Here is a 72089-nt window from a genome sequence, read left to right on the forward strand (position 1 = left end):
ACCTTACAAGACACCTGTAACAACTGGAAAGACGGCAGAAGTATCTCACCAAGTGGATCATTGGCCTCAAGCAGATGCCTTATGCAGCTCGACTGAAGAAACTCCAGCTGTACTTGGTTACTTGGTTGCATACTGCCTACTCAGCGGTGATCTCTGCCTGACATACAAGGCCATGTCCAACCCAGAATTGATGGACATGCTCCACCTAAAGAAAACCATATCCCCTCAAGCCACACACTCCAGGGATCTAAACCTCACCACAACAATAAATAGGACATGCTGGAGGGATAAATTCATGTCCCAGAGACTTCCCATGCTTTGGAAAAAGATTCCAATCTACATTAGGCAGAGCTACTCACTAACCCTCTTCAAGAGAAACCTTGACGAGTGGATGGGAAACAGAAAGTTTACCCCAGGGATCACTTCAATGGCTCTGCTGGACAGAGGCACAGGGAACTAATCTAAGGTGGTGGCAAAAGCCAACACGTTCTGGCTAGGCCTATAAATGCCTTCAGGCAGATAGCCCAGTACCTACCTATGAACCTATGAACTAGTAAACAACAGATCTATAGACATTGTTCACAACTATCATAAATATCTGAAAAATGTGTTTACCTACAGTTGATAACCTACCTAATAGAGAAAAGGTTACTTTCCAAAAAAAAAAAAAAAAAACAAACAAATGTATTTAGTGCAGAACACAGCACAGAAAGAGCAGCACTAACTTTCTTAAACTATATATATAAAAGGTAAAGTCAAGGTGAAACAGCTGCTTCTCTATTCCTTGGTTTTATCCAAAGCATTTCCTACAGCTTCAGATCCACACTGTTACTTACAGGCCTCAAATACAGTATAATTGCCTGGTTTAAATGTTACAAACATGATGTGTACAATGGGCAGGTGACCAGTCATCAACTCAGCAAACAATATTGTGTGCCACAAGCTTTGATATTACAAACATATTTGTAAATAAAAAGCACAAACCTCTTCCCAATAAATCTAACCCAGTATACAGACAGCTCGACACTATGTGCAGCCTTTTCAAACAGCTACAGCAGTCCTTTAAAAATTAAAACTGGCTGTTAACAATCTGGTATACTGCTAAATCCAAAGCAAGCTAAACTAATGGTATGTTCTCCTCCAGTCCAACAATCAAACTACTGCAAATTACAAATATTATAAAATCAATAATACTAAAACGGACCTAGTGCAAAATACTATACAATACCTATAAACTCAGACACAATGAGTAGGCAGTTGTTAGTGATAATTCAACACCTTACATAAAATCTCAGCTTGATGAATAAGTGGGTGTTACTATTGTTTTAACACATATAAACTTGGCCATGATGTGTAGTAGGTTGGTGTTGCTAGTGTTATAACACCTATAAATTCAGTCATGATATGTACGTGAGTGTTACTAGTGTTACAGCACCTGTAAACTCAACCATGATGTGTAGGTGGATGTTACTAGTGTTACAGCACCTATAAACTCAGCCAGGATGGGTAAGTGGGTGTTACTAGTGTGTTACAACACCTATAAACTCAGCCATGATGTGTGGGTTGGTGTTGCTAGTGTTACAACACCTATAAATTCAGCCATGATGTGTATATGCATAATTATCTACATAACATATATGCATATCATACACACATGCAGATACATTTATACATACATCCCTGTTATATACATAAATATGTGTGTGGATGTCTGTATTGTTCTACATACCATAATTATCATCTAGTATTCATCAATTTCAGTTCTGCCTTCAACACTGTCATCCCTCAGAATCTGATTTCAAAGTTACTTCAGCTGGGCATAGACTCTCTTTTATGCAATTGGAGTCTGAGCTTCCTTACTGAAAGGCCTCAAAAGGATTTTGAGGGAGACAACATCTCCAGAATTATCATCCTTAACACAGGAGTACCACAGGGGTGTGTCTTAAACCCTCGCCTTTTCACTCTGCTAACACATGACTGCATGGCCAAACATGAGATGAATAGGATCATCAAATTCACAGATGACACCACTGTTATAGGCCTGGTCAAAGACGGAGAGGAGGAGGCCTACAGGAATGAGATTGATCAACTACTGGTCTGGTGTAACAACAACAATCTAGCACTGAATGTCAGCAAGACAAAATAATTGATTGTTGATTTCAGAAGATCTCAAGTACCACACAAACCTCTAGTGATGAAAGGGATCACAGTGGAAAGGGTCAAGAGTACGAAGTTCTTGGGAGTTCATATCACGGAGAACTTATCCTGGCCAGTCCACATATCCAGCACAGTCAAAAAAGCTCAGCAATGCTTGTACTTTCTAAGGAAACTTAGGAAGGCAAAATTACCAAGCTCCATGCTTTAGACCTTTTATAGAGGCACCACTGAAAGTGTCCTGACAAACAATATTACAGTCTGTATGAAAGCTGTAAGGATCAGGATGGGAAGACTCTCAAGAGAGTTTTAAGGTCAGCAGAAAGAATCACTGGCATCTCCCTTACACCTCTGGAAGATCTACACAAATGCTGGTGCATAGACAGGGCCAAAAAGATTTCCAGCGATCCAACGCATCCTGCAAGTGGTCTGTACACTCACCTCTCCTCAGGCAGGAGATACAGAAGCTTGCATTGTAAGACCACCAGAATGAATAACAGTTTCTTTCTGTTCTCCATTAGACTGATGAACTCTTGGGAAAAATGAACCATGAGTCTGTCAAAACACTCAACCACTTCTGCTACATAACTAGCATATTGAGTGGCTTATTTTATGGATGTGCAATAACCAAGTGCAATACTAAGGTAGCTCAACTACCACACTGAAGAACTGTAAAGTGCAATATACAAGCTGCAATAATTCAGTCTAATTAAAGATATGCTGCTATTGTTTCAATTTTACTTCGACAATATTACCTTCATATTGTTCCTTGTCTTCCTTGTCTCCTGTCCTGGGATGGGTGTGGCTCACTGCTGTCCTACTTTACTTACTAATGGCTACTTATTAAATTTATACTGTGATATTTTATTAATTTTTCTCTGTTTATTTGTGCAACTGTTGCCTGCATTGTAAACAAAGCATTGTAATTTCATTCAGCTACACTGCTGTGTACATCTGAATGACAATAAAGTTTTCTTTGACTTTGACTAATAATGGAGAGTAAATCTGCACTATCACATATCCATACTGTTGCTCAAAGGATCCAAACTAAGGGTGCAACAGTACATAATCCACTTACCTACAGTCAACTGTGCCTGCTGGATGTCATCACGTAGACAGACAGAGGTGAGCAGGTGGTGTAATGTAGAATGTTGGCAACACAGTGATGAACAGGGCACATTGTTCCTGCCCACAGGATTGCCTATATAAGTGCAAACAGAACATATGGCCATACTGGTAACTACACACACAGCTAGGATAACAACAGTTATCTCACTGCTAGGATACTAGATGCAGATAACAGTTGGAAGCAATATCACTCTGCAGGCCACAAATGCTGTTCAATACAAGCCTAGTTTGTGTAATGCTCAAGTACTGTGCCTGCAACACAATACAACAGACTTAACCTGTGGTGTATGCAATAAGTACTGTGTGTAAGACTAGATAGGTAGGGGATCTAATCTCTCTCCAGGCTACTTGGCACACGCGCATGTGTGTAAATCCCCCTGCAAAACAATTGACATGCCAACATGAGCTATTCACCTGCAATGGTTATGAACATTTTGGCCCTGTAACTTGCTGCGGGCTTCCAAACTGCCCTCTTCTACAAGGCCTGATGATGTCATCTACCTTAAGACTATCAGTTGACAGTGTCACTGCAGACTTAAGCTGTGGCACGTGCGATAAGTGATGTGAGCTACATTGTGTAAAACTAGATAGGTAGGGGTTCTAATCTCACTCCAGGCTACTTGGTGCATGTGTATGTCCATATGGTATAAATATGATCACCTTGGTAACTTAGAACTAGGTAAGGTTTTGAAGTATTTTATTTGTAGCAAGTGATGTGATGCCCCCCAAAGGACTGACCACAACAAGGCCTGCTGATGTCATCAAGTATAATATGTCCTAAACTGACAGTATTAGCAGACATGACATGTGCTGCATGCATCGCATACTGTGATCTGTAGTATGTACCAGTACATAGGTAAGTGTTCTCATCTACATACAGCCAACTTGCACCTTGTGTGTGCCTTGGAAGTGGTGCTAAAGTCAATGTTGCCATGGTTGTGCATTAGCCTATTAGAGCATTTTACGTTATTGAACCATAGGACATTTGAACTTCACTAGCATAATGGCCATACATCCCTCACAATCATAGGCATCTTTATACCCGTAATTTCAGGCAGATGCCCTGTGTTGAGATGACACTCACCCAGCCAATCATACACATGGCATGTGCTGACATACACTGAGGTTCTCTGTGTGTCATTAGGCAAGGTTCTGTTTCAAGGCTGTGTTTTAATATGCTAGACAAATCTCTCCCACAAGCATGTAGTACTAATGTCACATATGTGGTTAATATCCTTACAGTGAATGATCAATCTACTATGCCTTGTACAGATAGGCAACATATGCAATCAAGCAGGGTCACACATTGCCCCATATGCAAGGCACAGATCAGCTCTGAGTAGTCTATATGCCACAGGCAACAATGACACTCATTGCAGACAATCCCCATTGAACACATAACGAAGGCATGAAGTGTCCTTGTGAGGGACCATACTGTTGTGGGCAATTGCCAGTACTGCTTGGCAAGGTACATCCACAAATGTCCATTGCACTCAGATATTGGCATGCTAAGGGAAGAGTACTTGGAGGTTATGAGTATGTCACTTACAGGTGACTGTGGCCTCAGCTATGCCATATGTTTCCTGCAATACCACTGCAGAGACATGGTGATCTGAGGCACATTAGGTGTAAACCTGTGTAGCCAGTTCTGTATGCCCAGTTCTTTCACCCTTGAGTATGTACATCACATATTGTGACTGATGTGCTACTTACCAGGTACATAGGTCTAACTGATGGAAATGATACTACATATATACATTTGCATGGAGTTTATGGCCATTAGTATGTCAACAGCCATGTGTTCGCAATACCCTCTTGCAGGATAGTGATATACCACAGAGACTGTATGAGTGATCACCACTTGTATGCATCAGCCAATATTTTTAGCCACAGTCAGTCAGTAGTCACATGTATTATGGCTAAATGGATTCCAAGCAGTAGAGCACCCTGGACTGTGCCCTGTTGAGCACTGCTACTTACAGATTAGCTATTGCAGGTGGATGTCCTTATGTGCATATTTGTGCCATCAATGGGCCACTTAGTGACCTCTACAATGACAGTATCGTGGATGCCTCAGTGTGTGGTTTGTAAATGTAGCCTGAGCAGGGGATATAATCAGATGGCTTGGCTCAGTCTAGGAGGTTGTACACCCTGGGTCTATATTGTAAGTTCAAACTTTGAAAACTTTGAATTTCATATGATCGACATCAAATGAGCAAAGTTTTCAAACATCGAACATGACAATGGAGATCACCGTAGGGAATATTTCCCTTCACATCAATGTAGTTGATATATTTAAGTAACAAGGGGTGTGGGGGGTGCAGGGGGCTTGCCCCCCTGCATAGACCATTCAAGTAGTTTTTTTTATTTTTAGTTTGTTTATATTTTATGTTTGATGTTTGAAACTTTCCCTCATATGGAGTCGATCATATGAGATTCAAAGTTTTCAGACTTCAAACATATAATATAGACCTGTACGCCCTGATGTACCCTCATCCATGTCCTTGGTGACTGCCTCAGAAATGTCCATCACATGCAACAGTCATGCTCTCCCTATCACACATCTAAACTACGTACAGTCAACTGTGTGTAGATCACATATATGTGTGCTGATCAGCTCCATGTTGCTTGCCCCTATGAGTATACAGATATGGATACTTAGACAAAGATGTGGTTAACATCAAATGTTTTTTGAAAAATCGTAGGTTATATGTGCATAAGTGACAGGTACTCGTAACATATTTAAAGTGTTTTAGCATGTTTACAGATTTAAATTTTATTTTGTTAATTTATGTGGTGATTTTATTGAATAGTGAATTGTATTTAAACTGATAGTTATGGAAAGTTAGTATTCTGAAGAAGTCTTAGGACAAAAGTGTTAATAAAAGTTATCTGTGCACTATTTATGACCATTGATTCTGCCTGGTTCCAGTATTTTAGTTGTTTTTCATTTGAATACTTTACTGGTCATGTGGTGTGGTTGTTCTCTGTCATTTTTTACCTTTCCTCCATGGCCAAACACAACGGAGAAAGTTTGCTCTATATGATTATTCATTCTATTCCTGGGAATGTTGACAATGGTGTGATGCCACTGTAACTGAACACCATGGCTGTTATTCAAAAAACTCTGCAATTATTAGTTCATGAATGAGTTAACCTTTCTTGTGGATGTTTGAGTCCCAAAGAAGATGTAGAAACAGTGATTGAGTATAATGGTAATGAAATATTGGGCAATAAGTTGACAATTAACTGTGTGCCTAACAAAACATATGCTAATGTAGCTCCAGTGTTGAATAATGTCTCTGACCCTTTTTCAAGATCTGAGAAACCAGTGAACTCTTTTGAACTGGCTACTTATAAAGAAAAATGTGAGGTAGTATGTAAATTATTGAAAAAATGCAAAAATGTAGATCTTGAAAACAAGTATTTTCAGTGATGTATAGAACTGAACATTGTAGAGAAAGGACTAATTTTTTTTAAATGTCCTAATGGAGTTGAACCAAGTGACAGTTTTTTGTTATCTTAAAATAGTTCTTTAAAAAAACTGGAACTGAGTTTTTCAAGTTAATTATAGAGAACAATGACAAGGTTTTGGTGACTGTTAAAGAAGAAGTAATGAAATTAGACCAACAAATTCAAACAGACTACCACAATAAGTTTGGTGAATGAGTGGAATATCAATTAGCTCTTGAGGAAGTGGAATGGCACGAGAATGTGGTGATTAATCGGAAAAACAGCAAGCTAAGTAGAGATGTAACAGTGTATGAGAATGACACTGTTTACATGAACTTTAGTACAACTAACAAATACAAAGAAATATAACTACAATAAATATTCAGATAAGCAGGGGTCATTCCACTTTAAGAAGGTGGGTAAACCACAACTAAGGGAAGTTAGAAATACATCAGACACGACGCAGTGGAATGACGTAAACAGTGTGGCTGTTGAACACATCTTACAGTCGGAAGGGCCAAAAGTTCATGGATTAGCTAAAAAGATTATACGAATGACTAGTGCAGCTGAACAGAGAGCAAGACCAAAGGATTTTTTAATCCCAGTAAAGGAAAAGGAAAGCAAAACATAGAGGACAAAGACAATGAGAAGAAAAGACAGAATGGTGTCAGATTTGTCAACAGACAACTAAATGACTGTTTGATTGGTAAAAATAATATTTTAAACTTGTCTAGTTGGAATTGAAAAAATATACTAGACAGTTGAATTTGATCTATGTGTTAAAATATGTTAAAATGCCTGAAACTAAGTTTGTAAAGCCATCATGTTACAATCAATTGTTGGTTCACACCCTTAAAGAATTAGAAAAGACTTAAGAAAATCAAGTTAGACAGCTATTAAGCAATGGTAATAAGAAATATTACAATAATATGTCAAAGGATGAAAGAACAGCTTTAAAAGAACTAATTGATAAAAATATATGAATTATGAAAAGTGACAAAGGGGGTACATTGGTTATTATGGATCAGGATAGTTTTATAACTAAAATGGAATGCATGCTAAGTAATACTGACATGAATGAAATATCTAAATGTTATAAGACTGTGTATTCATTTTTATTTGAAGGGTTAATGAGTGGAGATCTGGATCAAACAACATATGGTTTTTGTACCACAGATAAACCTAAAATAGGGATACTTTTTGGAATACCCATAGCACATAAATGTGCTAGCAACCTTCCATTTAGACCTATTGTTTCCATACCACATTACATTACAGAAGGAATGTCACTAGTTGTAGACTCTGTTTTAAATCTTTTGGTTAAAGAAATGGACTCTTATTTAAGAGAGTCCTGGGATTTTTTAAACAATATAAGAGAGTTGAATAATAAATTTCATTTTGAACCACACAAACATATTATGTTTATAGTTGATGTAGTATCGTTATTTACATGTATTCCTCAAGATACAGGGGTTGAATATTTGAGAGAATTTTTAGTAGAGTATTCTAAGTTATCTAATAGTGAATGTAACTTCTGTTGTGAGATAGTGGATGTGATATCCAAACACATAATTTTATATTTAACATAAAGTTTTATAAACAGATACGAGGAGCTCCGATGGGTACTCCAGTAGCACCCTCTTTTGCCAATATAGTAATGGGGTGGTGGGAACATTTTAAGTTGAACTTATTAAATAATTAATATCATGTTATTTACTATAAAAGATTTATGGATGACCTGTTTTTTATTATGGAAGTTGACCATAAAAGAGTAGAGGAGTTCTTGATAAGTTTAAATCAAGGAACAAATTTTTTAAAATTCATTATAGGTGACATAGGTACAAAAATTATTTTTTTTTGGATGTCAGTTTGGAATGGAATGTAAACTATAACAAATTTGTGAGTAAAATTCATTGTAAACTATTGTTCACTAATAGTTATTTGCACAACAGTAGTCAACACCTAAGATTTATGAAAAATAACATACCCAAAGGGCAGTTAATTAAAGCTAGTCATATGACTAGTGAATTAACTGATTTAGTAGAAGAATTTGAGTTTATATTTCAGTTATTTAAAAAATGTGGACATGATGAAGTACATTTAAGAGAACAAATGAAATTAGTATTAAGCTAGAGAAATACTAACTATCCCCCTGTTTGGATGTACCCTTTAGTAACAAGTTAAAGAATAAGAAAAATTACTATGAAGTTAACAAGGCATTTTGCAGCTTAGAAATGTTATTAGACAGTAATTTGATACAAGAAGTGATACAAGAAAATTGGAAAAATATTACAAGGAAATAATGATTTATATAAAACAGTAGGTAGTTATCCTAAATTTATATATAAAAATCAGTACAATTTAAAGTCCTTATTACATAGAGACAATACTAAAATTAACATGAATGAAAGAATATTAATGACTAGAAAAGCACAGGGAATGCACAAATGTGGGAGTTGTAACGTTTGTAGATTTATATTAGAAGGACCACATGTTAATTTAATGCATTTGTCTCGTACCAGCAGAAAACCTGGGTTCTTTAATTGTAAAAGCTTAGGAGTGGTTTATGTTGGATTATGCACAGGATGTATGTCATATTATATCGGGATGACCACAAGAATGTTATGTTTAAGAATTAGAGAACATTTATTTTATGTAAAGAAAAATAATACCAAAAGTGCATTTATAGACATACTTTAAACTGCCACAAATATAAAAAAAATATTTTTGCTGTTCTTGGACAAGCCCCTGTTGATTTGAGAGGAGAAGATTAAAAATTATTTAGTTCAAAAAGAAGCTTTGTGGCAAATAAAATTACATTCCTATAAAGAACCAGGTTTAAATAATGTGGTTAACAATAAAATGTTTTTTGAAAAATCATAGGTTATATGTGCATAAATGACATGTACTAGTAATGTATTTAAAGTGTTTTAGTATGTTTTATAGCTTTAAATTTTATTAATTGTTAATTGATGTGGAGATTTTATTGGATAGAGAATTATATTTAAGCTGATTGTTGTGGAAAGTTAGCATTCTGAAGAAGTCTTAGGATGAAATCATTAATAAAAGTTTTCTGTGTGCTATTTTTGACCATTGATTTTGCCTGGTTCCAGTATTTTAGTTGTTTTATAAGTGTATAGTTATGTTGGTCAGTGGATGCACCACCTCTGTGCAAGGGTATCACAGTTGCCATTGTCCACTCAGCTGGTGTGCAACCAGTGGTGTCAGTATGATTGCAAGGGTTTCCCAAATCTGTTAGTAATCATTGTCAGATCAAATGTGGGATGCAGCCTGGAATGTTAGCATGTGCAATAGATGCTGTGTATCTTCCGATGAGAGGCCAGTTACAAACTTCTCTGTAAACATGGAAGTTATGAGACAGGTTGTAGGAATGTAATGTGTCACATGTGGTGATGACAAAGGAGTATAGTTGATGCAGACAGCATATGAGTATAGGTTAGGGATGAGTACAGACCCATCATATGTGGCATTGTGATGTATGAGGTCACCGACAATCTGAGCCTGTCCTTTGAGTTCACACATGTAACTGCACTGTGCATTGTGGTTCTGCTTTGTGTGCGTGGCTACTTTTATCACTTACTGTGTCTACACAACATCACAACACTATGTGCTTCTTTTAGCTGAGAAGGTAGTGCCTCCATGTTAGGTGGGCACCTTTACCCCAACTGTCACACAGCACTGTTGACCTGTTATTGTACAGCTTGCTAATGGCAGTTGTCCACCAGTCATGTTTGCTGAGCCAAGACGAGCCTGTGTTCCTCCTGTCATGTACCCCTGAGTTCATGCAGCTGTAATGCTGTTGACATATGTTGCATACTTGCCTGTCCCATCTGAAGGAGGAGGTGCAATCACGCTATGTCAACCATCCCACAGGAGTTAATAAATGGCTTTCTTGACATTTATGTCTGTATTGTCTGCAAGGGGGGATATGTGCCGGTAGTTCTAAGGAGACTGATCTGTGGCCATATCCTACCAGGGAGGACCTCATATTGGGGGTGATGTACTGGTCACCCATATTGGTAAACACATGATGCAATATGGTGGTTACTCATGTGGGGATGTCACGGCACTGCTGCAGGGCATTATAGGTAAGGACCTGAAAAGCAGCACGACCAAGCAACACAGTGTATACAAGTAACACTTCCCTAACATGTTTGTGCTCTGTACAGACACCTTGCATGACTCTCTTCTTGCAACATGCTGGAAGTGACTGCAATACTTACTTGCACAGAAGACAGCTAGCATGTAGTGCCAAGCGTTGTCTCCAGATCTCTGAGTCATGTCACCTGAACTTCCATGATAGGAGTTAGCATGGATACAAGCACTAACACTGTCGTACACCTGACACTGGACCAAACACTGTTGCTTTTGCTCTACACCAGATCATGCCTACCGACTATAAATGGTGGAGCCCATTGACTGTTACAGTATGCAATGGATGTTGGACATATGCCTCACTTAACTAACCATGGCCAGACAAGGTGTATGACAATATTAGGCCAGAAGACCTTGCTGGTCTTGGTGGATAAGGAAGTATCTGACAGTTATACTCTGGGAAGATAGCATTGAGAGACCTACAATGCAATAACACTAGTCACCAGTGGAGTTCGTCATCCTCCATTATTGGTGTACCCCATCTACCTATTCCCTCTCTGCAGTCACGGCCATTGCTAGTGGCCTCTGACTGAGTACATTAGCGGGTGATTGTATATTAGGAGTTGTCATAGAATCCCACACAGAACCAAGTTATCCAGGATGGCCTAAGACACAGTCAGTTGTACTCTGAGCCACTGACAAAGACTAAATGCCAATGACTGCACAATACTATCTTGTGGGAAATCATCCACCCCTGCAAAATATTGTAGTGTCTGCACACCGGACACAGTTGAGCCATTACACATGGAAGTTATGGGCACAGAGAGCATTGTAGCCTTTGATTTTCACTGGTCAGTAAGATGTGGGGATGCATTCACTGTTGTACAACCTATACCAACAGGTTTGGGATGTAAATCCCAGATTGTCACTGCTATACTTATTGTGGCAATCATCACACCTATCATCATGTGTAATGGCACCCTTGCTATGTCACTACGCATATCGTACAATTGTAGCAGCCATACAGGTTTCCTGGTACACCAATACACAGTGTAGATAACATGTCCTATGGAGTCCGTGTCATCACAATACATGTGTAGTCTCTCTCCTACATGCTTTGGAGGGATGTGTATGGCACCATACAGGAAGGTGTTGAATCCCTCTGTGTACCTCCTGCATATCCATGACAGGACTAACACGTCTCACTTGTTCTACATGCCTACATCACTGTGGTATACATAGTACATGTTGGAGAGAGATATGTAACACAGACAGTATACCCTACATGAAACAAGCCCCCCATGCATGTGAAGTCTACATCTGCTGTGACACACATCATGTGCAGGTTACACAATGGGATGCAGAACACAAAAATCATAACTGGTGTTGGGAAACTGTCTGTACTAGACACAGGATATTTGTAGATGGTTCATCTCCATCACCACAGCTTGTAGATGTGTGAGTTTCCAAAACCCTGGTGACACTTATCAAGGGTAGCAGACCTGTTCACAGATTAGGGATGTATGATTACACTGAATGTTGCCATTATCCTTGTTAGCCTGTTATACACATATGTGCTGCACCTTGCTGAAGACATATTCTGCTGTGCTAACATGCCATCCTGTGCTGCTTTATTGCCACTGTGTATCCATAGATTATCCCAACAAACCCCTGAAACAGAAACATAAACAGATCCATGACACGCCTGTCATCATGTAACTATACAGTCATTACAACATCATACACCATAAGGTACACAAAAGTATGTGGTGTACTCATGACAAATGCCAGCATACAGTATCTGGCATTAACCACTACAATTGGCATGGCAAAACAACACTGCATTACATAAGTACATGTTAGCTAATATAGTCACCCTGTGCATCAGACATATAGTTTCATTTCTCTGCATCAATGGCGAGGATGACAGGGAATTGGCACAGGTATCATCACCTGCACAGGGTGTTGTGTGGGGGTGCAGAAGTCCTAGGCTGGCCTAAGCGGTAGACAGCATGTGTGTGAGTTAGGATGGTAAGCAGGCATGGAAAGGTGCTGTGTGTGTCTGGAGGTGACCCGCATTTGACAGTGGTATGTGAGTGTGTGCATGTTTACAGTGAAGCTCAGTGCTAGCCCTGCATACATATATGTTGGACATCTTTGGACCGTACATGGTAGAGCTGACAGTTCACTGTCTCTGGTCCCAAACACGGGAACTGGCTCTGCCAGGAGTTGCACTGGCATCTCCATGCCCAAGGTCAGAAGTGGTGCCCCCACCGGGCATGCCCAGGGCCAAGATCCCATGGCCTGCCACATCATGGTGTGTATAGCACACTCCACTCTGTAGCTCCGGATGTACTGCTACTATGGGAGCATGATTGTGCACGACCATGTGGACTCTTGGCAGATGGGAGTTGCTGACCTACATCCACTAGTCTGATGCTCAACTTCAACCACACATTCCAGCACAGACAATGTGTAGTCCAGGACAGACACTGTCTCAGCCCACCTTCTGTCCACTGCATCAGGCAACCAATCCAGGGTATCCCCAATGCAATGGAGGCAGTCATGCATGTCAGACTAAGCTGCATCCATAACCCTAAGCATACATCTGGTGTTCATTCAGAATGTGCCTGTGCCTGCATGATGGCCCAAAACATGTGCCAAGTGACCCATGATGTGACACCTTCAATAGGTGATGGATGGACAGCAGGCCTCCTACAAGCACACCTGTCAATGCACCTGTGTGGGACCTTGCCAGTTCTCTGGCTATGGCTACTGTCTACACTCACTGGAGCCACAGTTGTCACATTTTCCTGTTCAATGTCCCCACTCTCTGACTGTCCAATATTTGTGGCCTCCGGAGACTGGGTATGTGTCAGTATGCTGACTGTGTGTAGTGACAATGAGGGCAGAAGAGGGATTTCAACCTCTGGGACAGATTCAGCTCCAGAAACCTTCAACTATGCCACACTGTGGTCACCATCATCATCAGAGTCTGAGGGGACACTGCCATCAGGTTGTGTAGGGGACAGAGAGCACCCCCTAGTAACCTGTGATAAGAAAGGAAAAAGCAGTACATTACTACCTGCACTATTATGCTCTGCAGTACTATATTGTGATATATGTAAGGCTCTATGCACTGTTGTCACTATGACAGACCTGTTGAAAACCCAACCTCATATAGTAGGAATTCAGGAAAGTACTCTTCCCAAAAACAGCTGCAGTTACTTGTAAATAAACTCTCATCACACTGCAATCTCATCAGCAACAGTGAGATACACTGTTGACATTAATGCAGACTCTGCACAATTGACACATATGACATTCTGTAATGTCCTTGACAATACTGTCATATCAGTGTCACACCTGCAAGGCATAGATATGAGTCTAACATGTACAGTCAGAAAATATCTTTGCAGTTCGCAATCATGCCAGCAGTACAGTAATGCAGGCAGCAGGCCTGGGATGACAGTCTATGGATTGCAATGCCATAAACATACATCAGTAACAAAACAGTGTCATGCTTACCCAGAGCAGGACCATGGGCTTGTGCAATACCTGAAAGACCTGTCAGTACCACCACATGTTCCATCATCACATGATAATACATCCATATATCTCACATTTACATTAGTTACTGTGTTAATTGTTATAGTGGTCAAAATCTGAGCATGGCAGTCAAACTGCAGTTAAATCCTCCTTTCCTCAGAATAGACAGACCTGACACCCACATAAGACTATGTACGCCCTCACACACTGAATGTTACAGTACTGCTGTGCTGATCAACCTGAGCTTGCCTGCACATTCCTCTGCTGTGGAAACTGTGGCAACAACATCCACGATGTAGGGTGTGATGGATGCCTGGGAGCTGTCATGGGTGCCTGCATTAGCCAGGAATTCCTCTGTGGCTGACAGTGGTTATTCCACTGCAGGCCCTTCACCATTGGTGCCATGATCCCTTGCTAAATCTGCCACTCTTCTGCATGCAGCATTGATCACGTCCACTGCACTGTGTCACACCTGCTCATTTGTCCTGTTCTGATGACCTGTGGCACTGACATCATGGACAAGGTCAGCCCACAATGCCTTCCACTGTTCCCTATTGTTCTTCCCTCTGGACAGTACAACTTCAGTATCAACGTCTTCTCTGCATCTGTGAAAGCTACACAGGGTCATGCATACATGTTTCCTGAAAGACAACAATATGGGAACACATGTCAGGTTCATATATGTGGAACTACACTATGTAGAGATACAACAAGGACAGAATTGCTGGCAATATCCACAGCTTGATCACACATGTCATATTCCACAATGTGCAAACATACTAAGTGTGTGGATCGATACTCCGGTATTCCCATGTGTGCCATGACAGATACTGATGTGCGATCATATGGCCCACACTGCTGTCTATTGCAGTGTATCCCCAAGGGCCAACCCACCTGATAATATGTGAAAACAACTGTGCCAAACAAATAGCAGTGTGTGATTGCACCCACTACAAAGGGGGAGTCCAAAGAGTCCAGTGTGCCACACTGACATTCCACCTTTGAGGAATTGCACATCCTCTGTATGTGTAACAAATCTGGAGATCATTGACATGTTATTATCACAGTTCTAAGAATGGTTTATTGCTGTGATCCCTATTCCCCTTAAGTATATTCACACATCTGTATCCTGATGTAAAAAAATGGTCACATACCCGATGGAGTGCTGATAGTTAATATTTTGCATACGCATGTTCTGTGTGAGGAAAGTCTCATACAGACTGGTTTCCTACTGCCAGCTGCTTGCATTTTTAACATGCTTCTCATCAGCAGGTGACTGACTAGCTCTTTACTAATCAGTGGTTCTGAAATGCAGCCAACACAGCTGATTTGCACTATCATCATCCAATCACATGCAACCTCAGTGCAATATTTAAAGTCTTCATGTAGATTAGGGGCCCTTTCTGATATGTTGTGCTGGACATTACTGGGGTGAGGAGACTACTTAATCACTGAGGATAGGTCTGTAGCAGCAGCTTTTAAATAGAGATGGGTGTGCTACAGGCTGCAGATGCTGTTGCAGGTAATAGGCATAGGCAGAGAGTGTAAACACTTTGAAGGACAACAAGCTGTAGGAGAAACTGTGGTAGCTGTGCCAGCTGTGTTGTAGATGCAGAGGCTACCCTTTTCAATCCAATTGAGGCATGTGTTTAAGGTAAGTATGTTAGGGAACAGTTTCACTAACAGAGTACTTGGCTACATGTTTGTTGTGTCCTTGAGCAACATGGGGGATAAATATAAGAATACAATAATTCCACTTCTACACACCACTGGATTTAAACCCAGGACTGTGTGTGGCAAAATGTACTGTTTGCAAAGCATTAAACAGACTGAGCTACAGAGTCACTGCTACAACAGGTGTATTTTCAAGATATATGAGCACACATCCAAGCTGTGACAAACATGTTCTACATCCATCAGTATGTGCATGGCTTTATATGGATGTATTTCTGCACCAGGGTGGCAGTTGAGCATGTACTTTGTCATTAATGCCTTAGCAGATGTCTTTCTACATATTGCTGATAAAAGGGCACATTTACCTGCTATCACAGGCCTCACTTACATCCATTATTATGTCTTTGGTTTTCTACTGGTGTACTATAGCACCAGATCCCAAGGCACACTCCCATATCTTCCATTACTTTTTAGTCAAGTTTGCATGGAGTGGTGTGCAGCTCTGCTGAAACACACATAATGGCTATAACAGGCAATTACTATGTTTTGTTTAAACCACCTGTTTTAATTAAGAGTTGTGTGGCATTACAGGTTAATGCAGTGGTCTTGGGTTCAAAATATGAGACAAGTATTTATTTTGTAACTGTGTATTACAATTTTACAATCATATATAGTCAATATATTTCTATTTAGCTCTGCTTAGTGAAGCTGCACTGCTCAGTGCTGTGTGCAGCATTGCACTACAAAATATAAAGAAAAGAAAAATGGGGAGATAGGAAAGTGGTGAAATGGTGTGCAAGCAGAGAGAAAAAAGTGAAAGGCGAGTAGGGATGTACAGAAAGGATGTAGGAAAGAACCATAACTATCCATTTCCTGTACAGCAAAAACTGGGCACTTTGACAGAATTTGTATATGACTTTGAACTCTCAACCCCAAATTGAGGGGGTGATAACAACATAACTTTGTTGTCAAGCCAATTGGACCAAATTAAGTGTGACCAGTGAACATGTGTGCATAATGGAGAGCTATGTATGGGATGATTTTTTGAGGGGACAGGTGCCCATTTTTTTTTTAATGGTGAGAGTGGAATGTTGGAGTAGGGACATAGGTACATGTAGGGCAAGTAAGTTGGGTAGGTGAAGATGTATTTGCAGACAGGCAAGACAAAAAAGACAGCAGACAGGGGCAGTGTATGACACATGAGGAGGGTGGATACCTTGGATATGGAGGGTGTTGTGGAATCTAAGTCCCATGTGCCTCCACAAGGCAGCAGCATGACTCATGTTCCCACCCATGGGACTGTTGCTATGGCTCCGTCACTGCCCTGGGTGTGGCAGTGGTGGTGGCTGGGCACTGAGGTGAGGCTGCTCCACCAGGCTGGCCAGCATACCCTCAATCCAGTGCAGGCAGTAGTCAAAACCATGCTTGACTATCCTGTGCACCAAAACCAGCAGCTCAGCCTGGGTGACAACACCCCCTCCACCACTGGTCTCAGAGGGGGGGCGCAGCACTGTCCTGTAGGGTGGTACTACCAAACACTGCAGGTAATGCAGGGGCAACAGAGAGGGCACCACTGGTCTGGGTCTCAAATGTGCTGGTACCCGTTGCCACGGCCAGATGAGGCATGGTAGGCAGATCAGCCAGAACCGACCTACCTTGATGTGCTGTGGTAACTGAGGTATAGCAATAAGTTAAGGTTAGTAATAACCAAACAATTGTTAGTATTAACAGAATGGAACATCATATTTATCAATCCAAATACATATTAATGTATATTATATGTAACACAACATTAAGTAACATAACAGTCAGTATGTTAACAGCATGTCAGTGTGAAGTGAACCATAAGGCCAACAGAATAGTTAGTTTAACAAAATATGTTAATATTGAATCATAATAACACATAAAAATAATAAATCACATTTTACCAAAATATAGTTGGTTTAACAAAATGTGTTAATATTGAATCATAATAATACATAATAATAATAAATCACATTTTACCAAAATATAGTTGGTCTAACAAAATGTGTTAATATTAAATTATAATAACAAATAACAATAACAAATAAATGAAGATAAGTGGTGGGGAGAGAGAAAGAATCATTCCATTACTGACAATGCAGATTATAGCCCTGAAACAATGATAATAAATACTCTGCAGGTGTGTAGTATCATTTTTGAATACAGCGACTATAATTCTCCTATCACTGTATGCATGTACATACCTCTCAAGCTGTTAGCATGGGTCAGTATGGGCCAAGCAATGACAGATGCAGGTACAAAACTACACAGAACACTTTCACATAATGTGGACTTCTATAACTACCAAGGTGTTCTGTATGCAGATTTGATAATACATTGCATTCCAGATAATCATTTTTCTGGTAATCCTGTGACAGACAGATTAGGCAGTTTTAATTACATTATGAGAAGTTGTGGTATTGTATGAGGAAGTCGGGAGTGTCAGAGAAGTATGTAAGAGTGGTACAGGATATGTACGAAGGTAGTGTGACAGCGGTGAGGTCTGCGGTGGGAGTGACGGTTGCATTTAAAGTGGAGGTGGGACTACATCAAGGATCAGCTCTGAGCCCTTTCTTATATGCAATGGTGATGGACAGGTTGACAGACGAGATCAGACAGGAGTCCCCGTGGACTATGATGTTTGCAGATGACATTGTTATCTGTAGTGAGAGTAGGGAACAGGTGGAGGAGACCCTGGAGAGATGGAGATATGCTCTAGAGAGAAGAGTAATGAAGGTCAGCAGGACTAAGATAGAATATATGTGTGTGAATGAGAGGAAGGATAGAGGAATGGTGAGGATGCAAGGAGTAGAGGTGGTGAAGGTGGATGAGTTTAAATACTTGGGATCAATAGTTCAGAGTAATGATGAGTGTGGAAGAGAGGTGAAGAAGAGAGTACAGGCAGGATGGAGTGGGTGGAGAAGAGTGTCAGGAGTGATTTGTGACAGATGAGTACCAGTAAGGTCTACAAGAGAGTAGTGAGACCAGCTATGTTATATGGGTTGGAGACAGTGGCATTGACAAAAAGGCAGGAGTTAGAACTGGGTGTGGCAGAGTTAAAGATGTTAAGATTTGCACTGGGTGTGACGAGGGTGGACAGGATCAGGAATAAGTATATTAGAGGGTCAGCCCAGGTTGGAAGGTTTGGAGACAAAGCCAGAGAGGCAAAATTACATTGGTTTGGACATGTGCTGAGGAGGGACGCTGAGTTTATTTGGAAAAAGATGCTAAGGATGAAGCTTCCAGGTAACAGGAAAGGAGGAAGGCCTCAGGTAAGGTTTATGGATGTGGTGAGAGAGGACATGCAGGTGGTTGGTGTGACAGCGCAAGAGGCAGAGGACAGGAAGAAATGGAAACAGATGATCTGCTCTGGCGACCCCTAATGGAAACAGCCAAAAGAAGATGATGATGCTGATGAGAAATTGTGATACTTGAGAGGCATGTTTGTGTACAGTCCATAAACTAGACATCTGTTATGCCTTACTTGGCAAGCATGGGAATAGAACCCAATAGCTATGACTGCAGGGGGCATCTGCAAAAAATGCAACAATTGACTGCAGCAACTTAGTACAGAGATGCAAGGAATACAGCTGTACTGGAAATATGTAGACAGATTTCTTTAGGGCATGAAAAAAAATGCTTAACACTTTATTAGTATTGCTGATAAGTGTCTGTGAAATGTAAACACAATCATATCTGCTCATAACATGAGCTATCTCAACCATATACCTTTTGGTCCTGGAGTGGGAGCATTATGTGACTGAATTTGTTTTGCATTCTAGAACTATTACAGTGCTATACTTGACTGCAGTGAAAGTAGAACACACATGCATGAATACAGCCATTTTTAATTTATTTTGTTATTTACTAAAACAGATTTTTTTAGATGTTTTATGAGAGATGTTACCCTATAAAGATAGTGGAAGAAAGTTTAAATGATGTAGAAATACAGTGGGGTAAAATGTATAAGCCATTACTTGGTGTTGAATTATATGATAAAGAAACCCCCAAAGATGAAAATAACTTTGAAAGAGTTATGGTTATACCATATGGTGGAAAGGCAAATCTAGTGAAAAAATTGTAGAAAGCAATTGGAACATCGTAAAATGTAATTCTACCTTATATTCATTCTGAGCTTTAAAACCATCATTTGTGTATAGCAGTAGAACTAATATCAAGAAATATTTGGAGTCAAAACCAGGTGGTCATTATAATGATAAACTGAAAATGAGGGGTACAAGTAAATGTGGCAGATGTTCACAATGCAAACACATAACTGATTTAAAGAAATATTTTTTGGAAAATACATTAAGGTCTAAGGTGAGCTTTGTAAATGGGAATTGTCAAACAACAGGAGTTGTTTATTTAGCTAAGTGTAAAACCTCAAAAAGAACCAAACGGTAATAGAGACTGCACACCGGGTTTAATTGCGAACAAGATAAAGATCTACACAAATAAAACTTTAAGCGCTTTTCGTCTGCTCACAGGCAAACTTCTTCAGAAGTAACAGATAAAATCAATTAAGCATACTTAAATAATATCAGCATTAAAAAGTGCGGGAAACTGTCATATGATTAATTAGTTAATCTACCTCAACTTGAACCCAAATCACAATTGTTAAATACAATATATGCAAAAATATATAAACAGTTAAATAAATCAAAGAATGTATGACCCTTTAAAAAAACACTAAAGGCCCTTATTAAATCCTACTTCTAAAAATACCAAACCACATATTAATTTAAAAAATTGTGAATGTATATTCACCTAAAAAACTCTATCTTTGTAAACTTTTAAGCTTTAAAATACTCATAATAAAGCATGATTCATTTATACCAGGGAAGTTGAACGCATTTAGTTTCAACTGCCAAATTAATTCTAATTTTTCCAGTTTGAAAGATGCCGGACCTCCCCTAATGTCATTGATAAACTGATCAATAACCATGAATTTGAACCATTGTTGTGCAGTCAGATGGACATGTTTCACTAAAGCATTATCAATTTTATTGTGACTAATAGCATAAAGGTGCCCATAAATTCTTTCATGGAACCTCCTTTCCGTTTTACCCACATAAAATGCAGGGCAAACTACACACCTTGCCAAGTAAACAATGAACTTAGTGTTACAATTATACTTGGATTTAAGTTTAAATTTTTGCCCATTAGTTTCAAATGAATTGGTCACATCAATATGTTTGCAGTAATTGCAATTTTCACACTTGAACATCCCTGTGATTCTGGGCACCTTTGATTGATGTCTTTCCAAAAGGTTTTTCAAATTACTCCCTCTCTTGAATACTATTGAAAGTTTACTCCCCAACCATTCGAACAACTCATAGTTGGATCTAAAGAAATCCCAATTCTTATGTACTATTTTAACTATACAGTTACTTTGAACATTGAAAATTGCAATAAAACTACATTTTGAATGTTGTTCTTTCTGTGCCAACTGCCCAATAAACAAATCTGTTAGTGCTATTTCCAATATGGCACTGACAGACTCAGATGGAGATTTTACTGTTAGTATTGGTTTCAACAGAGAACTTTCTCTTTTAAAAGTAACCGCCTCTATTAGGGAGTCCAATAAGTATTCAGGGTAACCTCAGTGCATGAACATTTGCTTCAGGAATGAACATTCCTTAATAAAATCCACATTCAGACTTGAAATACATGAGACTCTCACCAACTGACCCTTAACCGCAAATCTTTTTTGATGGAAGGGGTGGCAACTTGAAAAATGTAGAAATGAATTTGAATATGTTATTTTCCTAAATATTTTGGCTGTAAAACTACTTAACTCTCTGTTCTTTACTAACCAAATATCCAGGTAAGATATAGCCTCAGTATTAAAACTGTATGTAAACTGTAGAAAATCCGTTGTGGTATTAAACTTATTCACTAACTCATTAGCTCTATGTTCATCACCATTAATTAAAACAAAAATCTAGTGTAATATATTATACACTCGGATACGATCTCATCTTTAAATACAAAATTAGATTCCCAGTGGGCCATAACTAAATTGGCCACACTGGCTCCGCAAGGAGAGCCCATTGCTAATCCTACTTTCTGTAAGTAAAACCTATTATTGAACATAAAATAATTGTTAGTCAAAGTAAGATCCAACAGTTCCATTATCAAGGCTATATCATTGTTTGGTGCTCCATGTTTACGCATTATCGCTGCAACCCACTCTATACTGACATGATGGGGAATGCATGTATATAGGTCTTTGACATCGATCGTTAAGTGTAAAACCTGTCCTGCCTACTATGTAGGAAAAACTGAGAGGCATTTAAGAGAGAGTTTATGAACACCGATATCAAATTTTAACAAAATTCCAATAATGCCCTCTACAAACACTCCTTGGTCTGTCCTAATTTTAATAATTTTTCTTTTGGAATACTAGAATGGGTGGTTCATAATCTGAGAAGAGGAGATTACAGATCCACTACTGAAGATATGGAACTGAAACGGCAAATTAAGTTATATGCAATGCATTTACCATGTCTGAATGAAAACATATCCCTTAAGCCTATACTAAATAAAAAAGCTATCCTTTAATGTAAAGATTTTAGATTTTAGGAAGTTTAGAATAATATGTATGTTATAAATTCACTATAACTTTTAATTATGATTTTAAAGGAAGTGTTTTAGAGTGGTGTAGATACTTCTAAAAGTTTGAAGTTGCTTTATTGGCTAAGTCATTTATTAATTATGTATTTAAATTTACTGGTGTGATGTGATTACAGATTCTGAAAAAGTCCCAGTAGAAGGGGATGAAAGCGCTCAATATGTTTCTTTCCAAGTTGTATTAAAACTGGATTTTTAACCTAAGTTTGTGTTCAGCTGTCTGGAGTGCATATTTTGGAATTACACGTTCATTTTTCCACTGAGGTTGCTGTTGGTATTTTCTTTTGTATAATCGATTATAACTATATAATTTTATTAAATAACTACATAGTGATAATATATGTAATGGATATTAATTGAATAGGTGACAATGTACCCCCAGTGGTGAAATGAAGACAGATGCATTAGTGTTATGAAGTGAACTGGAAAATATTCTGGATGATTATTCAACTTTACTATTCATTGCTCAGCTTATTTAATCTTATTTATTAAAAAATAGACATTAATTTATTTCTGAGCCTGAACCCCTCATTTAGTAATGTTATTTATTTTGGAAGCTCTTAATTTTTAAAATGTTGTTTTAAACAATGAAACTAGAGAAATATCAAATCTTTGTAGTTTATTGCTTTAAATTTCTAACCAATTAATCACCTCTAATGAAACAACGTTTGCCTTTACTTTGCTAAATTTCATTTCCCTTAGAAGGCTTACACTAAAGTGCTAGGAAATAAAGTTATTTACATTGCTTACTGTAGTGTTGGCCATGGCAGTGCAGTGCCTCACAGCAAGATTTTCTCTAGTTTGATTCTCAGCTAGAGTGCCTTCTGTGTAGAGTCTGAATGTCCTCCCTGTGGTTGAATGAGTTGTAAAGACATGCAGTAGGTGTGTGTGTGTGTGTGTGTGTGTGTGTGTGTGTGTGTGTGTGTGTGTGTGTGTGTGTGTGTGTGTGTGTGTGTTTCTGTGTGTGTGTGTATGCCTTCAGTGAAGGCTGGGCACTGGGCTGGCAACCTGACACCGTAAAAACTCCACTGTCAATCAATATGTGGACTGATGATTCACTGTGGTGACCCTTAATGGGAGAAGCTGAAAGACATGGCTCAGTATAGTGCTATATTGTTTGTTTGTTTGTGTGAATTTTTGTTTAGAACTATGAAGTATGAAGCTTTTAATACCCTAACTCCAAACTATTTTGCTATTGGAGTGAGTCTAGATGTGTTTTCATACATTTCAACTTCTATGCTCACAAATTCTAGTTAAGGAGATAAAGCCCTTACTAAGACCCATGTGATCTGAGTTCGATTAGCAGCTCAGGCATGTGCAGTGTTGGCATGGACGGATGAGACTGCCCATCCCAGGGCAGGAGGGTAGCATATGCAGTGCTGGCATAGACGGATGAGAGTGCCCATCCCAGGGCAGGAGGATAGGCATGTGCAGTGCTGATATGGAAGGATAAGAGTGCCCATCCCAGGGCAGGAGGATAGGCATGTGCAGTGCTGGCACGGAAGGATGACAGTGCCCATCCTGGGGCAGGAGGATAGGCATGTGCAGTCCTGGCATGGATGGATGAGAGTGCCCATCCCAGGCCAGGAGGATAGGCATGTGCAGTCCTGGCATGGAAGGATAAGAGTGCCCATCCTCGAGCAGGAGGATAGGCATGTGCAGTGCTGGTATGGAAGGATTAGAGTGCCCATCTCAGTGTAGGAGGATAGGCATGTGCAGTGCTGGTATGGAAGGATGAGAGTGCCCATCCCGGGGCAGGAGGATAGGCATGTGCATTCCTGGCATGGAAGGGTAAGAGTGCCCATCCTGGAGCAGGAGGAAAGGCATGTGCAGTGCTGGCATGGAAGGATGAGAGTGTCCATCCCAGGCAGGAGGATAGGCATGTGCAGTCCTGGCATGGAAGGATGAGAGTGCCCATCCCAGGCCAGGAGGATAGGCCTGTGCAATCCTGGCTTGGAAGGGTAAGAGTGTCCATCCCAGGCAAAAGGATAGGCATGTGCAGTGCTGGCATGGAAGGATGAGGGTGCCCATCCTGGAGCAGGAGGATAGGCATGTGCAGTGCTGGTATGGAAGGATTAGAGTGCCCATCTCAGTGTAGGAGGATAGGCATGTGCAATGCTGGCATGAAAGTATGAGAGTGCCCATCCTGGGGCAGGAGGATAGGCATGTGCAGTGCTGGTATGGAAGGATAAGAGTGCCCATCCCAGGCCAGGAGGATAGGCATGTGCAGTGCTGGCATGGAAGGGTAAGAGTGTCCATCCTGGGGCAGGAGGATAGGCATGTGCAGTCCTGGCATGGACGGATGAGAGTGCCCATCCCAGGGCAGGAGGATATTTGTCTAGGCATTCCCTGTGGAGGTATCCCTTGGAAGTAATAGAAATGTGGGGGTGGGTGACTGTAGGTTATTACTCTCCACATGGTAGCAAAGATTGTGTGTGGTTGTGGATGCCCTAATGATCCTTGTTTCTCCAACCTTGGTAGAGCAAGCCCAGTAGAGATTAGGATGGGTAGGTAGACCTGATACAGGATGGGAGCACTGGAACAAGCTGATGGTTGGCTGTGTAGGATGACAAATAAAAGAATTCTCATCAAAGCCAACAAATAAAGGGGAAACAGAGGCCCAGAACCAGGGATAATTTGTAATTACTACTCTAATTCACATAAAATGTTATTAGAACAACAGGTTTTGCATTTTCTGAGCAATAAGTATGAAAGTCTAATGACTAGAATTACTGACCGACTATAGTCCTCACTGATTTACCGGAACATCAAAAAAACAATTACAAGGGACAGGGCCAAAATGAGACAAAAGTTAGGGACATTTGAGGGGTATAGGTATTTAGGTTATAAGTCACTTCACTTGTAGTTGATTTCGGGAAGAAGACGTAGTTTTCTGTTGACATTCAATGATAATCTGATAATAGCAGGAGTGTTTGTGGACTTGTCGAGCTTTTGTGATTGTGACCCACAAACATCTTTTACACAGACTGAAAAGACTTACACTTAGAAACAATACTATAACATAGTTTTAAAATTATCTACTTGCCTGCAGCTTTCAAACTTATGCATTCGACCAGATTTCCACAGGAGGAACCCGTAATACAGGAGTTCCTTACAGATGCATCTTAGATCCATTTCTTTTCTCTCTGTTTGTTAATGGCATAACCAAGGACATCCCTGGGCTCCAGCTTACATTATATGCAGATGGTATATTACTCCTTCAAGCCAGTAAATCACATACAACCATACAAGAACATCTCCAACCAAGCTTCAGAAAGCTATGTCAATGGGAAGAAAATAAACACACTAAATCCAGCAAAAAATAACATGTTGTTCACTTCCGTCAAAAAGCATCTAACTTACCCATGATCACAGTCAATGATTTAAAAGGCATATTTTTTCCAAATATATCCAAATGCAAATATGCAGGCTTAATACTGGACCCTTCACTGTCACTGACAACTCATTCAGACAACATAAAGTTCTCTAACAAATCAAACTGTTAAAATTCATCTCACCTACTTTCCCAAGAAGTCAGGAGAGTTATTGCGAAAAATCAAAGTCAATGTAAACTTTATTGTCATTTAGAACTACACATGTGTAGCTCAAATTAAATTTCATGCATCAGCTCAATTCTTGACATTAGAAATGAAAGTGAAACAACACATACAAGTAAAGGAATAAACATAACTAACAAATACAGTACTACTCCCAATACACACAAGAAACAACAGATACATTAACCAACACTCATCTGTGAAAAGAATACTATCCTCTGAGTTAAATTAACTACCCTATTTAAAGTAAAACAAAACAACTTCTGAAATGCCTGTTATTTGTCTAATATTGCACTTAAGTGAGTTAAAATGTTCTTCTTTCTAAACCTGAATATGCTCTGCCTTTATTGTCATTAAACTTTGCCAACAATACACATAAAATGCAACTTGTTGAAAACAAAATCTTCAGATTTGCTGCCATCACACACCAGTGTTATCTAATCAAATATATCCATTGGTTACCTGTTTATGATAGAGCCTCTTTCCTGTTCATCTGTTTATTACTTAAAATTCTAGAAACCAGAATACTTTCTAACATTACAATAAAATTACAACTTAAGGAACACACCTTGTAGAAATTAATTCAATATTATACAGATATACAAAAATAAAACTGGTGAATGAACTTTTGTGCAACATGGCCCTGAAACCTGGAATCATCTACCTAAAGAAGTTAACGTTATGTCAGCAATTAGGGAATTCAAAGTTGCTCTGAGCAAGCACTTCACCAAAGACTTTAGCTGTGAATGTTCCAGGGAGTAGGGCTGATAGTGTCACTAGCACTTTTCTCCAACAACAATTAGAAATAAAGTAAATATCTTGCAAATGTATAATATATGTATTTGTAAATTACCACAATGTTCTTGGATTGTAAGTGTTAAATAGCTGTTTCCTTGTTCTTATAACTGTAATTGCTACTGTACTGTATGCACAAGTTGTAAAACAACTGAATACTTGCATTCTCAGTCCTAAACAGCTATATTCTTTGTATGCTCATTGAGGGCCACGGTCATGGCTGAAAAGTCTGAGTCGACTAGTCCACCTACCCAGTCGACAAACAGATAAATAAATAAAGCAGAATAAACACATTACACAGATGGGATCTTATTTACTGTAGTACGTACTGTGCCAGAGGTGTGTGTTATATAATGTTAGAAGTGTGTGTTAGCCTATGTCTGAGAGGTGTGTTAAGAAATGCTAGAGCCCATGCATTAAACAATGTTATCAAACTGACTGAAAGTTGTAAATAAGACACCTGAAGTACAGACAGGTGTAGCTGTGAAGAGGTATTTGAGAAAATGAAGCTAGACTTTTACCTTTTACAAAAGAATGAAAGAAAGTAAACAATGATATGAGCTGGACTCAAACATTGTAAAGGAACCATTGACTGAGGAAAAGAGGTTATAAAGGAAAGCATAGCTGGAAAATAAAGAAGGAGCCCGAGGGAAGCTATATAATGATTTTCTAACAAAAAGATTAAGAGTGAAAGAACTGAAATTAGTCCCTACATGTTTTATAGGCCACTGACACACTCAGAAAATGACGTAAACAGAAGGAAGAGTCTGCTTTGTTTTGATAGCCACACATTCAAACAGACTTAAGTGAGCATACAATAGCTGCCTTTAGCCTGGCTCTATGGCACATAAGGAAGTGATGTGGCCTGCTCACCACTCTGAGAGCTGAGAGGGGATTTGTGCACACTCAGGGGCATTACTGGGCAATATGATTTTCTTACTGAAGTCAGGGAAACCACTAATCATACCATGAGGGAAGGGGTGGGGCTGCTTGGACAAAACCTTAAAGCAGCCCTGATGGCCAGCTGATGATCCATACAGTTGTGGAGGGTTAAAAACCTTAAAGCACCCCTGATGGCCAGCTGATGATCCATACAATTGTGGAGGGGTAAAAACAGACAAAATAAAAATCTGCCTTTAGATTCTTTACAGGTTTATAAATAAGCTTCACTTGGAGTGATGTTATTTATTTATTTATTTATTTAACATTTGGAAAGTTTGACTTGGAAAGAAGCCAATTTTCAGAGGAGGCCCAGGAAGAAATGCTCCAGACACATGTCTTTGTAATGTGGGAGGAAACCGGAGTACCTGGAGAAAACCCACACAAATGCAGGGAGGACATGCAGACTCCGCACAGAAGGCAATCCAGCCGAGAATCAAACCAGAGAAACTCTTGCTGTAAGACAACAATGCTACCACTACATACATTAATTAGGTAAGAGAAGTAACCTTTTGCTGTTCCTTTCAAGCCATCACTTGGGCCACAAGGACCCGATAAATCTAGCATACATATAAAACACAAGGACAGGATAAATCTAGCATACATATAAAACACACGAACAGAACCACGGAAACCTTGCACGAGCACACCAGGAATATAATTGAAACAAACAGTGAAACTGTTAAAACCAAAGAAGTCGCCTTAACGTCACTCAGTGACGAGTGACGTTAAGGCGACTTCTTTGGTTTTAACAGTTTCACTGTTTGTTTCAATTATATTCCTGGTGTGCTCGTGCAAGGTTTCCGTGGTTCTGTTCGTTTGCTTACCTATTTGTGTGTTTTGCTGCAATATACATATAAAACACACCCATCACATGCACTGGATGCTGTCTGAAGTACCTTAACTAAAACATACAACCTACACATGTACCAGATGCTGCCTGAAGTACCTTAACTAAAACACACACCCTGCACATGTACTGGATGCTGCCTGTAGTAAATTAATAATTCAATTAGTCTAATTCTTATTACTAGCACACTACAAGTGCTTCCCACCCCTTTTAACCATATTCCACCTACGTCATGCTATTTTCAACACCTCCATTACTTTAATCTGTATTAGCTACTTAGAAAGTTCATTCTTTTTGTCTGTTACCCACTCTGCTCTCTCTGTGTAGTAGTATTGTTGTGAGTTTAAAATGAATTTGTACTCCTTAGTTTGGAAGTCATACCCTCTTCTACTCCCTCTCTTTGAGATTTTACAGGCCGAACTCCTGTTCTCAATATCCTTTCTTTCATCAATGCAGTCCCAGCCTGTTCAGATTCTCTATCTTCCCTTCAACGCCTGTGATAATCCTCTTGTGCTTACACAAATCCCTTTGAAAGTTTTGTTTCCTTCTGCCTATACAGCCTTAAGAAAAGGATGCAGTTCCCAAAAGGGAGGCCTTACTAGCAGTCTGCACAGAAGGAGAGTCACATAAATTCTTTTATGTCTTTGGAGAAACAGCTCAGCATTTTGTAGACTTTGGCTACTGCTTTTTTCAATGTATTCTTGGCAATTCACTCCAGGTGAGACGATCAGAGCTAAATCCTTTTCTTGTGCAGGTGTTTAAGCTCATACCCTACCCCTGAAAGTTTGCACCACTTCTGAGTTGTTTTTTTTTTTGAAAAGCAGCACCTTATGCTTTCTAGCACTGAACCTTTGCTGCCACCTATAAGCTCATGTTGCTAGACTTTTCAAGTCCCTCATTAGATTGTCTTCTTATCTCCTGTGGTTGCCCATATTTTTGTATCATTCATGAATATATGTCTATCATGACAATATCGATGGTCATTAGCTCCGAGACTGATCCATTAAGCAGTCCACTGTTTCTGAGAGAGGCGACCAGTAAGGGTAATTTCTGAGACCCACTTTCTAGTCACTGTTACAGCCATTTATCCATTTTCATCTCCCATGCCTAACCTTATTGCATTTTCAAGGCATCTCAAGTGTGGTACAAAACTGATAATTTCATAGAATTTCAGATATATAACAAACACATTCCAATTTATCCACTCTAGTAAACATCCTATCTAAAATAAACTGTATTCTTTTATCTGGCAAATCATTCTAAGCATAAACTCATGCTGGTTGAAGTCTTGGAGACTGCTGTCCTACATAAATCTAAAACACCTTCCCTGAGTTTCTGCTTCCTGATTTTCCTATTACTGAGGTTAAACATAGTTATCTGTATTTTCTGTAGTTACTTTCTGCTCCCCTTTTGAAGTGACATAACTGTGCCAAGCTCCCAGTCACTGGGAGCCTCCCCTTAAGCTAAAAATCTGTTGAGCATCTCCATAACAAGGATCTGTCAGCACTAACCAGTACTTTGTGAATCTGGTCTCTCTTTCTTATCCACTTTCAGTTTTAAAAGCTCCATTTTACTTGCCATACAGTTTATTTCCACAGCAGTCCATGTTCCTCATTCTATCTCCTCTCCTCTTTCCATAGAAATGTTCTGCTTTTGTTTACTTTAGGAAAATAAAAAAAAAAATAAAAAAAATTACCAGCTGCTCTAACCCTCTTATTCCTGCCTCTCTTCTCCTTCTGCTTCACACTCACCTTTATTTACACATTTCCTTGTGGTCTGTACCCTGACCCCTTGTCTTATCTGTGGTTTCTTACTTTTCTGTTTGCATTTCTCCTCCTTTGAGCTAATCCCATATACTTCCTAAATGAATAACTTCAATGTGCAGACAGATTTGAAAGGTTTCTCTTTCTTGTAGCTTTCTTTTATTCTATGTAGAGGCTGGAGTTTTTGCCAGAAATACATAATCTTGGCACACTCCTCAATGACTGGCTGATAATGAAGTACCAGGTGTCAACTGCTTTTAGGACATATTGTTCCGTCAGAGGAATATCATTAGAATGAAGTATACATACCTCCTGAGTATCTTTCTATGGTTACTTATGCATTTTTATCCCCACATCTTGACTGTTGCAGTGTCTTTCATCTTGGCTTTCCTCACATCAAAATGAATTGATTATAGACAGTGCATAAACGTCCACAACTTGTTGGTCTAACTGCTACATACTGTTAGAATCATAAAACACTGCTTCAGCAGACGTTACACTGGCTTCCTGTCTGATTCTGCATTGCACTTAAAATCTCTGTACAAGTAGCCTTCTCACTCCATGATGTGGGTGCTGTAAGTCTTGGTACAAGTGGCCTTCTCACTCCATGATGTGGGTGCTGTAAGTCTTGGTACAAGTGGCCTTCTCACTCCATGACGTGGGGTGCTATAAGTCTTGGTACAAGTGGCCTTCTCACTCCATGATGTGGGTGCTGTAAGTCTTGGTACAAGTGGCCTTCTCACTCCATGATGTGGGTGCTGTAAGTCTTGGTACAAGTGGCCTTCTCACTCCATGATGTGGGTGCTGTAAGTCTTGCTAGAAGTGGCCTTCTCACTCCATGATGTGGGGTGCTGTTACCTGAAGGAACTGGGTGCTCGTTATTCCACTTAAAGTATTGCATTCTTCTACTGTGGGATGTACCTGCCTTCATGTTGGGGGGGGATATGCTGGGCCAGACCCAGTACTGCAACAATGTTAAGCCTAGTGAGAATAACTAGGATCAATATAGACAATTTCAGGGGACCCATGCATGGGATAAAGCACTTAGGAGCTGCCTGTGTCCATTAGTAGTCCAGGGGGCAGTTCTTGGGTAAATTTTCTGTTTCCCATCCATAGATCCAAGTACTGTGTATATGGACTGTGATTTTACATGGATGGGGGCTCTGTTCTAAAGTAGCTGTATCCTCTGCAGCATGTATCTGCTCCTCCAAACTATTCTGTCGATGCTGCTGAAGAAGTTTGGATCCCTAGACCAAGTATTTCTGATGCAGTTGGACTTGCTTATGTGCAGTAAATCTTTGAGTTTGTCCATATAGGACATATTGTTTAAGCCTCGCATCCTTTTAATATAGTATTTCTATGGATGCTCTATTTGTTGCATGTGCCTGGACAGATACACACCAGTGAAGGCATTATACTCAATAACAGGCCTAATGAGGATAGACTAAAGGGGAACAATAACAGCCCTAGAGCTAGACACAATCACTTTGTTTATAATCTGTGTAATATACGTATTTTTTATGACAATGGACAAATGATGGTCAAAAGTTAGGTCACTGTCTATATAAGATGCCAAATCCTAAACAAATGGGTCAATTCTTAGGGGTGTACTGTCACTGTAGTAGTTCCCCAGGGTAGATAACATCCCAAAGGATTACGATAATGCTTTTTAGGCATTTAGTTCCAGTCCATGATTTTAGAGCCAGTTATTTATTTGGGATAAACCTTCCCGAAGGATGGTTAAGTCATTTGGAAATTCAATAACTGCTTTTAGCTTGCACTCATCTGCAAACTTAGTCAGCCACAAACCGTTGGTACTGGCTTTTGCATCAGAGAAGTAGATGTTGAACAGGAAAGTTCTAAGCACAGATCCCTGGGGGACTCCACTGGTGGCTGGTCACTTTGTGGAAATACTGTCCACTATTTTGATTTCCTGTATCCTATCTGTGAGCCTTTTGGTAATCCAGTGGGTGATAAAGGGGTTAATACCTGGTTTATTGAGCTTTTCTATTATGGGGGATTTTGTCAAAAGCTTTAGCCAGATTGTGGTATGTGACATATATCATTTTACTTTCACCCATTCTTTGGTGACCTTTTCAAAAAGTTTACCAGGCTGAGTAAGCATGACCTGCCCTTGTTGAATCCAAACGAAAACAGATCTAATGTTCAGAGGTTTCTTATGTACGTATTGATTAGTTCCATATAAATGTTTCCATGGCTTTGCATTTGAGGCAGACTTACGGGTCTGTAATTACCTGGGTCTGTGGAAGGTCCTCCATTATGCAGGGTAGTGACTGTAGCTGTTCTCCATTCGCTTGGTACAAAACCTGTATGAACGCTGAGATTGATCGTAGTTGTTTGGGGGGGTGGCTAAATCATCCTTCATGCTATTTCAGATGCATCCTGAGATATTGTCAGGACCCATAGATTCAGTATTTTTATCTTTTTATATCCCTTTTAGGACTTGGTGCTGTGTGATAGCTCAAGCAGGCAAGCCAGTTCTTGATAAATCTTAATGGACAGACGGAGGTGAGAGAGGAGTAAAGTTAGAGCTAAATCTATCTGCCAGCAGGCTTGCTATATCTTCAGCCTCAGTGCAAGTAAACGTGTTCACAATCAGCTCAGCACATTGCTGTATTATGCTTTTGAGATTACAAACATAAGTTAAAAAGCTTTGTGATTGTCTTTGACTTGGGTCGCTATTTTAGCCTCAAACTTAACTTTGCTGGATTTTATTACGCTCCAGAGTTGTTTGTTTATTTTTGTGACAAGGGCTTTATCCTTCTGGAAATTACCCTTCTTACATTTGGTCAAAATTCTTCTGCTACACTATATTCTTATAATATTTTCAGAAAAAGACTCCTTGATAATTCTACTTTCATTTTCTTTTCCACACCCTAATACCTTTTAGGGAAAGTAGGAAACAGAGTCTCAGATTTGTATATCCTCAGAGAAAAGACCAGTGATATGATTCAGGTACATACTGAGTTTGTCAGCTTTAAAAAATGCAAATGCACCCAAGTGTGTGTAATAAGACTAATGGTGGTACCTGGCAAAAAAAAAAAAAAAATGTTTTTCTGAAATGTTATAAAGTATTAAAGCAAATGTGTTTGAATAATATTTTATGACCTTCAACAGTAAATATATGTTTAGTAGATGAATCCAGAACTAAAGACATATATACAACATCATCTTGTAATGCAGTGCACTGGACATAAGTCTAAACTGAATGGGAGAGAGTGTCATAACGCCAATGACAATAAAATCTATATTAATGACTAATAAATAGTATTTTTTACTTCTGATGTAATGAAAACATAGTAAACAAGGACTTTAAGCCATTGTTGTATTGTGCATATACTAAGCAGAAGGTTAGCATAGCAACCACAAGGAAATCAGTATCGTGAAAAATGTCAGACTGGCAGTAAAGGCACACAAACTAAAGCCACTGAGGCTTTTCTTTGAAAAATTATATCACTTTCTCCTTTTGACATTTTATTACAAAAGTTTCACTGGGTATCATTTTAAACAACAAAGCACCCTTAAGACTGCAATACTAACCTCACAGATTCACATGCAGCACAACACTGCATTTATTTTATAGCTGCCACCTACCTCAGACAGTTACTTCTGACAATCATCTCTGATGTGTGATTATTGACTGGCTGTTGTAGAGCACCCCACACTATGTTGATTTTAATAAAAATGAAATAAAATGAATAAATGCAGGAGTATTGTGTTAGGCAATGTGTACTATTACCACTGCGTATAGATATATCTGGTTTCCTGACAGAAAAAATAAAAGAACAAATGATCTCAGTAATATATTTCAACTTGGAGCTTTCAGATACTGTGCTCTGCACCCCACCCTCAGCAAGCCACATTAATGCTCAGTATAATCTAATTATCATAGTGTCTTCCATTGGCTTTCTTCTACTGACTGCCCTACATTCGCCAACACTGACAGTCATTACTGTGGATCATCTGTAATTACCAAATGCGCTTAAAATAGCCAAGGTAAGCTAAGGCATGTCACGCTGCTGCTGCAGTAAATCCCATGCATCAATGCATCAATCATCATAACAGTAAAAAAAAAAAAAAATCTCTGCACTCTACTGTTAACAGCATCTACTGTAACCTTTGCCCACAGAACTACTTAGTGTCCTGGCAGAATGTTAACAAAACATGCCTGAAGGGACAACCTACCCAGGGCATCTATATGTCTGTAGTCACTAGGAAATATTTAAGCAATAACACACGCCTGGGTGTGGGTAATGCTGGATTTACCCACAGTTGGTGTGGTTTGGTCACGAGGGCGAAGCCCGAGTGGCCAAACAAAGACAACCATGGGTAAATCCAGCATTACCTACACTCAGAAATGGCATTGTATAATGCCTCCGTGCTGCCCGTCGGCAGCTTTCTGGTATTCTGCAGCAGTTCTGATGTACTGCATATGCGTATGCTTACGCAGTACATCAGAGCTGTGGGTGGAAGCAACAGAGAAAGCAAGATCTCCGTTGCTTTTTACAAAGTGTCTCACTAAGTTAAAGGAGTTCAACATAGTGAGACAGCTTTAACAAAAGCAACGGAGAATCTCTGTTGCTTTTTTTAAAGCTGTCTCGCTATATTAAACCCATTTAACATAGTGAGATAGCTTTAAAAACAGCAACGGAAAAACAAAGATCTCCGTTACTTTTTTTAAAGCTGTCTCATTATGTTAAACTCCTTTAACATAGTAAGACAGTGTCTAAAAAGCAACGGAGATCTTGCGTTCTCCGTTGCTGTAAAAAAAGACTTATACTAATGGAAAAAGTCCAGGCGACTGGACCTTTTTCCATTAGTATAAGTCTGGTTTACAATATGCACGCTGACCAATCAGCGTGCACGTTTTGGAATATTAATGGGGGGTGGTCGTCGTATAATGTTCTATTTATTATGTTTGCAGACTAGAGGTGAAAAGTCATGTTAATAAATAGCATCATCACTCATTCTGGGTTAAATGTCACATTATTTTAATGAGAAGCCATAAAGTAAATCATTTAACTAGTTCATTTACTAAATTAGCCAAATAATTAATTCACATACTTGTTGCTAAGGAGTGAGTTTTTCCCCTGACTTAAAACTGTCTTCATATTGATTTTAAAATACAAAAACAGATGTTCAGAAACTGAGATAGCTCAGCTCTTGCACGAGTGGTTCAATCTTGAGTTGCCAAGGAATATCGCAACTTATATGCAGGGAGTTACATGAGAAGGAAGGAAACGCCAGGAAGAAAAGAAAACCTTTACTGCTGGAGGGGGAACAGAAATACAGCTTTGAATGGCAACTTGCATTTTAAAAGATGTCAGTGGGCAGCAAGACTAATATGATATGAGAATGCTTAGAAAACTGAATACACACTAGAGAATGTCTCAGTTAAAAGCAGAGCTGTAGTCAGATTAGATACTTAGCTGTACTTAACTTCTGTGTAGATCTGTTACATTGTATTAAAAACAGCTACCTCTGTCTAGATACTGTTAATAGTAAAATATGTAAATAAGTAAAACTAGGGCATGGATTCTCCGTGTCTGGTTGCTTATCTGGTTATTTAGTGAACTAAAACTACAATTTCACATGGAATGTGTGCATTTCTTTATTTTTTATGTTAAATATTGTACTGTACCTGCAAATTCTAATTAGCAAAATGACAGATTACTGTATATTAATAAATCTGTTTCACATAATTTTTCATACTTCAAAAATACTTGAAGCCATATCTCTCAACCTCTTAGCTCAAGGATCAGGGACAAGGCCAAATATTATGGGGGAAAGGCTCAAATTTAGGTTCACATTTTAAATATTGCTCTTAGTCAAAATATTACGTTTTGCATTAGAATGTGTTTTCAGAATGATATGTTGTCTGAAACGTAAATTTCTGTCACTATTTACATTCTGCAGTCCTGAAGGATTTGCCAGGAGACAACAAAGCTTATGAAGAATAGGCCAAAAAATATGAGACAAAATCAATGGCATTTAGTGAAATCAAGGACAAATCAGATATACACTTGAAGTAATGGCATTTTCATTCAAGACCATATGCACTTTGAAATACATATCTGCAGAATCAGGCCATGTGTGTGTGTGTGTGTGTCTGTGTGTGTGTGTATGTGTGTGTGTGTGTGTGTGTGTGTGTGTGTGTGTGTGTGTGTGTGTGTGTGTGTGTGTGTGTGTGTACATGTGTACCTGCATCCTGCAAAAGAGCAGAACTCACTCGAAGTAGTTTATCTGCCTTCCACCCATTGCTTGCCAGAACAGAAAATAGCATCCCTGCAACTCTGAATACAATATAGCAGGTGTCAAAAGAATCTGTGATTGAATGTTTTGGATCACAAATCATTAAACGTTAAACATTATCAGTGAATCACAATGATATCTTGTTTTTAAACAGTGTGTTTATAAAGTACATCAAAGCCCAAAAGCTATTCATGAGTTCGATTCAGGTCAGGCAAGTCATTTTTCAAGCCATGCTCCTCCAGGTTTTATCATTCTCCATATAAGCTGAAAAGCCTGCAGATGAATTATAGAAGTATCCATAGTATCTACCAAGTGCTGCACCCGTGATGTTAACATATGCCAATTAGCTGTTAATTGTATGTACTGAAAAATAAAGTCATGGTTTTGCTTTCTTTAGGGCAGTTCTCTCATTTAGAGGCATAAATCTCAAATGAACAACACCCAGACGGGGGCTTGTGAGTATCTCGGCCTTAATTCATTAACACCTACGTGATGTGGAATGTTGCACATTTTACAGCCTGCATATATCCCTGCATTCCAGAGCATTTTCTGAAAAAAATAACTTAAAAGGCAAAATATAATAGGCTATAGTATAAAAGGCATAATATAATATATGCCGTAATCTGGCATAATAATACTGTGACACTAGTAAAATCATATCTTCACTATTTCTTGATCTTTCTAAAGCTTTTGATACTATATCCCAATCTCACTTTCTAACAAAACTCTAACATAGGTACCTCACCTCAAACTCTAAACTGGTTCACTAATTACCTCACTAACAGGCAACCATCAACTAAATGGCAAAACTCTTACTCCCCTTTCCTAAACACCACTTCTGGTGTTCCTGAAGGCTCCATTTTAGGTCCACTTCTGTTTAGTATATTTATCAATAACTTCCACACTACACTCTCTCAAGCTCAGTTATCCAGTACGCAGATGACTCCACTATCATCCACAAAAAACTCCTCACAACTATACCAACTCACGCAAAATGCCCTCACCTCCACAAAAATTTGGATGTCTAATAATCATCTTGCCCTGATCCCCAACAAAACCAAACTAGTAATCTTTGCCCCCAAAAAGTCCACACCCCTACAAAAAAAAGAACTTCACGATTCAATCCCTAAATGGCACCACCATGAAGATTGTACCTAGCCCAAAACTCCTAGGTGTCATCACAGACAAAAACCTCATATTCGACCTGCACATCCAGTCCAGTATCAAAAAGACACATCAAAAACTTGGCACTCTGAAAAAATTAACTTAAAAGGCAAAATATAATAGGCTATAATATAAAAGGCATAATATAATATATGCCGTAATCTGACATAATAATACTGTGGCACTAGTAAAATCATATCTTCACTATTTCTTGATCTTTCTAAAGCTTATGATACTATATCCCACTCTCACCTTCTAACAAAACTCTAACATAGGTACCTCACCTCAAACTCTAAACTGGTTTACTAATTACCTCACTAACAGGCAACAATCAACTAAATGGCAAAACTCTTACTCCCCTTTCCTAAACACCACCTCTGGTGTTCCTGAAGGCTCCATTTTAGGCCCACTTCTGTTTAGTATATTTATCAGTAACTTCCACACTACACTCTCTCAAGCTCAGTCATCCAGTACTCAAATGACTCCACTATCATGTGCACCACAAACAACTCCTCACAACTACACCAACTCACCCAAAATGTCCCCACCTCCACCAAAATTTGGATGTCTAATAATCATCTTGCCCTGATCCCCAACAAAACCAAACTAGTAATCTTTGCCCCCAAAAAGTCCACACCCCTACAAAAAAAGAACTTCACGATTCAGTCCCTAAATGGCACCACCATCAACATTGTACCTAGCCCAAAACTCCTAGGTGTCATCATAGACAAAAACTTCACATTCGACCTGCACATCCAGTCCAATGTCAAAAAGACACATCAAAAGCTTGGAACTCTCTACAAATGCACAAACATCTACTCAGTGCATCAGCCCGATTTTCCCTTGCCTTTTCTTTTTTATTACCCTCTCTTTTATATGGTGCCCTCCGTCTCACCAACATTCAGTCCTCTCTAAAGTCCAAACTAGACTCATGCTGCAACAAAATTGCTACGTTCGTAACTAAAGCCTCCTACTCATTCCACCACTGCTTATCATTAGGCAAGCTAAAATGTCTTGAACTCCTCAACTATCTCACCTTTATTCAACTAACTACAGGTCACAAACCCATTCATAGTCCATCCATGTGCCCTGCTCTATCTTCTATACTTAATTTATACCATCCTAATAGACCACTCCAATCCAACAACCAACTGCTCATAAATGTAGAAAAAAACAGACTTTCAGCTGGGCAGATGCTTTACTCCTTTACCATCGAAAAACTTTGGAACTCCCTTCACCCAACACTTAGATCCACCAACTCAATAACCCACTTCAAGACATCTCTGAAACAACTTCTCTCCTCATCTTGGCTGTGCACATGTGCTTAACACCACATCTCATATAACCTAACTTCAACCATCACAACTATTCTCACCCCCACTCTACTACTCTGGCATCCTCATTCCACATCCACCTGCCTGTTTACTTACTCCGCTTCTCCATCCTGCCCACTTCCCTCTTCTACTAACCCTCATTGTCCTACCATTGATCCTTCCTGTCTATGCCCTCCTCTTCCTAACCCTTATAGACCTACCATTGAGCCAGGCGAGGCATTCAGGTACTCTCGCAGCCTACCTTAATATCATACCACCACTTATATCTGTAACAATACTCGCCGACTTTGCTGATTCCTGCAACAGGACTCATATAGCCTACCACTTAGCTATTACACCTCCTAAATGTGTGAAAAGTTTAAGTACCTAGTCTCTAACTAATTTCTTTAACTGCTTTGCACCCACTGCATGAAGTGTCCTATATATAAATTTTGCTAGCTGAAAACTACTCATATGGAATGTTCTAATGTATATACTCTGCATTGCTTGCATAATATCTTTGATTTGAGAATGATTACTTATGTATGTTTTTTTTCACCAATTGTATAAGCTGTCAATAATATGTACTAAATATCTTTATCAATGTAAATTCTGTATTGTATGTGAAATGTCTTTATATGTGGTGCTTTTCTCCCTGGGACTCCACTAAAAATGGGCACTTCTGGCCCAGCTGGACCATCCTGGTAAACAAATGCAAATAAATAAATGAATAAATAATCAAGGCTTTTTTACTGCAGAAAGACATCCTAGATTAACAATCTTAGTGTCATTGTTTTAATAAATCCTTGCCCTTTCTATTTCTACCCAGTATAAGCTGGTAAGTTAAGAAGTCAGACCCAAGAAATGTCTGGATGCCATAAGGAGCTATGGGTGTTAACTGGAAATATACCAAGAAGACACTATGGGGGAGGGCATGTCCAAGATGGCAAGCTGAGTGCTTCACACATTCTTTGATCTGCTCCATTCAGTATTTTCTGACAGGAATATTTTGTTATTTTCATAACAAGCCTCTTAAAAGTTCTAAATTATTGAATTGGAAGCTCTGTGGATTATTTTGGTGAAAACCTCTACAAATATTCCATATATTTCATATATTTTCTGGTCATAATATCAAGAGGAAAATCTCAAAGAAAGAAGATGAATCATTCAAAGGCTGCCTTACAGGAAAAGTCAACAAAGAAGGAGCTGCAGTCAATTCTTTCAAACATCCAGGACTTATTCTTGAAAATTGACAAACTAGATTCAAAAATAGATAAAATAAATGAAGACTGTACTAAACAAATAGAATTAATCATTGATGTTATTAAACAACAAAAACATAAATAGCAGCCCTGGAAGACTCTATTACAGATATTAATAGCAGACTATCAGAAGGAGAGCACAACATTAACTTTACAACAAAACAACAAACTAATACAGAAAACTGATGACTTGGCGAACAGGGAAAAAAGAAATAATATCAGAATATATGGGGTACCTGAAAAAATGGAAGGAGACAATATAGTAAATGTTTTAACATCATGCATCCCAAAAATACTAAATCTCCTGGAAGCTCTATCTTATGGAATAGAAAGAGCTCATAAATCTCCGGCTTCTGTTCCTACAAAAAAATGCACATCTTAGATCCATTATAGTCAAATTTATTTCTACTCAAGATAATGGCCTTGTTCTGAAAACAAAATGGTCAGCTTCATCTTTGAAAACTGGGAACTCATTGATCAAATTTGATAATGATTATTCTACCCTCTTGGTCTCAAAAAGGAAAGCCTGCATACTTTTGCTAAAATCTTTGAAAAAAGTTGGAAACAAGACCCACCTAAGCTTCCCAGCTAAACTCAGACCATTTTTACCTAAAGGAATTAAAACTTTTGATAACTTAGAAGATGCTATTTCTTTTGTTCAGAAGAAGAATATTTTGAATTCTGCTGAAGAAATGGATGTAAGTACATCTTTGATGAGACAAGCTACAAAGAGTAACTGGTCTGTTAAAGAAAAACACGGTAATCTCGAAAGACCAAACGACAAACTACTCAGACTAGAAAGGACACTAATAACTGGAGCAAAAACTCAAATTGTACAGACTTTAATAGACTTAATAAAACCAAAGGATAAAACCAATAATAGATAAGTGTTTTGTCTAATTTAATATAGACTTCCTCAGATCTGCTGAATCATTTCTCAAAGCAAATCATCTAAAGGTAACTCTCTTATTTTTAAAAACAAATAATTTAACATATATTACTGCAGTTTTAAAACAACATCACTAGGGTTAGATTAGTACTAATAAACAGTCTTACCTTAATTACAATAAACAAATAGTAAAAGGCTTTAGATAAACTGTTTATAACATCCTCACCATCACAGCTTCCTATAACTGTATAACTAAAGCAACATGGTAACACAAGATTCCACTAGTTCAAGTACAAGCATGAGGGATTTTTGAAAATGCAGATATATGTAGATGTAAGCTTAATTAGTTTACTTTCAATTTTTAAAGCTCTTTTTCATGCCAGTAATAGCCATTTTTTTTAAATTTAGTTGTTTAAAAAGTCATTAAGTGTAGTCTTATGTTGCTGTATGTTTAAAATTCACCAGTTTAATGGTTTTAATGCACATTAACATTTGTTTTAGCTTTTTCTAATGAAATGAATATTTAAAAATGTTTTTTCAGTTAATTAGTGGCTTATAGACAGCATCTGCAAGCTATTTGTGTTATTAGCATTCTTTTTAGTATTATTTTTCCTAGGGTTGCCACCATTCATTGTGGCTAAAACCAGACTAAGTCCACACCCCTCACATCACCTCCCATCCACATTTTGTGACTTCGTTATGACATCAGCTTATGGGAAATGCCCTCTTTTTCCATTCCTGATGCCTGTTTTCAGCTGATTTACTATGCTTTTCTGTAAAAAAAGCATAGTAAATCAGTCGATTTAACAAACTCCGATAGTCTGTTTCCTTTTTTGAAACAGAATACTGGAGTTTATTCAGTGTTTTCTGGACTACCGGACAATTGATTTGATTTCCAGATAGTCTGGGAAAAAACAGATAGGTGGCACCCCTAATTTTCCCAACTATACTTAGTGCTTTTAATCAGAGCTTGAGCTTCTACATGTTCAAGCAGCACTACATCTTCACAGGGGAACGCTCGCTTATCAGAAAGGAAGTGTGGTGTAACCTTTGACCTTTCAGAGGCAGGAACTGTAAGGAAAATCTTCTTTCTTCTTCTTTCGGCTTTTTCCCGGTTAGGGGTCGCCACAGCGGATCACCTTGTCCGCACATTGAATGGCAGTGGAGTTTTACGGTGTCGAGTTGCCAGCCCGGCGCCCAACCTTCCACAGAAGGCACACTCACATGCACATGCACACCTAGGGCCAATTTAGAGTGTCCCATCCACCTGCAGCATGTCTTTGGGATGTGGGAGGAAACCAGAGCACCCGGAGGAAACCCACACGACCACAGGGAGGACATGCAGACTCCGCACAGAAGGCATCCCAGCCGAGGATCGAACCGGAGAACCTCTTGCTGTGAGGTGGCAATGCTAACCACTGCACCACCGTGGCCGCCCTAGGAACTGTAAGGAAAATAAGAAAACCAAAACATACTGTTTTAAAGGTTAAGTGAAATTATCATGCACAGTTGAAAAAATATTGCAACTAAAGCATTTTATACTAAAGTTACATATCAAATTAATATATTGATGCACTTCAAACAATTTAATTGTTCTAAGTGTAAATATAACAAGAAGGAATCTTTTTAATGTCACACAAAGACATTTTATAAGGTGGCACCACTTGTATTTTTTTACTATTACCTTCTGTTATAATAAAAAATTAACTTCTAACTCATTCCTTTTGTAAAAAAATAAATCTGAAATAATAAAGGAACGGTATTAGCAGCTGAATTTGATTTATTAATGCATGTATTGCAATTATTTTACAATTTTGAAGATGTTCACAGTTTTAATAATATTATACAGAGGAAAGTCTGCTGAAGCTGCAAATAGGTTGAACTCTAGTATATAGCCATTCTATTGGTTTCAATTCCCTTTTGTGAGCAATATAATACTATGCAATCTATGTGAAGTAATGTCACATACATCTTAGAAGTAGCTAGAGTGATGTTACTGGATTTGTACTAAGAAATGCTCCACACATGCATTTTAATGTGACAAGTCTAATTCACTTAGTGTTCTCGGATCAGAGTATTTTCTTACACAAGTGTGCTATCCTTGTTTCATTTAGAGGAGTAACACTGCATGTAGTTATTTGATTGACAACTATGCCACATTGCCTACTTTATGAATCTGCTGAATAGCAAAACATTGGTTACTGTGTTGTTATACTTAGTTTAATTTTTTGGGGTGAGGAGTGGACATACATTAATCCAATGTACCAAGTGGTATTTCAAAGACCAGTAATCTTAATATATGATTCTTCTAAACTTATAATTCATTTAGTTCATCTACATTCTCAGTGTTGTTATCATTATATTTAGTGCTAAATATTTTAAGCAAAACACACTACATACACTTAGCTGCTAATTATTATAAACAATTTGAAAATGATTTCTCCATGCTGAAAACTTTTTTGTATGATAAGTCTGTTGTTGAATGTTTGCTTCTTTATATGCAAATAATATATTATTTAACTGTGTGTAATATTTATATAATTAGTATTCGGCGATATATTAGAAGCAGTAGCAATATAGTGTCTGAAAGTGACATGGTTTCATTGGCAAGAGGCTTGAATGAAAAATTCATCAAGCCTGGAATAATTCATTCCGTGTGGAAGGTTTTAAATGTTTTTCATATCTAATAGTTATTATTATAACTTCTTTATGTTTGTCCATAACAAGTACTTTTAATTTTACATTAATTGATATCATTCAAAATAATTACAAAACAGATACTACAATGAACAATGCCTGTACTTAAGTGTATCTCATCGAATGTTAATGTGTTAAATAACCCAAAGTAGTCTTAACAAGTATTTAACACTGCATAAATCTGATGTTATCTTTCTACAAAGTCAATGTCAAAGTAAACTTTATTGTCATTTAGGACTACACAAGTGCAGCCTAAATGAAATTCTGAGTATCACCTCACCAGAGAGTACAAAGGAAGCAGGGCTAAGAAGAACAACAATGTAACATTTCAATTTAAAAAAGGTATTTGATACAAGACCTACAGAAGGATAAATAAACCAATAATAACAGCAAAAACAAACAAGCCTCCCAGACAGTCATAAGAAGAGTACTGTACATAGCAGCATGACAGAGTAGGATTGCACATCAAGATTTTCCTCCTTTGTTCATCTATATCAGACAAACAGCAGGCAACTGCACATGAAAAAGAAAATATATTGCTATATCAAAGAATAGAAAAAAATATATATTGCACATTTTCCGGCTAAGCTATGTATTGTGAATGATTACTGTCTAAACAATCGGTGGATGGTATCAGAGTTTATAAGTCTCAACACTGTTGAGTAGAAGCTGTTTAAGTATCTGGTGGTTCTGCTCAATTTCTTGTCTTTAGGAGATCATAGCTTTTGTTGTTGAGCCATGGCTTCTGGTTTGATCTGATTGTGATGCTTTTGATGTCAGATACATCATCAACATGCTTAGTAATATAATTATTACTGCTTCCTTGTAATCATCTATGTTCAACTGCTCATCAGACATAGCTGCTTCTTTGAAAATGTCCCAGCAGGTACTGTCAAAACAGTTTTGGAGACATTACAAAGCTCCCAGGTGCCAGACCCAGATCTGCTTAACTGTGGGCTTTCCTCTGATCAGAGCCGGTTTGTAGGCTGACAGTAGCATGATGGTAAGATGGTCAAAGCTTCCTAAGTTAGGTTGTTGTATTACTCTGTAGTCACCTTTGATGTTGGAATATGCCTTATCCAGAGTGTTACCACCCCTTGTAGGAAAATCTACAGATGGATAGTAGTGGAGTAGCACCTCTCTCAGATCTGCTTGATTAAAATCAGCAGCCACCGCATGTGCAAAGTCTGGGTTTTTCCTCTGCAGCTCACAGAGTTATAAAGATTGCTCAGGGCCTTAGTGGTGTTTGCACTGTGTGGAATGTATACCACTGTTACATATATTCCATTTAGCTTTCTAGGTACATAAAAGGGTCTGCATTTTAAGGACAGGAACTCTAGATTATCAGAGCAATGTGACTGAACAATATCACAGTTCTTATACCATCTTTCATTCACATAGATGCAGACTCCACCTCCCCTGGCCTTTCCACACAATTTTGACATCTGCACAAAAGAGTGTGAAGCCTTCTAAGCTAACAGCACTATCACTGATCATGTTATGCATCCACGTCTCAGTAATCATCAATAAACAGGTATCTCTCACCTTAGTTTTGCTGTAGAGTTACAGCCTCAGGTCATCCATTATACTGTTCATCGAGCATGCATGTGCTTGCAGTACTGAAGGCAGAACAGGCCTGTAAGGATTAGTTTTCAGCTGTACAGCAATTCCAGACCTGCAGCCCCTTTTTCTGGTTCTCTGACATCTGTTTCTCTTCTATCTTATCCTAAGTGTTCCAGAACCTTCTGTCTCATGTTTTAGGCACTTTAAAGTATGCTGCGTTAAAATACACAGCACAAATATTTCTGTGAGTGAAGTAGGCAACGGGTACTCTGCCGATTGCAGGCTGTCCAACCAGTAGCATGAAACTGTTACCTGCTTAATTTCAAGAAGCTTGTGTCTGCTGTAAGTTAATGTACTTCTACTCAAAAGCCCAGAAAGTGATTTTCTTGAAGTTTTGTGTGAAAAAGAAGTCAGATTAAGTATATCTCTCTGATGAGCTGGCACAGCCGCAGCCATACAGGGTGCTGCCCTTTTCTTTTTTTACAAGAAACCCATTTGATGTCTAATGATGTAAACAGGTTATTATTGAAGGATTATTCAGTTTTAGTTGGATCACAGTTTGAATCTAAAAGAAGAGAAAAACTCATTAGGTATACCCAAACTTACAGACTCTTATTCAGATAAAAATGGTATGCCAGGATGAACGAGTCCGTTACTTTAAAGTCCGAGGTTAATACAGAATTAGAAATGACACAAGACACCAAGGCTCAAACTTAACAATTTATTAAACAAAAACTTACTAAATAAACAGTAAAACTAATACTAAATAAACAGAAAAACTAATAGATCATGTACTTACAAGCATATGCATAAACAAAATCATCTTTGCCACTGATAGGGAGACTTCAATCCTATCGAGTGCAGCTATCTGTTCAGTCAAGGCAAGGCCGACACTGGCAAAATATCTCTAAGCTCAGTTCAGGCTGGTGCTGTGATCAAATCCGGATGATGATGATTTCCATTTTAGCCTTTGAGCTTTTATAGTCTTGAACAAACAACAGGGTCATTGATCACAAGCTCATTATGAGTCGATGGAATATTGTAGAAAATATGACATTACAAGCTCATCATGAGTTGATGGAATATTTTAGACAATTACAGATCATTTCCTAAGTTGTAAACAAGTCTCGTAATGTCTGGTCTTGTGCCCTACTTCCCTTTTCAGAGAACAGTTAGCTCACAAACTTGTGATATAGTTCCTCTTGGAAATCCCCACATTCTGGTAAACATCTTTTAAGCTGATAAACAACTTATAGGTTAACAAAAGTTCAGTTATACCAGTAATCAGTGAGCAAGGCCTGCTCTTAAGCATATTGTATTGTTACAATATTAGCAGCATATAGTGAGGTAGTGGCATATCAAGATCTAGCAATAATCAATCTAGCAATAATTAAACATACACAGTGATATGTGGCTCGAGGCATAGTAATCAATCTAGCAATAATTAAACATATACAGTGATATGTGGCTCGAGGCATAGTAATCAATCTAGCAATAATTAAACATACACAGTGATATGTGGCTCGAGGCATAGTAATCAGTCTAGCAATAATTAAACATACACAGTGATATGTGGCTCGAGGCATAGCAAAAACTGGTAGACTGTGTGGATCCATCACACAGGACTAGTAGTACTAGAAATGAAGAAAATACTACACTCTTATAAATGTATACTGGACACCAGGTATAGGTGCGACTACTGTAAAAAGGGCCTAGACATTATTACTTTATGCTCTAAAGGTGATATGTTATTTGTTGGAGAGTTTAATTTGCATTTTATTTCCTAAATAAATAACAAATGAAGTATTTTTTTATTTTAACAATTGCATAAATTGTATAAATTTGAGAGAGCTATCTGACCTAAAATTACCAAATTCCTTGAAATTCACTCATTGCTCTTATAGTTTTGCTACCCAGACACATATAGATAAAGTTCTAGTATCAATTCATTATATTACAAGATAGATGAGGTATTGATTGTCACATGCCTGTTGTCTGATCACAATGCTATTACCTTTAAATTAACGTTAAGCCCAAATAAGCTAATTACCTGTCAAAGAATACCAGCATATATAACAAGGTTAAAAGGTTTTCAAAAATGATTCTTAAAAGAAATTAACCAGTTCATAGAACTCAATAATAATGGTGCAATTTATGAGTTCATACTTTGGGACATGCTAAAATTTGTTTTGTATGGTAAAATTAAAACCTGGTACATTGCAAAAAGAAATAATGGGACAATGACTTAACATCCCTTCAAGCGGAAATTGATAAATGAACATTGATTTTTACATGGCTTTTTTATTTTGTTTTCATAAGTGTTTTATTTATTTGCAACTGAAGTTTTTGCTGTGTACACAGTAGGTTAGCAACTTGTGAAATGTTTTAATCTCTTTGGTGAAGAAAGGCATAATTTTACTTGGTAGTTAGTATTTAAATGTTAGTTCAGTGTTTGTAATTATGGTCTGATGAAGCTTTACAGTGAAAACACTAACCCTGTTTTATAACAAACTATACTTTTATTCTTCGATTACTGGTCTGTGATATTTACAACTTGGACTGCTGCTAATATTGTTCTGTCTCAGGTCTTATTTGTTATTGGCATTTTAGGATGTACTGAAAGGAAATCATTTATAATGCTTCTACACCTCTGCTGTGTTTCTGCTGGGGTTTTGGTGACTTGAATATTTCCTATATTATTCACAAGCAGTTAATGGCTAAGGAGTTTCTTTTTTGGCTTTGTAAATAAGAAATATACTGATACCCTTGAGCATAAGATTTCTGTTAATTTAGAAAAGTCAAACTATAATCATACTCAATTAACCCCAAAAGCTTACATAAAATAGCAATAAGATCAAAAAAATATAAATAAAATTAATCACCTTACAGAAATTGTATACAAGAAAGGGGTAATGTAGTGAAAGTTACAGATTTTAATGATATAGTAAAATGTTTTAATAAGTACTATGATGAAATTAATAAAAAAGAAAAAAATTAAGTAGCAGTAGCATTTGGATAGATCCTTAAAAGAAAATGTACAACAAAAAGTTAGCAAAAAGAACATAAATATAAAATAGATTAGCCCTTTTCCCTTAGAGAACTAAAAGAACAAATCAAAAATATAAAACTAAACAAAGTGCCAAGTCTACATAGAATAATTCCAGAAGTATGCAAACTTATGCCTAATAACATTCTAAAAATATTATTAAACACCTTATGATTATAGGATCATAAGAGATTACTAGGCTATTGACCTGGAAGTCATTTTAAGCCTAGCCATTTCATCCCAATGTAATACCATGAAAATGCTAGTCAATACCCAAGATTGCATTTAGTGATGACTGCCCATGTCCAGGAGGGTTGTGGGCACTATCACAACTAAGAATTTATGGTGCCCCATCCACTCATCCACGTTTCTTTTGAACAGTGTCATAGAAGTGCTCTGTTTCACATGAATTTGTAGCCTGTTCCAAAGATGTGGCAGTTGCTCTGAGATAAATCTACCCCTCCAGCATGCCCTATTTAAGTTGCAGGCCATATTTAGGTCCCTGAAATGGGCAATCCTAGTCCTCTTTGATTTGTGGATATAAAGTAAGTTAATTAGGTTTGGGTCTTGGATTGCTCTGTAGGCCAGGAATAAGTCTCCCCTAACAAGTCTATATGACACAGGGTATAGTGACAGGGGCTTTAGTCAGTCTTTGTAAGGCACATGCTGGAGTCCCTTGATCTTCTTTGTTAGAAACGTTTGAGGTCTCTCCAGTTGCTGCATGTGCTTTGTAAGGTACATACCAAATGGGGCATTGTACTCAATTATGGGCCTGATTAGTACAAAGTATAGAGGAGTTATAAACTTTTTTGTTGTTCATAGGTTCATAGGTACATAGGTAGGTACTAGGCTATCGGCCCTAGGGCCTATACAAGCCTAGCCAAAAAGGTACCCTGACTTTTGCCACCCAAGAAAATTATTTTCCTGTTCCCCTGTTGAGCAGAGCCACAAAGGTGATCCCAGGGGTAAATTTCCTATTTCCCATCCAGTCATCAAGATTTTTCTTGAAGAGTGCTAATGAGGAGCTTTGTTTGATATAGATAGGTAGTTTGTTCCAGAGTATGGGAAGTCTCTGGGACAGAAATCTATCCCTCCAGCATGTTTTGTTTATTGTGTTGACAAGGTTTAGGTCCCTAGAGCATGTAGCTCAGAGGGATTGGGATTTCTTTAAGTAGAGCATGTCCAACAGCTCTAGGTTTGATATAGCTTTGTATGTTAGGAAGAGATCACCTCTGAGTAGGCGATATGTGATGGAGTAAAGCCGGAGTTTTTTGAGACGGTCTCTGTAGGGCATCTGTTTGAGGCTGGTAATCCTCTTTGTGAGGTATTTCTGGGGCCTTTCCAGTTGTTGTAGATGTCTTGTGAGGTATATACCAAAAGAGGCGTTGTACTCTATAATGGGTCTAATGAGTGACGAGTAGAGGGGAACAATGACCTCTTTTTTCCTGGATGAGAAACCTTTTGTGATGAGGTGTGCCACATAGAATGATTTCTTGACTACTGTGGCAATGTGATTATCAAAGGAGAGAATACTGTCCACCTGTGTCCCAAGGTCTCATCACATTTTCGGTGTTAAGTAGACTACCACCTATGTGGTAGCTCATAGGTACAGAGTTTTTACCAAAGGAGATGACAATGCACTTTTTGGCATTGAGTTTGAGGCCATGACTTTGACACCAAGCATCTGTCTCAGTGAGGCCCTTTTGTAGGATGTCCACATCATTAGGAGCTTCAATTATGGCTCCTAGTTTGCAGTCATCTGTGAACTTTGTTAGCCAAAGACCTTCTGTGTTAGCTTGTACTTCAGCAAAGTAGATACAAACAGGAGAGGACCCAGGACCGAACCTTTTGGTACTCCACTTGTCACTGGTCTGAAGTCGAATTTGGAGTCTGCTACTTTCACAGTGTGGGTTTTGTCAGTGAGCCAGTTGGCAACCCATCTTGTGACATAGGGATTTATACCTAGTATAGTGAGTTTATCTATAATTCCAGAGTGGGGGATGGTGTCAAAAGCCTTGGTGAGATCTAGATAGGCTGTATGAACCACCTTACCCTCATCTATGGCTTTGGTGACTGCTTCAAAGAAGTCAATCAGGTTTAGGAGACATGATCTGCCTTTTACAAACCCGAACTGGGTGGGGTCCAGAGTTTGGAGATTACCAATGTCTTTGTTTATAAGTTCCATGATGATATGTTCCATGGCCTTGCAGACGATGCTCGTTAGGCTAATGGGGAGGTAGTTACCAGGGTCCGTGGCAGCTCCCCCTTTGTGGAGTGGGGTAACTGTCACTGTGCATGATTCAGTGGGCACAAAGCCTGAGGTGAGGCTATGATTGTACATGGTGCTTAGTTGGGATACCAGTTCATTCTTTAGTTCATGTAGAACGCAGCCTGGGATGTTGTCAGGTCCCATAGATGCTGTGTTCTTAGCTTTGGAGAGTATGGTTATAACTGTGCAGCCGTGATTACAGGAAATTTGCATTCTTCCAGTATAGAGATGGGCCATTTAGGGGGTGAAAGGGGGGTAAAGTTAGCACTGAACCTATCTGCCAGGATGTTGGCAATATCATTTGGTTCTGTATATTTAGTGTCATTGTGCTATAACTCAGAGCAGATCTGAGTGTTGCCATTGAGATTCTTGACATAGCTATAGAATGCTTTGTGGTCGTCTTTAGAATCAGTGGCAATTTTGTTTTCATAACTAGCTTTAGGGGATCTTATGAGGGATGTCAGCTTCTTACTGAGGCTGACCAGGGAGTTCTTCCAGTCATGGGATTTTACTCTTTTTTGTAACAGTTTCTTTCTTCTGTTGTAGAGTTTGTTTATGGCAGGGGACCACCAGATTGGTTTCCTTTTTTGGAGGATAGCATCTTTGTTCTGTTAGGGATAGCACGATCCATGCACTCATTAAGTGCTTATAAAGTGCATTTGTGTAGGATTCAGCAGTCGTACCTCTATTGTCCATCTACATGGGTTCCATGAAGTTTGCCCCTTCTGTCTTACGAAGTGTGAAGTTGGCTTTGGAGAAATTTTTTACAGTGGTTTCCCTAATGGGGGTTGGATGTCTAGGCTGATTAGCTTGCTGTCGGATCTGACCAACGAGGAATTGACTTCTGGTGTGGAACACTGGTTGCCCATGTTGATAATGACCAGGTCTAGGATATTGCTGCCCCTGGTGGGGGTGTGGATAAGTTGATCCAAGGCATTGGAATTTATGAATTCCAGAATACGTTGAGCAAAAAGAGTTGGTACATGAGTAGTTTTCCCAGTTAATGGTGGGGTAGTTGAAATCACCCATTATTAGGGTGTTGGATTGTACCCTAATATTTTCAAGTGTATCAAGAAATGAGGAGTGGGAATCCTGGGGCATGGTGGGGGATCTGTAGCAAGTTACAATTTGGATTGCAGTCGTGCCCAGAGTTAGTTGCACTTGGATAATCTCGGAAGCATTATGCTGAGCAACTAGCCTGGAGGTGTGGATATCCTTAATTAATATGGACATGCCTCCACCTTTAGTGTTTCGGTCCAGGTTAGGTGGCCAAAAGGTGTGGTATGAATTATAGCCTGGTAATGCAGGGGTGCTCTCTGGAGCCTTGAACCAGGTCTCTGTCACTGCACAGATGTCAATGTTCTCCATTTTAAGGAATGCCTCGAGTGAATGCATTTTGAGGTTTAGACTTCTAGCATTGAGTAGCATTACCCTCAGATTTTGCTTGCTTGTACCTGTTACAGTGGTGAATTTGTCATTTGAACCTTGCCTAAAAAAGGCACTACAGGGGTAGCAAGAGCCTTAGCCAGTATCCAGAATTCCAAGGGTGACAGGTGCAGGCCATCTCTGGCAAAGCATCGTGGTCTGTCGATCATGTCATCCCAGGCAGACAGATACTGGTTCCCCTTAGAATGACACCAGAAGCTTAGCCAATTGTTGAAGTCAATCATTTTGTCCTTGTACTGTGGTACCATTCTGGGTGGTATAATTCTGGGTGATGCCTTTACTAATCAAGTTTGCTGCATAGAAAGCCTTCCTTTCTACACCAGACACATGGTGGTCAAAGTTAAGGTTACAGTCAACTTGTGATCCTAGGTCTCTTACCACTTTGTGGGTACTATGGGTATTGTTGTTGACCTTATAGTGTGAAAGGACATTGTTTGTGCCACAGGGAATGATGATGCATTTCTTTGCATTCAGTTTAAGACCATGACCAATACACCTGTTTCAAGAAGCCCAGAATACTTCCAACTTACCCCTTTCATGGAGATATTCATTTATCACCGCTATATTAAAATCAAATAATGATCCTACCTCGTGCTTATCCTATCATCCTTGATCTATTTTAAATTTAGATTACAAACTATTTATGTCCATTTAGCTAAAGACCAAACTTAATACTTACTTGCTTAATAAATGAAGAACAAACAGGTTTTATAATTAATAGGAACGTTTGTGACAATATACTAAGGCTTTTTTCTTTGACTGACATAGCAAACAAAAATAAAAATCAATTAACCATAATAAGTCTAGACATGGACAAAGCTTTTGATTCCATAAACATGTCCTATGTGTTTACAATACTAAAGGCATCCAATTTTTCCACTGAATTCATATAATTAATCAAAAAGATTTATGTCAACTCAATTTCATATGTAAAGATAGTCTCTTTCATTTCTAGTCCATTTAATATTTTAAAAGGAACAAAACAGGGATGTGCATTATCCCCACTACTCTTTTTAATTGCTATAGAACCATTTGCTAACTCCATAAGACATAATATAAACATTAAAGGTTATACATTAAATGAAAGCTTCTCCCCTAAAATTCAGCTGTTTGCTGATGATATTCTAATCACTTGTGGAAATGTTGAAATATCACGAGAGCATTTAGTTAACTCTATGGATATCTTTGAAAAACTATTTGGGATAAAATTTAATAATAATAAAACTAAAACATTACTAATAAATAAACAGATAACTAATAGGTTAGTTTTATTTAAAAACTTTAATTGGAGAAACTCACAAATAAAATATTCAGGAATTACCATTGAATCCACCTATAAACATTCTATATTAACTAATTATCAGCACCTAATTAACATAATAAAATTAACAGAATCTTGGAACAAATTATTTTTCACTTTTGAAGATAGATTAACACTAATTAAAATGATAATATTACAGAAAATCTTATTTTTAGCCATCACTAATACTTCCCCTACAGCAGTCATAAAAAAGATAAACTCTGTCTTATTAAAGTTCTTGTGGCATCCAAAAAAGCTACAATCTCTCTATACTGGCATACCTTAAGTTGGGAAGAGGGCAGTATAGCTTTTCTTAATATTGATTTATATATTAAATATGTGATAATTAAAATAGTTTATATGTGGTTAGACTTTTCTTACACTTCATGCTGGGATTCATGAAACCTTACTAATACAAAATAATAAATGTATAATTGAGCCATTCAAAAAAAATGATAGGAATGTATTCATATGGGTTATAAAAAACTATATATCGAATGATAAACATAAATATACATCCTTTCCATTTATAAATCAAATTCTTTTACTGTTTAAAAGATGTATTTACTCTAATTATATACATAAAGATTTACTAATAATATTATTCCCAATAGTTTACATGAGTGGAGGTTTAATATCATTTAATACAGCAAAAAAGATCGAACTAAAAGAGAACGGTCTCATTTACTGGCACCAATTTCTGACAGGAAATAAAATGCATTCTGCACATTATTTGTAACATGTAAAGAATTTATTCAAGATAAACACAAAGTAACAACCGGCACAAAAAAATAGTAAAATCCCTAAAATTCTAGTCCTTCTCTCTAATACTAACAGTAACTTAACTAAAAATACTTCTTTGTTATCAATCATTTAGAAAGTTATTAGAGCTGACTTATTTCCTATGATACGTCTTTATGGTTATATTCAACAAAAATTAATAAGAAAGAGCTATAATATAATAATAAAACAAATTAGTCTTGAAATGAGCAGGAAAATCAACATCTTCTCTATACTAGAAAATATTCACATGAAAATTTCTACACAGAATTTTTCTTATACCTCTTAAGTTGGCAGTTATATATAAAACAGAAAATACAAAATGCTGGAGGTGTGAAACAGCCCTTAATGCTGATTGGCAGCATATGATTATTGACTGCAGAATAGTTCTCTCCTTCTAGACAGATTTCAGAAATTTTTGTAAAGCATTGATTCCCTCATATTATTTAATGCGCTTGTACCCATTGTGGTAAGATAATTGCGTCCTCACAGATTCCCCTCATATTATTTAATGCACCTGTACCCCTTGTGGTAAGATAATTGTGTCATCACAGATTCATTATTTAATGCACCTGTACCCATTGTGGTAAAATAATTGTGTCCTCACAGATTCCCTCATATTATTTAATGCACCTGTATGAAAAGTTATCCGGATATCACAAATACCTCTTTGGAGTATTTTAGCCAGAGCAAGCAAAATCATAACTAAAAATGAAAAACAAAGACTACTATCTCTTTTAATAATGAAGGTATTTGCTTCGCTAAATCAATTTGTAACAACAAAATACTCAGTATAAAATGAGAACAAAGAACATCAACTAACTGCTTGGTAGAAATTACAGAATTTATTAGAAAAATATTAATGGTTTTACATATGCTTAATTTTGTCATGGAAACGGTAAATAGTTTGTATATAGTTTTGTACTACCATTAAATGTTTAAATGATTATTGTTTTGGAAAAATCAAAATGAAAAAAGGACACTATAAGCTTAAATGAGTTAACTGAGGGACAACTTCAGAATAGGAGATAAAGCACCCCTGTTTAACAAATGGGGGTCTGTCAATGCTACATATGTGGTCTTTTCTGGACTAAAGTAACCTCTATAACAATGAACCTTGAAACATTCCTTCTAGTAAGGACTAAAATGGGAACATTGTGGCCACAAAGGACAGAGTCATCTGAATTCTCACTGTTAAATCAGTCATGTCTCTTCTTCTGGTTTTTGCTTTATTTTCATGGAAAGATGTCTGGATACACCCCAAGTCTAGAAAGTATAAAGTCTGAGGGTTTCATCATTGCTGTTTGAGATGATATCTACTTATCCTCAGTGCTGAGTTAAGATTTATCTCTGGTGTGCATTGAAACAGTTCGGTCCTGAGTTTAAGATGTATCCACAGTGTACAGTGGAGCAGTTCAGTCCTGATTGTAAGATGTATCCCCAGTGTACACTGGAGCAGTTCAGTCCTAATTGTAAGATGTATCCCTGGTGTACACTGGAGCAGTTCAGTGCTGCATATAAGATTTATCTCCAATGTACACTGAAGCAGTTCAGTGCTGTGTATAAGACATACCCCAGTGTACACTAGAGCAGGTCAGTGCTGTGTAGAAGACATATCCCCAGTGTACACTGGAGCAGTTCAGTGCTGTGTGAAAGATGTATTCTCAGTGTACACTGGAGCAGTTTAGTGCTGTGTGTAAGATGTATCCCTGGTGTACACTAGTGCAGTTCAGTGCTACATGTAAGATATATCCCTGGTTTCAACTGGAACAGTTCAGTGCTGCATATAAGACATATCCCTGGTGTACACTGATGCAGTTCAGTGTTGCATGTAAGGTGTATCTCTGGTGTACACTGGAGCAGTTCAGTGCTGTGTGTAAGATGTATCCCCAGTGCATACTGGTGCAGTTCAGTGCTGCATGTATGACATATCCCTGGTATATGCCAGTGCAGTTCAGTGCTGTGTATAAGATGTATCCCAGTTTATACTGGAGCAGTTCAGTGCTGCATGTAAGACGTATCAACTGTGTACACTGGAGCAGGTCAGTGCTACATGTAAGACATATCCCTGCTGTACACTGGTGCAATTCAGTGTTGCATGTAAGATGTATCCCCGGTGTACACTGGAGCAGTTCAGTGCTGCTTGTAAGATGTATCCCCGGTGTACACTGGAGCAGTTCAGTTCTGCGTGTAAGATGTATCCCTGCTGTACACTGGTGCAGTTCAGTGCTGCATGTAAGACATATTCCTGGTGTACACTGGAGCAGTTTGGTACTATATATAAGACGTATCCCCGGTGTACACTGGAGCAGTTCAGTGCTGTGTGTAAGATGTATCCCCAGTGCATACTGGTGCAGTTCAGTGCTGCATGTATGACATATCCCTGGTATATGCCAGTGCAGTTCAGTGCTGTGTATAAGACGTATCCCGGTTTATACTGGAGCAGTTCAGTGCTGCATGTAAGACGTATCAACTGTGTACACTGGAGCAGGTCAGTACTACATGTAAGACATATCCCTGCTGTACACTGGTGCAATTCAGTGTTGCATGTAAGATGTATCCCCGGTGTACACTGGAGCAGTTCAGTGCTGCTTGTAAGCTGTATCCCTGGTGTACACTGGAGCAGTTCAGTGCTGCATGTAAGACGTATTCCCGGTGTACACTGGTGCAGTTCAGTGCTGTGTATAAGACGTATCCCCGGTGTACACTGGAGCAGTTCAGTGCTGTCTGTAAGATGTATCCCCACTGTACACTGGTGCAGTTCAGTGTTGCATGTAAGACATATCCCTGGTGTACACTGGTGCAGTTCAGTGCTGTGTATAAGACATATCCACGGTGTACACTGGAGCAGTCCAGTGCTGCATGTAAGATGTACCCTGGTGTACACTGGTGCAGTTCAGTGCTGTGTATAAGACATATCTCCGGTGTACACTGGAGCAGTTCAGTACTATGTAAAAGACATATCCCCAGTGTACACTGGAGCTGTTCAGTGCTGTGTGTAAGATGTATCCCCAGTGTGCATTGGAGCAGTTCAGTGCTGTGTGTGTAAGATGTATCCCCGGTGTATACTGGTGCAGTTCAGTGCTGCATGTAAGACATATCTCTGGTGTAAACTGGTGCAGTTCAGTGCTGTGTATAAGATGTATCCCCTGTGTACACTGGAGCAGTTCAGTGTTGCATGTTAGACATATCCCTGCAGTACACTTGTGCAGTTCAGTGCTGCATGTAAGATGTACCCCAGTGTACACTGGAGCAGTTCAGTGCTGCTGTAAGATGTATCCCCGGTGTACACTGGATCAGTTCAGTGCTGCATGTAAGACGTATCCCTGGTGTACACTGGAGAATTTCAGTACTGTGCATAAGACGTATCCCCGGTGTACACTGGAGCAATTCAGTGTTGCATGTAAGATGTATCCCCATTGTGCACTGGAGCTGTTCAGTCCTAAGTATTAGACATATCCCCAGCGTACACTAAAGCAGTTCAGTGCTAGGTGTAAGACTTATCCCTGGTGTGCACTGGAGCAGTTCAGTCCTTGGTGTAAGATGCATTCTCAGTGTACACTGGAGCAGTTCAGTGCTGAGTGTCAGACATTTCTTTCATGGCACTGGTGCAGTTCAGTGCTGAGTGTAAGAGGTTTCACATATGCATTGGTGTAGTTCATTGCTGAGTGTAAAAGATTTGCCCTATCTGCACTGGTGCAGTTCAGTGCTGACTGGAAGACTTAATCACAGTGTGCACTGAAGCAGTTCAGTGCTATGTGTAAACCTCCTGAGATGAAAATTAGTAGCCACAGAACTCGTCAGAGATTTGAGATGCATGGATAGGCTTAAAAAGGTCCTTGTTGTCGTTAGCCTAGTAAACACCTATGAACCTATGAACATATCAATGTCATGGCTCTATCCTGGACAGAAGTAGACTGTTTTATGCATGTCTGGGTGGAGCAGTTATTTCAGGTGAAAGAATTTAAGTAGCATGGGGTTATGCTCATGAGTGACTCTAGAGGGTTTCAAAGTATTCACTAGTGTTTTGTTGAAATGGTGACAGAAATTCATGAATTGTGTCACACACTGTGGTAATAATTAAAGAACATAGTCATTTTTGTTTCCAACCTCTTATACAGGCAATAGGTTTGTGTAGTGCCTAAAAGGATGCAAACACAGACAAAATGAATAAAAATTACATACCTTTGTAGGGTAGTGGGAAGCACTTTCCATGGCAGAGTAAGAAGCTTGGCAGCCCAAGAACACCCCGCAGTACAACTAGTGCTCCCTAATGTTGACATAAATCAATGATCATGGTATGGTAGCCTGTGAGAGTGCCTGCTGGACACATCCCATAGGGGGTATACTAGCCTTGGTCCACTAGAAGAAGGTTCCAGACCCAATCAAAGACACTTAAAGGGATTGTAGCTGTGTATTGGGAGTACCTAGGATTCCACCCAATGATCTGATGCCTATTGCAGGGGTTACCATGCTCAGCTTGGTACCACAGTATTCCTCACAAAAAGAACTGATGTAGAAAATGGATCAACTCTGACAGCATTATTTTCCATCTCTGTCAGTTTATAGTGTAAAATCTCCTTCAGTCTGGTTTAGAATCTCTGTCACTGTAGATATCTTGTGCTACAGGAAAATGAATGATCACAGTTATAATCTAGCTGCATGTTAATTGTTGATTTTGCCATGGTGGATGACAGATATCATCAACAACTGATGGTCAAGCCTGAGGTTAATGTTTATGACATTCTACAGGGGGGCAACTGATGGTCAAGCCTGAGGTCAATGTTTATGATGTCCTACGGGGGGGGGGGGCTAATTAGGGAGAACTATATGGGTCTTTGTTGCCAGCCAACTAAAATTATTGAGATGCTACTGTGAGCATCTAATCTCTATTGTTAGAATAAATACAAGGGGAAATAATTAATTTTGTTACAGAAAGATTGCAATTCTCATTCAACAATGTTGGCATTAATTTTATTACAAAACTGATATTTTTGAGAATTCCTTCAAGCCATCTTTAATCAACGGTTCTTGGTACCCAACTGCACAGCCTCATATATAACAAAATATGACATATTTTAGCAAATGTTGAAGGAAATAGTAAAGCTTTCAACTTCTGACAGTAAAATGTGCCTATTACTTCAGACTTTTGAAATATAATTCATACAAACATCAAAAAAAGCAATACTGTTCATAATACTGACATGTATGTACCCTTAGGGACTTAAACCAGTGTAGTACATTGGACAGGTAAATACAGAAGCTGTACAAAGAAACCCTTTACAGTTACAATACACAAGGGATGGCTGTAGGTCAAGTAACAACCATAGAGTTTAAAACTGGAAACAAAGAAGTAAATGCAGACACTGAACAGAATATTATGCACTTCACAGAGTTTATCTGTGTGTCAACAAGTAATCACCATACTCTGCAAAACTGGTGACTTGTAAATGAGCCACAGTGCTTCGTTACATGCACAACAGAATGACTCATCAATGTGCAATTTCATACCTTTTAATAACTGGAGAGAAAAGACATGGCATAGAGGTAACAGCCAGACTGCTGAAGTGGAGTTACCAGGTAAGCATGGTGATATTATGGTAGTGGTAACTGCCGTTACACAACATTAAATGGCAACATGACCTAACCTTCCCCAAGACCTGAATATAACTCACCTATAAGTAACAATGGGTGGTTGAACACACCAAGACACTGATGAATGACACTATGACCTATAGGCATTTCTAGATTACCAACTGTACCTGTCTTGCTGTTTTGTTACATCATTCTGCAGCTGGATTTATGATCTGTGTTACGGTGTGGTTTACATCATTTATACTGTACTTCTGAAGTGCCTACCATATCTCTCTTTATGGTTTAACATTCTCCCTGGTGTCCTCTAGCCTTCATCCCAGATTTGTCCTGAAGTCTCCACCAACATGGACACACTGCCATGCATGTCAACTGTCTCTAATTTTCCAGAACTCTCCTGCTCTTGTCTCTTATACGTGTTCTGCCCATTGAAACTCACAGACCATTGCAAGCAGTGAACAACACTTCACATCAGCATTTCATACTTCTGTAAAAATACCCTTTTACACTAACTCCTCAGTTAGGGTAAAGGTTTAAGGCTCCTGCTTTCTTTATCAAGGATGCTGAGTTTCACCCCCCCCCCCCTTTTACATTAACTTTTTTTTTTTTATTTTCCAAAGACTTAAAGTAACACTCAGGTGTTTAGTGGTGGTGCACAGAGTTAACACTCTACTAAATAGATTTCTGAATGATTTCTGAAGGTACAAGGTTTGAATCTTGAAAGTGCATTTAAGGCATGCTATAAAGAGTATCCCTGGTGTCTAGTGTCCCCTGCCCCATGTCTTTCTTCCTGCAAAATGTTATTCTATTTTCAAGTGCTTTTAGGGTATGATAGAAGTGTATCTTCAGTGTCTAGTACTCCTCACCCCAATAATGCAGGATTTACTCATTAATTTAAGGAAGTGTGGACGTGTGACAGCCCCTCCACACAAATTCACATATTTATGAAATGCACATACCCACCTTATCCTCCCACCTTATCACATTCACACACACACACACACACACACACACACACACACACACACACACACACACACACACACACACACACACACACACACACACACACACGCCTTCCTTACTTATTTCATAACACTAAACTCAGCAGCACCCACCTCTAACAGGATTCCAACCACGGAATACTATGAATGTGAGCTTTCGACCATGTCCATTAACATTGCTAACTAAGGTCATTTATGTATCCAATTGATTCCCTGAATCACTTTCTGCATAAATGTCTTCCCTTTGGTATTTCTGGGAGAAGATAACATAGCTAATATAGTATAGGCTGCTTCCCTGAAATGTCTCATTAGCATTTGTGGTAGGCCACAAAAGCAGCGCACCACAATGCTGCATCACTTTGTGGTACAGCTCACTGGTATGGCTAACTCTAAATCAGAGTTTGTTATAGTGAGGTGTACACCAGGCTTACAATATGTAATGCAACTTTTGCCAAACAGTGCAGTGAAAACTAGCATTCAGTTTAAATACCAACCTTACTTTTACTATACAGCAGTATTTTGTAAACAGCATATTGAACTACAAACCCTTTAATTATGCAGCTAACTGCACAGCTTACATATATCAGAATAGATTCAGAAGACTTAATAAGCTACAAAGACCTGTCCTCTGCAAGTTTTCTCAGTGCATTATACTGTACCCCTTCAGATGTAGGAAGGAACTGGCTTGTTGTGTGGACAGCAGTCTTACTGGTGGATCTGCATGCAAATGTGATAGTTTGTGACACAGCTAAGGCTAATCAGCCATGTGATTTCCACTGGCAATATCATTAGCATCTGAACAGGTGGAAGAGGGATTTAGAGAACTGCTCTACTGCTCTATTTGGGGAATGAAGTGAAAACATGTACACTGCCTTTTGACTGCATACACCCATTAACTTTAATGGAACTGCTGATAAATAGGGCATAGCCATCCATGTGTGTGTGTGTGTGTGTGTGTGTGTGTGTGTGTGTGTGTGTGTGTGTGTGTGTGTGTCTGCATATTTGTAGGGGCATGTTTGCAGCTGTCTGGAAGTCTCTGCATGTGTGTATATGTGTGTGAGTGTGATGAAACTGTCTTTGCAATTACATTGCATGGGCTGGTAAGTAGGCCACTAGAGTGGTCAGTTCTAACAGTGCAGTATTCAATTCAGGAACATGATAATGACCAACTAATAAGCTATTTCTCAATGAAGCTTTATCATCATCAACCCTTCCTCTAGATGATGCCGTTTCCTACTTTAACCACTCATTTCTAACCCTTCTCAATCAGCAAGCTCTCCTTGAACCAAACGCATCAAAACCAATCCCTGCCCATGGCTATCAAATGATACTAAACTAGCTTTGCACCAAACGGACAAAAAATGGAAACAATATCAAAAACATAAAAACCCTAACACCCTCCTAGAGTATAAACAACTATGAAACTCTGCAAAAAAATAATAATTAAAGAGTGCCAAGCCCACTACTCCAAACTCCAGTCCTTGCACTCAACAAATCCCAAAAAATTCTGGGACTCCATCTCATCCATGCTGAATCCTGGGAACAAAGAAAACCCCTGCTCAGATCCCAACCTCTCCAACATTGAAACAGTCAGCCAGTTCAACTCATTCTTCATAGACTGCATAGCTAAACTATCAGCCTCCTTCCCCATCCCCCTCCTCCACCCCCCCCTCCTGCCCCAAACACCACCCCAATCATCAACCTTCCTCCACATCCTTCTGCCTCAAGCCCATCCCCACAAGCACTATAAAAAGACTTCTCATCAAACTCAGACCCTGTCGGAATGCACCCGACAACCTTCCTCAAACAATCTGCAGACAGCATTGCCTATCCCATCTCTATTCTTATAAATAGATCCATACAGGAATCATATGCCCCTTCTATCTGGCACCATGCTTACATCATCCCCCTCCACAATGGTGGCAAAAATACTGATACCACCAACTTCAGGCCTATTGCCATCCTTTCCCCTCTTTCTAAAATACTAGAGAAAACAATACAAGCACAACTCATGGCACATCTAACACTAAACAATCTCCTCTCCCCTACCCAACCTGGCTTCCGCCCTGGCCACAGCATCATGACTGCCCTTCTTTCCTTTCTTGAAACCATAAACCCTGAACGCGACTATGATGATTTCATATCCACACTATTCCTAGATCTGTCAAAGGCCTTTGACAGCATCTCACACACACCCTACTTATATCCCAACTCTCCACCCTACACCTCTCTCCCACCACCATTGCCTGGTTTTCCAGCTACTTGTCCAACTGCCAACAAGCTGTCTAATGGAAAACTTCAACCTCCCCCTTCTTTCCCACACCCACAGGTGTCCCACAAGGTTCTGTTCTTAATCATCTTCTCTTCAACCTACTAATTAACAACTTTCACCAATCCATCCCAGACTCATCTATCATCCAATATGCAGATGACTCATCAATCATCTGCTCAGCCTTCTCCCCCTCCAAGCTCCTAGCAAAAACCCAAATGGCCTTCTCCAAAACAAAAAACTGGATGCAGTCTAATCATCTGGCACTAAATGCAAATAAAACCAAACTAATGTTTTTTCCCCTACCAAAAACTCCATTGACAAATCCACATTCGCCATACAAAGCCAAAACAACACCTTCCTTGAAATTGTTCCCAACACCAAGCTTCTTGGCATCATTATTGATGAAGAACTAAAATTTGACACCCACATCCATTCCACAATCAAGAAAATCCAACAAAAGTTAGGTCTCTTCTACAGGCACAACTGCTTCCTAAGCCCCTCTACCCATTAGACTCTTGCACCCACCCTCCTACTCCCCTGCTTTATGTATGGGGCCCCTCTTGTCACCACTCTCCATCTTGGCCTTCGGTCCAAACTTGAATCCTGCTCCACAAGATCTCCAAATTTGCAAACAATTCAAAAAACTCATCCCAGCACTGCCACTCCCTCCTCACCCTCAACTGGCTTGAGCTACCCAACTACCTCAGTTACCTACAACTCACCATTACCCACAAGCTCATCTTTAAACCTGACAACTGCCCAGCTCTCGCTACTTCCTTAAAACCTTACATTCCCAACCGCTCACTCAGATCCAAAAAACAAAATCTCTTTCAGGTCCACAAACCTGCATGACCTCCTGGCCATCTACTGCTTTCCCACTCCTTAGCTAAACAGTGGAACTGTCTCCCCACACACCTAAGCAACCAACCTAACCATACAAATTTCAAATCTCAGCTATTCTCTCATCTTTCTTCCAAATGAGAATGCTCTTGCCACACTCCAACTTAACCCCCCCCCCCCATTTTTGCACTGACTCATCCAACTACCTCTATTATTACTTCATCCCATCCAAAATAATCCTACCCCTACTAAAAACAATTTTCTCTCTAATATCTTGTGTACTATACTCTCCAATCTCAAATATACTATTACCATCTCCATGCATAATATTTTCCTAACCTACTAATGGCTAGTAGCTATATATTTTGAAATGTTAAATGTACAGTTGAGTTTTTAACAAAAATATTCACTTTATGTAAATGTTGAAATTTCTATATTGAATTATGTCTTTTCATTTTTGTAACATTGTTACAAGCCAATTGCAAATATCATGGAGCTTATATGTAAATGCTTACTTAGCTGTATGAACTATGTCCTTTTGTAACATGTGAAATGTAACTTGCAATTATTGTGGAATTTTTGTCCCTGGGCCTCCACTGAAAACAGGCTCTTTTTGGCCCAGTGGACTTCCCCAGTCATCAAACTTAAATGAATAAATAAAATAAGGAAACTAGGTACTTTTCCTAAAGAAAAATAAATATATTGCAGAGACCATCAGTACTTTGAAGAAATTTGAAAGCATCCATCTTAATGCAAAATACTTCCTTAATCAAGATTTGCAAATTCAATACTATGAACCTTTGCTAATTTAAAATGTTAATCTTAATTTTACTATATAGTATCAGGTTACTGGTGTACAGGTACTTTAATCTCACAGGAATATATACACTCTAGTATGTACAGTTTCTTATTTCTCCAAGAATTTTAATTTTAAACCAAGCTAATTATCTACTTTATATTGCTATGTTGCATCAGGAAGGAGCAGTTAAAACAAGGAGATTATTTGAAAGTGATGTGTGAATTTGACAAGACAGAATTAGTGATTTACTTAGTGAATAAGCCCATCCCTACTTTAAGACCTTTTTAAAACTTTTCTCAATGAGTATATATATATATATATATATATATATATATATATATATATATATATATATATATATATATATATATATATATATATATATATATATATATATATACCCGAGGCTCCTGCTGTACACCTGAGTTTCCTGCAGTAAACCTGAGATTCCTGCTGTATACCTGAAGCTCCCGCTATACACCTTAGGTTCCTGCAGTAAACCTGAGATTCCTACTGTATACCTGAAGCTGCTGCTGTACACCTGAGGTTCCTATTGTACACTTGAGTTTCCTGTAGTATACCTAAGATTCCTACTGTATACCTGAGGTTCTTGCTGTACAACTCAGTTTCCTGCTCAACATACTGCACTACCACCCCATCACTTCCTGCTGAATTATCTGTTTTATCTTTCATGTGCACTTTATTGTACCTTGTTTTTATTTAACCTTAGGGGCACCTACATGCCCTTTTCTTTTTTCCTTCAATTTTTTTTTAACATGTAAACAGAAGTATATTTAATACAGTTGTAAATATCAACAATACAATTCTAAAGAAAAGGAAACAGATTTTTATACAACATGCCTGTGAGATAGCTACTAAAACAAATTGTGTTACTCCAGAGAGTAAAGTTCATATAAACAAAAAACATTTTGAGAAACAAGTTCAGGAGGCAAAGTTCTGCTGAAATAAATCAATTACAGATAATACTTTTGTCCAAGGATTCTTGACAATAACTTACTTTCCTTTATTTTAGTCTCAGTTAAGGCTACTACTTTTAAGAAAGTTAAAGGTTCTTCAAAGGATAGTGGTAAAATTGATGTCCTTACAGTCACTGCAGTCTTTACCACAAGGAGATTCCATGCCATGGAAGCCCGAACATCCAGCCACTCTACCAAAGACCACTTGTTGCTTTTAAATGGTACACCAATTATCACCCAAACACACCTTGCCTAGGGCATAAAGGTGATGTTCAGGCCTACCATAATCATGACTTTTTTGCCACCAGTCTGAGCATTTCTTTTTATCATCGTTCTGTTTACCTCCATACATTTTCTGCCAGTTGAATGCATTTTCATCCTCCAGTGACCACCTACACCTGTTTGTTGACATCTAATGCAGTCGCAGATAAGTATCCCATTGGGGATTTTGTTTTTTCTTACTTTTTTGTGCTCCTTGAGGTTAATGTCATCCTGAAAGGGTAAATGCCAGTGTATGAGACCGATTCCCCATAAAGATCACCATGATAAGTGCCTTTTTTTGTCTAGAAGCTTCTCATGACCATACACCTTGTTCTAGTTGTCAGGTGTTCATTCTGAAAACCCTTCACAGTAGACTTTCATCCCTTTCCTTGTATCTTAGAAGCAGCATCTTAAGCTTCTCACTGAAGATATAATGGAAGGAATCTCTCATCTGAGGGTCAGCAATTAAGGAAGAAGAAGAATGTAAAAAATGGTATGACCAGAATCTTCTGCCAGGTGTTTCTCCCAAGGTCATTACAAACCCAGTGGCTTACCTCGCTGTGTTGTCATATTTCCCTGCTGTGACCATGTCAGAGTGCGGGGAGGGTCTAGCTGGCAGCATGTCTGAAGAGGCTTTGCAGGCAGGCATCCATCTTGGACAATTAGGGGGAACCACAGCTGATTTTTCCCAAGAGACCTAGGGGAGTTCCTTAGTTTTTGGTTGGGGAAGAAGTTCCTACTACAGTTCTCGACTGCTGTCCTGGGTACTATGAGTTGGAATCCCCTAAACCTGCAGCTGTTCCTCCTGTTTTGGCTGCTTTGCTGGATGCTTTTTCCAGTGCCTCTCATGTACCTGATTTCTGCCCCCTGCTCCCAAGAAGCCTGACAGGTTTTATAGGGTGCCTGAGGATCATGTACCTCATTCTCTGCCCCCTGCTCCCAAGAAACCTGACAGGTTTTATAGGGTGCCTGAGGATCATGTACCTGATTCTCTGTCCCCTGCTCCCAAGAAGCCTGACAGGTTTTATAGGGTGCCTGAGGATCATGTACCTGATTCTCTGCCCCCTGCTCCCAAGAAGCCTGACATGTTTTATAGGGTGCCTGAGGATCATGTACCTGATTCTCTGCCCCCTGCTCCCAAGAAGCCTGACATGTTTTATAGGGTGCCTGAGGATCATGTACCTGATTCTCTGCCCCCTGCTCCCAAGAAGCCTGACAGGTTTTATAGGGTGCCTGAGGATCATGTACCTGATTCTCTGCCCCCTGCTCCCAAGAAGCCTGACAGGTTTTATAGGGTGCCTGAGGATCATGTACCTGATTCTCTGCCCCCTGCTCCCAAGAAGCTTGACAGGTTTTATAGGGTGCCTGAGGATTGTTCTTTCCTATAAAAATGCCCTGCCTCTGTCATGTCTGTAGCCTCTCATAAGCCATCTCAATTGCTTCCTTCACCCAAGTAATTGCTTTACAGAACTATGGAAAGTTTGGGTAAGAAGGTTTACACTTCTGCTACCCTAGCTTTTAGGGCTATTAATTATCAGACCCATATGTCTAAGTATGTATTGGCTCTCCTTTCTCAAGTCTGTCAACTTATTTCTGATCTTCCAGACTCTGAGGGTAAATCTTCTGCTCTTTCCTTGCTAGGGACTTTCTCTCAAGTTGTTTGTCATTCTATCAAATGCAGTTATGATGCAGCAGATGCCTCTTGTAGGGCTGCTGCATTTGGTTCAGTAATGCGGAGGTATTCTTGGCTTAGGCATCAACATCTACCTGATGATATTAAAGCTAAGTTGATGGATTCTCCTCTGGATTCTGAACTTTTGCTTGGGAAAACTGCTGCTGATTTGTTTAAGTCCCTTCAGGATAAGGGTAAGGCCTTACAGGAGCTTAAACATGTCAGTTTTTCCTGTGCCTAAATTTCACAAAAACAACCCTGCTAAGATTGACTTTGTTCATAGGCAATCCCATCCTTCTACTAAAGGTAGGAAGAGTGGCAAACAAGCTCCTCCTGCTAAGGCACCTCAGTTTTCAGGGACTTCAAAGCTTTCCTTTCCAGACAAACCAGGCGCTGTATGACTGTTTATTCCCAGCCATGTTCCTGCTTCTCTTCACCTTTCACTTTCTCTTCCTGTTTGGCTTCAGATCACTCAGGATTATTGGGTTCTTCATGGTGTGGAAATCCCATCCTCCTTTTATGGGTATTCTTCAGCCTCGTTGGGAACAACTTCCCTTTTTCCCAGAGGTTCTACAAATTCTCTTTTCTCAGGGTACTATTCACGAAGTGCCTGTGTCCTAAAGGGGGAAAGAGTTCTACTCCAGACTGTTTCTAGTACTCAGAAAAGAGGGTACTTGGAGACCTATTCTAGACCTTTCTCATCTAAACACATTTCTAAAAGTGTCTTCTTTTTGGACGTTGTCTCTTCAGACTATGTTTCCTCTCTTGCTCCCTCAGGCCTATGTGGTGTCTCTGGATCTCAAGGTTGCTTATCTCCATATTCTGATCCATCCTCTTTTCAGGACGTTTTTGCCTTTCTCTGTTGTTTCCTGACATTTTCAGTTCACTGCTTTGCCCTTTGGTTTTTCTTCTGCCCAGGGGTGTTCACCAAATGCCTTGCTCCTGTGATTGCTTTTTGCAGGCTTCAAGGGACCCAAATATTTCCTTACTTAGATGACCTGTTGATTCAGGCATCCTCTCTAGAGACCCTTTTGCAAAATCTTCATTTTGTTATATCCCTCCTTCAGAGCGGGGGGTTCACTATACATTTCAAAATGTCTTCTCTGAGTCCTTCTCAGAATCATGTTTTTCTGGGTTGCAGGAGGCAGATGGTGCCAATGTTTGCTTCTCTGCCCTCTCCAAAGGTCTTAACTCATATTTCTTTCTTGCAAACTTTTCTTCCTCTAGCTTCCATCACCACCATGGAGTTTCTGAGAGCTCTGGGTTTCATGGCATCCACCATTCCGATGCACCCTCTGGCCAAGCTTCATATGATAAAGTTTCAGTGGTTTCTGAAGTCAGTGTGGCTCCAGCAGGTCTATATTATAATTGCGAAAGCTGTCTTTCACAAATACATGTTCATCAACTCATAAATGTCAAAGAACGAGAACAGCGAAGGGCAAAAACAGCGAAAATTAGAACACCGAACGCATTCCCAGAAGTAACAGCACCATACAAGTAAGGTAAACCTAACTGAACAAACCTTACCTAAAATACTTTTTCAAACATTTTTGCAGGGGGGCAAGCCACCCTGCGCCTCCCACATGGGGGGCTGTGCCCACCACACCCCCCTACTTAAATATACCAACTCTGAGACCACACTACAGTGGGGAAAAGGATTGATTTCTTCATCCCCATGATCACCCTGCCAGCCAAGAAAATCTGTTTGGCATTCTCAATTTCACTGTTGTTGTCCTTTGCTGTTCTCGTTCTTCGACATTTATGTGTCGATGAACATGTATTCGCAAAAGACAGATTTTGCGATACAGATATAGACCCGGCTCCAGCATGCACATCCTCTAGAATTTGTAGCTCCTCTTCCTCCTTGTCTCAGACAGCAACTTCACTGGTGGATTCATCAGTTGCCTCTGAATCCAGGAATTCCTGTTCAACACCTTCTTTGCTCTCAGGAATTGTTCACAGATGCTTCAGACATGGGATGGGGGTGACATTTGGCTCCCTAAAAGTACAGGGGGTCTGGTCATCTTGTCAGCAGAAGGAGCATATCAGTGTCAAAGAGATGAGAGATCATCTGCTGGCTCTTCAGGCTTATCATCTTCTTTTCACTCCAGGGCCTCTCAATGTATTCACAGACAATAACATAGTGATGTGGTATATCAACAAGCAGGGAGGAACAAGATCTTATCTTCTTTGCCAGTAGGTACTTCTGGTATAAAATCTTGCTGGCAAGTATCAAGTGATTCATCAAGTAGTTTATATCCCTTCTGGTCAAAACATTGTGGCAGACACTCTGAACAGCTCCTTAACTCAGTCTCATGAATGGATGCTTCACAGGAATGTGTTTCTGGACATTATCCACCAGTGGAGGTACTCCTCAAGTGGATTGTTTTGCCTCCCCTCTAAACAGACAACTTCCTCTATTTTGTGCCAGAGTCCCAGGTCATCTAGTGTGGAAAATGGATGCCCTCTCATTTTCTTGGAAGGGCATGTTTCTTTATGTTTTCCCTCCCCTTCCTCTCATTCCAAAAGTTCTATTCATGATTCAACAGGATGCTCCCAAAATCTTATTGGTGAGTACCTTTTGGCTGTGACAGCACTGGTTCCTGCTACTTCTGCATCTAGCCATAGGTAATCATCACAAGTTACCTCACAGTGTGGATCTAATCACACAAGACAAGGGATCTCTCATCCATCCCCACTTGTCCATGCTTCAACTGACATTGTGGGCGATAGGATTTTGATTCCTCACAGACACCTTTTTTCTAAGGACATGCTGCAGCATGTCCTGCAGGAGGCCAGGAAACCTACTACTAGAAAATCCTACTTATCCAAATGAAGGAGTTTTTCTATTTGGTATCTCTCTCATAACCTGGACCCACTTACTGTGGATGTTTCTTTGGTTCTCTCTTATTTGTGCGAGTTGCTCAATGCTGGTTTGGCCTACTCTTCTATTACGGCCCACTTATTACCTGTCTCTTCATGCCTGTCTTTTTCCTCCTGCTTTAGCTTCTAGGTTTGAGATTAAACAATTTCTTAAAGGTGTCCTTAATATTAGACTAGATTAGAAGCCTGTTCCTCCTCCCTGGGATCTTAATTTTGTTTAGGAGAAGTTGACTCAGGCTCCTTTTGAGTCTGCGGTTTCAGTTTCCTTACAACATTGTTCCTGGAAGACTGTTCTTTTGTTAGCTCTTACTTCTACCAGATAGGTTTCTGAGATGCAGCCCTTATGACTTTCCCTCCTTTTTTGGTCTTTCATGAGGACACTGTGTCCTTGTGCACTAACCCTTCATGTATGCCTAAGGTGGTTAATGAGCTATCACTGAATCAGTCTATTAATCTGCCTCCTTTTTCCCTGTCCACAATCTGACAGTGACATAGTGCTGCATACTTTGGACATGTATAGATAACTCAAAATTTATTTGAATAAGACTAAGGCTGTTAGAAAATCTGATCAGTTACTTGCTTCTTTTCATCCTAGATCTTTGGGACCTGCTCTATCCAAGCAAACTATACATTCTTGGATTTCTAAGGCTATTTCCTTTTGTTGCCCTTTTCATGGCAAAAGCCTTCCTTCTTCAGTTAAGGCTCATTCTACTAGAACTGTGGCTTCCTTCGAGTACTTTTTTCAAGGGCTTAGATACAAATTCTGTTCTTGAAGCAGCTACCTGGACTTCTGTGCATACCTTTACCAAGTACTACAAGTTAGTTGGTATCTCTAGAGCTAGATTTGGTTTTGATAGTGCCGTTCTTCATGGCTGGCTCTTCTCCGCCTTCCCCTCCCAAGTTTCCTGTTGAGCTTTGGCAGTCTCCCATCTGTTAAGAATACTGCAGCAATGAATGTATGGACATAGTACAGTTTTGTAAAATCTTACAATCACAGTAGATGCTCTTGCCTTCTCTTCTGCAGTACTCACTCCCTCCTTCCATCCCCCTAGTCTTTTGCCTTCCTAGATGTACAAGTTACCTCTTGGGTTTCTTGAACTGTATTCCTAATGGGGCATTCAGTTCTGATTATGGTAAGCCTGAACATCACCT

Source organism: Protopterus annectens, chromosome 15.part0 (assembly GCF_019279795.1).
Source record: "Protopterus annectens isolate FY-2018-M chromosome 15.part0, PAN1.0, whole genome shotgun sequence".
Lineage (NCBI taxonomy): Eukaryota > Metazoa > Chordata > Ceratodontiformes > Protopteridae > Protopterus > Protopterus annectens.